The 72,089-nt window shown below is 33.9% G+C and overlaps 1 protein-coding gene, 1 long non-coding RNA gene and 1 pseudogene across 7 annotated transcripts in view; 1 reads left to right on the top strand and 2 right to left on the bottom strand.

Moving 5' to 3' along the window:
* The window catches only part of LOC105803957 (uncharacterized), an 18,767-nt gene extending 17,010 nt beyond the window's left edge, over nt 1-1,757 (bottom strand). For 3 of the 4 annotated variants that reach the window (XR_008190584.1, XR_008190586.1, XR_008190585.1), the window contains exons 1-3: nt 1,395-1,757; nt 962-1,207; nt 1-879 (exon numbers count right to left, since the gene is read on the bottom strand). The exon at nt 1-879 is cut by the window's left edge and continues 3,006 nt beyond it. This is a non-coding gene — a long non-coding RNA (uncharacterized LOC105803957). The remainder of the gene's footprint in view (nt 880-961; nt 1,208-1,394) is intronic. The other variant, XR_001136676.2, reaches the window with a different exon arrangement.
* Nucleotides 1,758-20,120: 18,363 nt separating this feature from the next.
* On the top strand, nt 20,121-31,096 carry LOC105803958 (phosphatidylinositol 3,4,5-trisphosphate 3-phosphatase and protein-tyrosine-phosphatase PTEN2A-like; annotated as a pseudogene).
* A 4,665-nt stretch (nt 31,097-35,761) lies between these two features.
* Nucleotides 35,762-37,530, bottom strand: LOC105803960 (ADP-ribosylation factor 2). Of its 3 annotated transcripts, XM_012636423.2 has the most exons (7): nt 37,466-37,530; nt 37,196-37,364; nt 36,887-36,957; nt 36,651-36,770; nt 36,365-36,483; nt 36,061-36,142; nt 35,762-35,972 (listed from the first exon to the last, which is right to left on the bottom strand). In XM_012636423.2, exons 2-7 carry the CDS (start codon nt 37,341-37,343, stop codon nt 35,967-35,969), a joined length of 546 nt encoding a protein of 181 aa, XP_012491877.1. In that variant the 5' UTR covers nt 37,344-37,364; nt 37,466-37,530; the 3' UTR covers nt 35,762-35,966. The 3 variants fall into 3 exon arrangements, with proteins under 3 accessions (XP_012491877.1, XP_012491875.1, XP_012491876.1); XM_012636421.2 differs by having other exon boundaries at nt 35,762-36,142; XM_012636422.2 differs by having other exon boundaries at nt 35,762-36,142; nt 37,196-37,381; nt 37,466-37,505.
* Between the last annotated feature and the right edge of the window lie 34,559 nt (nt 37,531-72,089).

Genomic DNA, 72,089 nt, shown 5'->3' with positions numbered 1-72,089 from the left:
TTTGCTCCCTAGGTCACTCTGTGGAGACTTGGAAAGCATAAGGGCAAGTTTTTGGTGGCAAAAAGAACATGGTAAGAAGGGTATACATTGGTGCGAATGTAACCGGTAATGCAAGTTAAAATAAAGCGATGGCTTGGGTTTTAGAAGTTTAACAAGATTCAATTTGGCTTTGTTAGAAAAATAGGGATGGCATCTTATTACTTATCCGAGTTATTTGTTAGCATGTATTTTAAAAGCAAAATATTATTGGAGTTGTAATTTTTTAAAATCCAAATTAGCGAATCTATCTTTTTATACATGGAAGAGCGTGTGGCCAGCGAAGGCCTTTTACAAAACGAACTATGTTGAAGGGTTGGTACTGGTGATAGAATTTTAGTAGTCGAGGATGCATGGTTGCCAGGGGTAGCTAACTACAAAGTTAGTAGTAGTTCAATAATGCTGATATAACATTGGTCTCTGATCTAATAGAAAATACTTCTAGAGTATGGAAAGTGGAGGTCATTAAAGATAACTTTTCGGACGTTGATGTGGCTAGAATCCTTCAAATCCTATTAGCTAATGAGGGGCATGATGATATGCTGTTATGGAGAAAGAGCCTTCTGGGGAATTCTCGGTGTGAAGTGGATATAAAATGCTACTAGCAAGAAATACAGATCCTAATGCTATTGATTTATAGAATGATTCCAAAAATTTTTACAAGAAACTTTAAAATTTAAACCTATTTGCTAAACAAAAAATTACAATCTGGAAAATTTCATGGCACTTTTTGGCACTTTTTGCCTACTCTAACTAACCTATATTATAAAAGACTAGTGGCAAATACATTGTGTCCAGATGTTGGGGATGTAGAGAGTCTTGATCATGTGTTTTGTGAGTGTCCTGTATCATTGGAAGTATAGGAAAATTTAAATCTTACATGGGTTGTATCAATGCCTAATTTAGATAGTAGGGAATGGCTTACCTAGGCTTTTAGGAGGTGCTCAATACGACCATCAAGATTAATTTTGACGCGGCTTACGACCCCCAACAGTTTAGATCGAGATCAGGGATGGTAGTCAGAAATGATAGAGGAAAGGTACTAGCCTCAAAATTTGTCTTTCATAAGGATGTAGCATCTTCATTTGCAGTTGAGGCTCTTGCATGTTCTCAAGCGGTGCAATTGGAGGAAAGCATGGGATTGGCGATATTAGTAATTGAGGGCGATGCACTAACAATAATAAAGAAATGTCAGTTGAAAGATTCAAATAAATCAAAAATAGGGGTGTATATCAGAGTCATTCAACATAAAAAATTAAGTTTTCAAAGTATTTGGTTCAGACATATACCAAGAACAACGAATCTGGTTGCTCACACAATAGCAACTAAGAGTTGAAAAAAAAGGGGAGGAGGTTTACCTATAGGGGATTGTGCTTGAATATGTTGTGCGATCGATGGGAACTGGAAAACAAAAGGCCAGAGAGCTGGACTGAGACGAATTTCTTAAATAGGTCTTGAATTGAGGAAGAGGACATCGACGACAGAAAGATTCATAATGGAAGAGGCTATGCTCTTTTGGAATTGGAACTGACCGTAAGGGAAATGAAGAATCGAGAACCAGGAGCAGGGGACAGTTCATATCTAATTGGACTAGGCTTACTTTTAATGTTTTATTTGATTTTTTTGTTTTTTTTTTGTATACTGGGGTCAGTAGTTATGTTTGGGCCGTGTTTTTTTGTGTTTGTTTTTGGGTTTCATTTCTTTTTAAATAAAAGTCCAGTTTGATGATTTCAAAACAAAAAAAAAAAAATCTCTCTCTTGATTTCATTAGTATATATTTATTCTTTCCAAGCTTGTTGTCGTTGACGATGCTTGTAAAGATCAGTTGCAAATTATCAAAGGGAATGTAGCAAGTGCCCAGCACAACTACGTTTTTTGAGTTTGGCGATTGGTTCAAGCCCGACAACAACAACTTTTAATGGAGCAGAAACTAGAAGACAAGTGTAACGGTCCAATTTTCAGTGGTGTCAGAAAAAATGGTTTGATACCACTAAAGCCAACGAGTGAGTTCGAAAATTTTATTATTTAGTGCTTTTGAACAAATTATGAGATTCGGAAGGCTTATGAATTAGTAATTTGTGCTTTAGAAATATTTATTAAATTAATTGGTTTCTAAATCAAAGTATCGAGACCTCAATTTTATAAACCGAGTTGTAAATATTTTTATAAATATTTACGAAGTGTCATTGAGTTAGTATTAAAGTCTCGTTAGAAAATTTTAACGTTTTGATAATTAATTTAGTAAAAAGGACTAAATTGAAAAAAGTACAAAACTAGCTAATTGATGAAATAGTGATTAAATAGCTTAAAAGATAAATATGGGAAGACTTAAAGTGTAAATGTGCCTAATTGAAAAGGTTGAAACGACTTAAGTAGAAAAGAAAAACAAAAATCAAGTGAGTGAGGGGCAAATTGGTCATTTGGGGAAAATTAATGAAAATAAAACAAATGAGTAAGTAGGATAATCTAGACATTTCTTCCCCAAATTGCTGTCTCAAAATATCATAGGAGGGTTTCTAATATCTGGTTTTTCATAATTTTTCTTCATGTAAGTTCAATTTTTGTTTATTTCTTGAAATTTTTGTGTTTTTGAGATTTTTACAACTAGGTCCAACTATCTATTTTATTAGTTTTTATTCTATGGGTAATTTTGAAAGTTACCATTGACGAGTGCTAGATTTTTAAGATGAATTAACATCGATTTGAATTTTTAATTTTGTTCTATGATGATTTTATCAAGTAATTTTAATAGAAATTAATTTTAGGACAAAATTGTGAAAGAGATTAAATCTTAGGGTTTGGTATTAAATTTTGCTTATCAAAGGCTGTGTAATTGCTTATAATATTTAGATAAAGTGTTAATTTAAAAAATTAGCTCATTTGATGAGTTAATTGGTGAGGGAGTAAATTGCAAAAATTATAAAAGTTGGGTAATTGTGTAATTTTGAAATTTGAAGGGTATAAATTGTGAAGTGGACTGAAATTGAAATATATGCTAATGAATGAGAAATTTTACATTTTATATCCAGAGCCCGTAGATCAACAAGAAAAAGGGTAATTAGCTTATAGTCCCTAAACTACTACCAATTTTACAATTCAATCCAGGTATGTTCGTATGGTTAAAATTTCATGATTATTTATTAATTTATGAATTATATAATGTATTTATTCATTTTTTTATTATTAAAATTAAAATTATTGTTAAAATATGAAATTGGAATAAATGCTTAAAACAAGTAGAATGCAAGATAGAGTACAATCGTTTTATAGCAAAGGATGAGTTGACAGGTAATACCATGGTTGGACCATGGCAATGTTTATATGTAAGACCATAGTTGGGCTATGACATTTTAATGAAAAGACCATAACTGGGTTATGACACTTTGAACGTAAGACCATGGTTGGACTATGGCAGTATTTATAAGTAAGACCATAGCTGGGATATGGCATTCTGATGATAAGACCATAACTGGGTTATGGCACTACGAAAGTAAGACCATGGCTGGGCCATGGAAATGCATGTGTAAGACAATAGTTGGACTATGACACAAAGAAAACGATGTACTTATATCCGTAAGTCGTTCCTCGATTCAGTAAGAGTTGGTAAAAGACCTATGTGAATGAATTGAAAGATATATTGATTATTAATGATATTGATCTGAAGGAAGTATGTTTATTGACTTATGTTGTATTTGACAGGGAGAATGTATGATTTATTTACAATTTAGTTTATTATATTAAGTTCGGTAAGATCAATGTTTAATCTATTGAACTTACTAAGCTTTATTAAGCTTACTCGTGTTATTTTATGTTCTTGTAGATTAATGTGTGATCGGGAGATCGGATCAACACATTAAGCCACACTATCCAGTTTAATCCGGTAGTTTTTGAAATGTAAATTTTGGTTTATATGGCATGTATAGGGTTGGTTTGGAAATGAAATAGTTTGAATTGTGGTTGTGAATCTTAAATGTTTGTATGTGTGTAATTAGTAGTAGATTTTGATAATTAATGAAATGAGTTAAATGGGTAAGTATAAGTAATTGATGTTTATGTAATGTTATATTATGTTTAGAACATGTATTGGTTGGTTTTGATTACTTGGTTAGGATATACTAGTGTATTTAAATGTTGTGTGTAAGTTGATGTCAAAAAGGGTGAGAAAAGTGGCCTTAAAATGGCCTAATTTCGTCTACACGGGCAGAGACATAGGCGTGTGTCTAGCCGTGTGTGACACACAGCCATGCACATGGGCGTGTAGTTTGGTCGTGTGTCCCCTGCACCTTGAAATTTCAAAACAAAATGCCTAGATATTTGCACATGGCCTAGCACACGGGTGTGTGGCTTGATCGTGTGACCTCTGCACCCTTCACACGGCCTAACACACGGGCGTGTGGTTGGCCGTGTGACCTAAGTCAAAGAGTTACATGGGCTGGGACATGGTCGTGTGTCCCACATCAAATGCCCACACGGCCTAAGACACTGGCGTGTCTCCTGGCTGTGTGAGCCACACGGTCTAACCCACGGGCGTGTGTCTCCTGCACCTAGGAAAAATTTTGAAATTTCGCAAAAAATTCTCTAAGTTTCCGATTTATTCCCGATTTGTTTCTAATGCCTATTTTAGGCCTTGAGGGCCCATTTAAAGGGACTATATAATAAAATATAATAAATTTCATATATGAATAGTAAATGACATGAGTTAATTGTAATCGTTTTGTAAACTCCTTCAAGGAAAAAAAGGTTGTTGTCTTTCAAAATTGATTAGGTGTTTGCTCCTATTATTTCTTTTAAATATGAAGCTTTATTGAGTAGGATAACACAATGTGATTAGGAGGTGCTAGAAAAAGCCTTTTAATGAACACCGTCTATATAGCTTCTTTTGGGTAAGAAAAGAAATTGATTTTTTGTAATTTTTTCTATGGGTCCATCGCATTATCCATGGCTAGGGTTTGAATGCAATGAGGATCATTGAAGACTCTTCTCATTCCTTGCTAGGTCTAAAAAAAATCACAAACAAAAACTTCTATTTGTTTTAAAAACATGATTTTTTTTTAAAACTCTTTGAAATTGTTATTTTCTTTTAAAATCTTATTTTCGACATATTTTTTGAAAGGTAAATGCATGAATAGAAAATTAAAAACAAACACACACACAAAAGAAATTGAGATTAGCATTCAAAAGAATTAAAAAGAGTAGCTAAGATGATTGTAAGTCAAGGATTTGTTCAATTTGTAGCAATTATTGAATAATTTGGCACCCTCCATAACTAGTTCATTAGTTTTGTTGGTCACCAAGCATTTACTTTTATGTGAAGTTAACAAACATCGGGTATTTTACTTAAATAATTTAAAAAAAAATTAAATACTGAAATAGGTTGTCAGCTGGATTGTATACGAAAATAGTATGTTTTTGGGTCGCACCTATCTGATTGGCGTAACTACTTTTTTATATTAAAAATATTTTTTTACTTCAAATAAAATATTATTAATTTATTTTTATTAAAAATATTTAAATATATATACAGGTCAAAATACAGTCAACGGGTCAAAATACGGGTTAAAATACCAAACAAGTCGCACTTTTTAGATAGGCATAATCGCCGCCTTGCGTCCCTCTACCCGTCTGACCCCCTAGCCTTTTTCTCACATAAAACCCCTTGCACCCCTCTATTGCACAGATATACTGCTTGGCAATGTGGAGTCCCTTCACAAGGGAAAACAAATTGTAAATGGGGGACCTTATAAGCATGGTGCCCCAAGTTCAAGCACCCACCGGAAGAGAGAAAGAAAGGAGAGAAAGGAGAAGAAAAGAAGAAGAAGAAGAAGAAAGAAAGAAAAAAGGTAATGTATAATTTTAGTAAATAATTTTGTTTATAAAAAGAAAAAAGGTAATGTATTATTTTAGTAAATAATTTTGTTTATAATTTAAAGAGTTTAATTAAGATGTTGTGAATTTTTTGTTATTAATTATTATTTATAAATTGTTTATGTTTAGTGTTTATGGTTTTGGGTTAATATTTTGTATGAATGTAATTTTTTATTTTTATAATTATTTTAAAATTAATTTGTTAGTAATTAGAATTATGTTATAAATTGTTGTGTTTGTAATTATTTTAAAATTAATTTATTAGTAATTTAGGATTATGTTATAAATTGTTGTGTTTAGTTTAGTATTTGGTGAGTTTTAGTAATGTAAAATTATTTTGTTAAATATTTTGTTAGTAATTTATTATAAATTGTTGTGTTTTGTGAGTTTTAGTAATGTAAATTTAAAAAAAATAATTTTATAGTTATTTTGTTAGTATTTTATGATTAGGTTATAAATTGTTAGTGTTTTGTGTTTTGTTATAGTTATTTATTTTGTTAATAATTTATGGGATTAGGTTACAAATTGTTAGTGTTTAGTATTGAGTTTTGTGATTTTTAGTAATGTAATTTAAAAAATAATTTTTAGTTATTTTGTTAGTAATTTATGATTAGGTTATATAAATTGTTAGTGTTTAGTTATGTGTTTTGTGATTTTTAGTAATTTATTTTAAAAATAAATTTATAGTTATTTTGTTAGTAATTTATGATTAGGTTATATAAATTGTCGGTGTTTAGTTTAGTGTTTTGTAATTTTTTAATGTAATTTTATATAATTTAATTTTATTTGATTTTTATTTATTTGAAATTTTTATTGATTTATTAAAATGTTGATTAAATTTGTTGTTATATAATTTTATAGGTTCTTTGAAAGAAACTAATCGGTATGTTTCTATTTCTATTTTTATTTTTTATATCGTATGTTTTTATGTTTAGATAGTTTATATTTATTTTAATTATATTATTATTGTAAACTAACATAAATTTTTTTATTGTAGGTAAATTATGAGATATTTACCGTGTTTTGTTTCTGAAATTTGAAATAATTTATTGTATGTTTTGAAACAAATTAAATGAATTCATTTTTTAATTGCAAATTTGCAACAAATGAGTTCTTTGAATAATAATAATAATAATAATAATAATAATAATAATAATAATAATAATAATAATAATAATAATAATAATCGCATATCAAGTACTATTAATGAGATGATAATGAAATTTTTATTTGATACTCATGTTATTTGCGGAATTAAATTATATTGTATTAACTATTTTGCTAATTTAATAATGTCAGGGCCCGTACCGCGTATTGAGGGGTTGTGTTAATAGTGTAGGGTTTCTGCCAGATGAACGCCTTATGTCATACTTGGAGTTAGCCAAGTTCGGATTAGTGGCATTGATCCGAACTTTTGATCTACAATACGACTTGATTTCCGCTTTAGTTGAGCGATGATGTCTGGAGACTCACACATTTCATTTGTCATACGGGGAGTGCACCATCACTCTAGAGGATGTTGAACTACAGCTCGGGCTCCCCATCGACGGGAATGAGGTCACAGGTGTAAGTTCAATCTCTAGGCCGATTGCCCCTTGCTATGACTTACTTGGACACTCGCCAAGTGAGGGGAAATTTGCCAGTTTGAGGTTTTCATGGCTAAAGGCCAATTTTGAGTATTTGCCGAGTACTGCCAATGAATGGGAGATGATGCAGGCCGTTCGAGCTTACATTATGCACCTTATAGGGGGTGTACTCATGCCGGATGCAAACGACAGTACGGTCCACTTGATGTACTTACCCCTATTATCCAATTTGCATAACACCCGTTCATACAGTTTGGGGTCCGCAGTGTTAGCCATGTTGTATCGTAAACTTTTTCGGACGATAAATCCTTCTGCGATGGACATAGGCGGATGCCTCATACTGCTGCAGTCATGGGCACTTTACCAGATGCCATTTTTGGCATCCATTAGTCACCAATCATATGTATTTCCATTCGTTAATAGGTGATGAATTTTTACTCGTTATAACAATTAGTTGACTTTTTTCAGATTATATTGTTTTAACAATTTATTTTCGTAGATGGAGCACTAATCTGGGTATCGGGAGGTCATACATAGTTCCGATATACCGTCTGATGATCGAGAATCATGCTGGAGAGGGGGTAAGTTTTTCCAATATCAACTTAATTTTATTATTTTATTTCACTCGACCTGCGTTAATATAACAATGTTATTAATTGTGCAGTTCATTTGGATGTCGTATTCTGTTCCAGAAATTATGGTGATTATTCCCTCATTTGCCCACGTCCACTCAAAGCTATGGTGCGTTAGTGCACCCGTTATCAATTTTCAGACAATGGAGTGGTATCATGGCGATTGAGTACTCTAGCAGTTCGGTTGCATACAGTATATCTCGACACTGCCAGTATGATTGGGGGAGATCCATGGGATTAACAGGAGGAGGAAGCATGGAAATGATTAGGGAGAAGTGCATGAATAATATATTACGATGTGGAACAGTCGGTTGGGGAAGGTACCTCAGATGGATCGTGCTTTAGATCTATAGCCCTCATTAGAGTACATACAGTGGTACTGTGAGATAGGGAAACCATTTTAGTTTGGTGGGCGGTCGATGGTAGTCCCCTCACATACGACATGAATTGGGCAACCCCTTCTAGATCCGCATCATGCACCAGAGCCAGAACTATACTCTGGGAATAGTTCTTATCATCCAAATTTAGGGGACAGTGACTATTTCCAGGGCTCATTAGGCCACGGATATCATTCAGAGTTTGATATTTTCAGCCCACTACCACCTCAGTACTCCAGTCATTCCTGCTCGTATCCACCTCAGTACTTTGCTCCTTCCAACCCGTATCCACCACCATACTCCACTCCTTCTAGCCCGTATCCACTTCTGTACTCTATTCCTCCCGGCTCAAGTTCGTCGATGGCGTTTGAGACATATGATTTTTTGTCTATGTTTTGCACACCCCCACATACGGATGAAGAAAAAGTTGATTGCTGCAATTGCCAGCAATGTGAATGTCGAGCTCCACAAAAATATACCCTTAGAACCACAACATCAAATCATCAATTTTAGGGTGTTTTGTAATATAAATAACTTCATATTTATGTAATGAATTTTTTCCATTTTATTTATCAATTTTATGGTTTTTTTGCAATTTAAATAGTTAACTTTGTATTTATGTAATGACTTTTTTGCCATTTTATTTATCAATTTTATGGTTTTTTTTGCAATTTAAATAGTAAACTTTGTATTTATGTAATGACTTTTTCGCTATTTCAGTTATCAATTTTATGGTTTTTTTGCAATTTAAATAGTAAACTTTGTATTTATGTAATGACTTTTTCACTATTTCAGTTATCAATTTTATGTTTTTTTTTGTAATTTAAATAAATAAACTTTAGACTAACTTTATAAATCAAATTAGATTAACTGCAACAAATCGTAGACAAATTTTAGATTCAATCATCTCAACATGTAATGAACAACATCTCAATTTCTACCCGATTGCGACGATTGTCCAATATGGTAGTTTCGGAGCTGGCATTTACTCCGATTATTATCGGCTAATTTCGATACGCCACACAACTTCCCGTCGAATTTCTCCCTAATGTCCATTGCAGACGACCTTTCAGGTTCCTACACAACCCTTTGTCTGGGACAAGCTCGAAGGTCGTTGGAGGAACCTCCCATGTAGATAGGTCAAGAAGCACGGGGAACTTCTTCGATACACGCAATATGCACTCGAGGGTGTACACTTCATCGCTAAATTGTTCTACATTGAGCGAGACTTTAGCACAAGCTGCCACAACATGTGCACAAGGATAATGAAGTGTCTGGAACCTCCTGCAATCGCACCGTCTGTTTCAAGGATCAACTCCGTAGGACCTAGGTGGTATATCGGGTCGATGACCGATGGTCTCTGTAACTTGAAACATTTCATTACATCGTGAATATACTTCTACATTCATCGACCTCACCATCTGAAGGTTTGTAACCATTGCATCATTGACATCTTCGACAAACACGTGTCCCGCCACCATCTGGTTGACTTGTTGCTGACCCATTCTTGGCATCAAGGTAGCCAACCTATAGAATGTAGCCGAGAAGATAGATGAAATCAGAAGATGTCGTGTTTTCAACAACACATCGTTGATCCCCTCTACCAAGTTTGTGGTCATTTGACCATAACGAAAGCCCTCGTCAAAACTTTGAGCCCATTGCCATGGCTCCATGGTACCCAACCATTTCCGGAAAGATGTTTTCGTCTGACCTTCCATGTCACTCTCAAGTCGAGTCATCTTTTGCTGGAAAATGTGTGGCTTTAGCTTGTGCACTGTGTATGTATTAAGAAAATATAAGTTACAGTCTTGCCCTAAAACATTAGGTTATATTTTGAAAGGATAAGGTTATTCTTTACCCATTCTCACAACTTGTCTCTGCTAGTCTGCATTATTATAATCTCGGTGGAAGTTAGTTGCGATGTGCCGGATGCAGTAAACGGATCTCCATGGCACATCGGAATGCCTAATGGCGGTAATTAATCATTTCCCTCTATCAGAGATGATGCAAATATTATCATTGCTAATAACATACCTCCGCAGGTTTGTAAGAAAGAATTCCCATGACTTCATATTCTCCTTATCTACGATGGCAAACGTAATTGGGAGCATGTTCTTGTTCTCGTCTTGAGCAACCGCAAGAAATAAGATCTGTGTATATTTACCGTATAACCATGTCCCATCTACTTGCACAAACGGCTTGCAGTGAGGAAATGCATGCATGTATGGATCAAATGTCCAGAACATCCATTTGAATTTTTTTCGGTTGTAATTGGTCATCCAGGCCATAATAAGGTCGTATCTGCAACTCAATGATAGTCCCTGGCGCGTACTCCCGCATAGTGGCTATCCATCCTTATAACTCATTGTACGATGCATCAAAATCTCCATACAATTGCTCAATTGCCATCTGTTTAGCTATCCATGCCTTCCGGTATAATACTCGATATTGGAACCGTGCCTTCATTTCGAAAATTAGTACCGAAACTTTAATAGTCGGTATGATGCACGTATAGATAGTTTTGGAATCAAGTTTTCGATGATCTTCCGTCATACGTGTTGAAGTGCATGTGTGAGGCCCAACAAATTTTCGTATCTCCCACATCTGCGACTTCTGGATAAATGCAACTCGTATCCGCCAATTGCAGCCTTCTGCTGACCTCAAACACTCTCTAATATATAATGTTGGTTTAGGCACGACAACTTTGTAGTTCACTGATATATTCATGCTATACCATTTAATGGCAAATACGCATTCTTCCTTACTTTCGAATCTCTAGCCCCATGAACAACTCCTCAGGATCAGAATATTCGGCCATCTAGTGAGCAAGTAGTATTTCAGGGTACTCCGGGAACTTGGCCGCGTGCGTGGAACGATGAAAATGTGCAAGTGTACACAATCGCAACAAGAAATAAAGTGACAAGTAAATGTCGAGTTATCGTACCTACATAGACTGTGAAAAGAATTATTTATGAATGCTATTTAAAACACTTTGGTGAAGAAAAATATTTTGTTTGAATAGGATGATTAAAAACTAAGATTTTAAACTAAGTAAACTAAATAAATAAATCTCAAATGCACGATTTCAAAATACGATTTTAATCAAGATGACATAATTGTGTTAGATTAATTACATTTCTTAACTTAGAATTATTAAACTCATGCTTATATTGTTATGAATAAGTTCACGGCAACTCGACAATTTGCTAACTTATGAACATACTCACCTACCAAAATCCATTTATCTCTTGACTATATCTCTATGTCAATTTAACCGATTAAACAAATCTTAATAGGCAAATATGTTATTGCACATACATACTTATTAAATTGAAATAATCTCTTGTACATATCCCTATGTCAATTCAAGCAATTAAATCGATTTAATAAGCACATAAAAGACTATGTGATGTAACAAAGTATCCTTACCTTGAAACAGTTTAATCACAATAATCTTGCAAGTTATGTAAGGCAAATGTATTGTCATATACCGTTGCTAATCTAATCCTCAACTACCTTAGATGATTAAACATGCACTGATTAAGTACTGTGTCCATTAATTACAATTTCAATCCGTTTAAATAATTAATTCATTAGTTACCTAACAATTGTAATGCAAGAATAACTTAGTCATTATTTTACTTAATCAAACATCTTACCGAGGTCTATAACAACATAAACACAATTTCAATAATTTTAACAAACGAAATGCAATCAACCTAACATGAATTAAATTCAAGCTAAATTGATTAAATTAACCATTCCAACAACATAAATATTCATAGATATGTTCAGCATAACAGCAACAAAAATTAAAGAGATAGGGAACAAGAATGAAATCCGGTATTTTTTCGTGGCTTGACTAGTTGCTCCGTTCTTCCTTCTCCGTTGTCCTCATCGACCAAGGCTGCTATGAACACTTAATTGCTGCTCCAGATAGCTGATGAATGCCCCTTTCCCAAGAGGAGAAATTGGCAAGAGAGCAAGGGAATTTTGGAATGGAAAAGAAGAAAGAAAGTGGAGAGAAGAGAGGAAAGATGTGAATGCTTGAGGTGTGCTTCTAAAATGACCAGCCTAAGGGGGGTTTTTATAGCTGAGGAGGGCTGCTAAAAATAGCTAAAATTATCAACCAAAGAGCCCTCCCTTGGCCGGCCACGCATGTGGCAAGGTTGATAGTTTCAACTTTGCTAATTTAGGCTTGGGGCAAATCTATAAAGCCACCAATTGTGGAGAGGTTTGAATGCAACTTGAAAAAGTCTTCAAGGGCCTCTTTTCAAGCTTAAATAATCAACTAATAAGCTGATTTGGGCCAGCTCTTGGGACGGCTTTTGGGCTGTCCATTTCTTGGCCGATTCGGTTCACTCGGTTCAGTTCAACTGGACCACTTTTTCATAATTAATTAATAATAATTTATTAACTCAAATTAAATTGGATATAAATTAAAATTAATTATATTTTGAATTAATACATATAATTTTGGACCGTCTTAGGCTGAAATTTAGTTCGCCTCGATACTTCAAATTGCTTCTCGATTTTGTGCTTTTAGCAGTGTCTGTTGAGCCATTTTTCGCCCTTTGTGCAAATCTGTCGAAAATAACCAAAATTCATCAAAATTAATTATAAAATTAACTAAAATTCAAAATTTTCATATTTTAAGTGCACTTTAATTATTTTTTAAAAATTAATTATTTTTTGACAAGAATTTTATTGAAACTGTATGATTTTAAGTTAAAAATGGTATGTAAAAATGTGTAAATTTTCGTGTTTCTAGTGCGCCGCATTGGGGTCTATCCGAGACATGTGTGCCCGAAGATTATTGTGTATCACAATACAACGAATCTGGTTCTCGAATGAAGACGCATTAATGTTTTATCCTCATTCACGCCTTCATCGTCAATATCATCCGGGACCTCATCCATGTCGGGATCACTATCACTATTGACCTCGTGATATGAAGGATCACTACTATGGTATACATCATCACCAACCACATCATTCTCGAGTGCAGCATTAAGATCAATTTTGATCTCGTGTATAGTTGATTGACTATCAACGTACGATATCAGAACCACCATACACAACTCTTGAGCTCCATCTTCTTCACCTAATGGAGTGGGATCTTCAGTTGGCTCCACACCAGCTAACTCAGCAAATAACTGAATCGGTGCATTTTGGTTACTTCGAGTCCCACAATAAAAAGCGATCATTTTCTCCACGTCTTCATTGTCTACAAGTTCCATTGCGGTGAATTTTATGGGATTTGTCGAAACTGGAAACTTGTAGAAAAGTTTCGAGATCCTTCTCCCACAACGTCTATAAATTTTTCACTAATTTTTTCCTTCATATCATTAAACGAGATATTTCTATTAAATCTCATTGCTACTTGTTTGCGACATTCAAATATACATCCCACGGTTGTTGTCAAAATTTCTCCATCGAAATAAATGCATAAGAAAAATTGATTCTCCATCTTCAATACTAGATCTGTTAAAAAAATTCAAAATTCTAAAAACAGTTTCGAATAGCAAAAAAGTTACATAAAATTTTTAATGCAAAATTTTTTATTCAGAAGCTAACAAAATTAATATCCTAACAAAATAACTTTCAAATAATAAAAATACTAACAAAACTCTATATTCTATTTAAAAAGAAATAAACTAAAATATATTATCCTTCTTTTTGTTTTCCTTTCTTTCTTTCTTCTCCCTATCTTCTTACTTCTATTTTGCTAAATTTTGTGTCTTCTACTCATTTGATTTTTGGGGGAGTATATATAGGGGGAAAATCAAGCACTAGTCGCGCCTACTAGATAGGCGCCACCAACCCCAATACCATTTTCGTATCTCTACACGGGTCATATACTGATCCGGGAAAAAAATACAAGCAGTGGCACCTATGAGAAAGGTGCCACCCATAAAATAATAATTTAAAAAACAAAAAATAATATAAAAAAGTAGTTGCGCCTGTCAGATAGGCGCGACCCAGACAAACATACCATTTTCGTATATAATCCAGCTGACAATTTATTTCAGTATTTAATTTTTTTTAAAAATTATTTAGGTAAAAAAACCCACAAACATCCCTTAATCACAAAGCTGGCTGATGCTTATTAGATTTACCTTCAAGCATTCTACTAAAAAAAAAATTCTACAACTGAGGCATGTTCATTAAAGCGGTCAATTTTAAAGTCTAGAATATCAATAAACTTGTGATGCTTTTTTGGATGGGATCCAATCATTTTTTTAGTTAAGATATCTTCATATGGATCCACGATCTGTCTCATTGTTTCAAAATGCATTTTGAATCACCTTATTCACGTTGAGGAGCTCAACATATGGTTGTTTTGGTAAAGACTACGTGAGCAAATTTTTTTTTGGAAGAGATTAAAACGTGAATGACGACTTTTGACTTTGGATACACTTTTAAATCATATCATGTTCAGTTATAAGGCTTAATTTTCATTATATATAGACCCAATATTGTATTTTTTAGTTATTTATTTCTAATTTTGTGAGAGTTTTTTAGAAGTTTCAAGTTTTTTGTTTGTCAAGAAAGTTGATTCCTTCAAGGCTTCTTGTTCAAGCAAATTTAGGAGTTTTAAGTCAATTAGGAGTTGTTTTCTTTTCATTATATTTGCCTATATAAACAAAGGCTAGTCAGCCACACTACAACAAATAAGCATTAAAAATAGTCATATAGAGCCTAAAAGTCTATAATGACGGTCAGAAAAAATACCTTGACAAAAAATTCACCGTTGGTGGAGGTGCTTGTTTGTATAACCCTTTAGCAACAACTATATTCCGTTCGTATATACCTATTAGCCTATAGTAATGACAACTCCGTCAGTAAAACTTCCCTTAAATGAGAACTATCCTACAAAACCGTTATTGATGGAAAATTCGTCAATAAAATACTCTATCATATACTAACAAATTATGGAACGGTTTTCATCGGTAAAAGTTAGCTTTGAGCTTTTAAATTGGTATAGGGTGAAATTCCGTCGTAAAAGTTTGATTTTGTAATTTTTTTAAGCCACTTTTACTACCTTGTATTGATGGTATTTGCTAACATCAAATTAATTTTATTATATCAATAATTATTTATAAACATTTTCATAATTAAATTTAATTTTATTAAAATACTAATTATTCAAAAAATCAAGTGAAAATATAATTAAAATCGCTAATATAAATCAAGAAATAAATTATCTTATAATTAATAAAGATGTGAATCATTATGAGTTATATTAAGCATCATAGATGTTATACATCAACAACAGTTTAAGCATAACAAGTTCTACAAAGTTAACAAAAAAAAAAAAAAAACACCCACAAATCTCAATTGTCTCTAACTTTGATGACGTCTCAATGCTCTGTATCTTATTCCCTATTAAACAAGTCCGTACACAAAAACAAATCAAAGCATTGCTTATAGAAAACAAGCATTATAAGCAGAAAATTATTTAACCATTAAAAGAGTCGAAAACAAATCACACTTCATTATCGACATGAAGCTCTTGGCTATTATAAGTAAAAAGTAAAAAAAGAATAAATAATATGATAAAAAGAATAAAAAGAAAACAAATATATATATAAGGTCAACTATGTATATACTTTAGCCTCCCTCTAACAAGTTTGATGAGACCATTTTCTATACATATATAGATAAAACATTTGTCCTGTTGTTTGAACAAGTGGGTACACAAGAATTATTTAACAGGGCATTAACTTTCCAAGATAAACTTTAAACAGTTGAAATAAAAGAGTTCAGTATAGATTATTCTAGTTTTCATGTTAATGGCACTATATTACTTATGTTGCCTAGTTGGTACAAGTACTTTTAATAAAAGTATTTTTTTCTCAGTAATAAGAATATATCATTAATCAAAAGAGAGAAACAAGATCATAAATGAAAACTAATAAGTGAACAAAAATATTGTGAAAGCAAAAGGCAAAGCAAGTGAAATAAAAGCATAGAATGGTTAAAAATAATGTGAGTGAAGCGTGAATGAAATGAAAAGTAAGTAAAAAGTATGAGTACTTAAGAAATTGTTACTCATAATTGCACAAATACTCGTTGAAGTTGCTTATGCTTGTTAGTACTATACTAGAGTTCAAAGCATGGATGAAAGAAACTGAGTTGCTTATGCTCATGTATGTGTTTTGATGGAAGCATATGTTTAACTATCCACTACAGCAAAACAGATTTTTAGCGGCGTTTATGTGAGAAAACGACGCTATAGAACATGATCTTTAGTGGCATATTTTTTACAAACGCCGCAAGAGAGTAGAGCATGTTGTGGCTTTTGTAGCTAGAATCGCCTCAAAAGATCATGTTCTTTAGCGGCGTTTGTAGTAAAAGCGCCTCTAAAGATCATATTCTATAGCGCCGTTTTCTCACATAAACGCTGCTAAAAATCTGTTTTGCTGTAGTGGATAGTTAAACATATGCTTCCATCAAAACACATACATGAGCATAAGCAACTCAGTTTCTTTCATCCATGCTTTGACTTCTCCAACCATGTCATCATCAACAAATTGTGACAAAACACATATCATTTGCCAAGCACGTATTTTTCGCCTATGGATCTATTGAAATATGATAGGACAGATAATTAGCATTCCGACCAATTTGAAACATAGAATTAGAAACCTAAAGAGAATGAAGAGAAAAGTATCAACTACCGCGCTATACTTCTTATACAACTCTTTTGCAAGCTCCTTATCATTTAGCTGCATAAAAAATGAATGCCATGAGAACTAGAATCCAAACATTTTCTAATGAGAATTTTCTCCTATAAATAAATATAGAAAAGTAGAATGTACTTTCTTTTTAAGCAAGTTTGGATCGAAAATCCTTTTGCGATGGACAGAGCAACGTCGATGAAGGAGATAGAGATCGATGGCAAATGCACTGTCGACCGTGATATAGCAGACAAATGATCGGACAGACGACCAGCAGCAGACGGATGGGAAATAAAAAAAATAAGTTAGGGAATTGGGGAAAATTAAATTAGGGATTTGGGGAAAATGATTTGGGGGAATAAGGGTTGGGGGTCAGCTATAAAAAAGGCACCGCTTCAATAAAAATTAAAAAATATTCGCGGTGTTTATGGGCAAAATGCCGTTATTGCTTTACCTTTAGCGGCGTTTATGAGAAGAATGCCGCTATTGTTTTTAACCTTTTGCGGCATTTATGCAAAAACGCCACTATTGCTTTACCTTTTGCTGCATTTATGGGAAAAATGACGTTAACACTGCTCCCATTTGGTGTACCTTTGTGGCGCGTAGCATAACACGCCGCTAAATATGTACTATTTGTGACACTATTTCCACAAATGCCACTATATAACGACTTATTGCGGCATTTTTCGGTTAGCACCACTAATGGTATATATTTGTGGCATTTTTCAATACAATCGCCGTTAAAAGTTTGACCTTTGCAGTATTTTTGATCCAAATGCCACTAAAAGCTTAATTTACTGTAGTGATCCTTGACTTGTCTGCCTTGTAACTTACTGAACTAACAATTTGAAATTAAAATCGCGAATCGTTTTTATATCTAGTTAGATTTGCCTATTTAGCCAAATTTTCCTAGCTCAGGTGTCCCGAACTAATTCTGAGTATAAAGCATGCTCAAGTGCATTTTCTTTTGAGTGTTTTGTTCTTTTGTTCTTTTTTTCTTTTGCATTTTTGTTTTGTTACTTGAGGACAAGAAACAAGTTAAATTTGTGGGAATTTGATCTACCACAATTCGTGGTGAAAAATTAGGTTCTTTTCTATATTTAATGAGCTTGTTTTCGACATAATTTTTTATTATTTTGATTAGTTTTATATTTTATTCTTTAATGTTTAATTTTGGTCAAATAAACGCTTTTACACATTTTTAGGTGGTTCGATGACCCATTAGACCAATTCGAGCCTAAGGTATGACTTATGGCCTACCTAAGTGTGCAGGACACTGTTTCAGGCCAAGGAACATAAGGGACGACTTCAGTGTTGTGACACCAACATGCAATGTCGCAACACCGAACATCGAAGTTACCAGGGATGAAACAGAGAGGCGACGTCGCGACGAGAGGGGCTTTGATGTCGTGACAATGCGACATAAACATGGACAAGTGCGCTCGCATTTTGGCAACTAATTAGGGTTTCTTTGTCTCGTCAAACCCTACTTGCTTCAAGGGTATTTAGCTGTGAAATAAAAAGGCTGTTGAGAGCAAAGAGGAAGATTTAGTTTGTGCTAATTTGGCCGATGACAAGGGTGATGATTTCTTGTTTGTGTCAACAAGTGAAAGCTCTGAGCTTACATCCGAGTGGATCCTAGATTTGGGGTGTACTTTCCACATGTGTCTCAATAGGGACTGGTTCTTCACATACAGTTCAGTTGAAGGTGGAGTTGTGCATAAGGGGAATGGTTCACCCAATAAGGTAATCAGTATTGGTATTATTCAGATCAGGATGCACGACGAGACAATTAGGACACTATCAGATGTCAAGCATGTGCCTAACGTAAAGAAAAATCTCATCTCCTTGGGAAATTTAGACTTGAAGGGGTTGTAGAATTAACATCGAGTCAAGCGAAATTAAGGTATCCCATGAGGCTCTCGCTTTGATGAAAAGTAAAAAGATTAGCAGTCTTTATGTTCTGGAAAGATCAACGGTGACCGGTGAAACAAGATGTCATCTGTTAAGGAGTCAAAGTTGACTTGTATGAAGCGGAAACAACTTGGTCATAGGAGGGAAAAATGTATAATCGTTTTGTATAAGAGAGGTTCTCTTTTTGATGCGGGTTTTCAAAAGATAGGCCATTACATTCATGGAAATCAGACTCGGGTCAGTTTTGATTTGGCAGTGCACAAGTCGAATACTAGAAGTCTTCTAACTTCTAAGCACAACTTTGAATCAATTAATATCATGTATAGTTCGAGATAGGCCCGTGGCAAGCTTTGGCAAAGAATGAGTTGTGGAAATACGAGTAAAGGTGGAGATTTTTGGAGTATGCCTCACATTTTTGGCTAAAACAAAATTGACGTCCTGACGAGGAAGAGGCGTCGTCCGGATGATGCAACCACCGACGTCCTGACGAGAAGAGACGTCTTGTCCCGAAAACGTGATGAAGTGCATCTCGAAAAGGCAGCAGCCATGTCACGACGAGGCGACATGTTATGCAATTTTCTCGGTTTTCTTCTTCCAGTCAAATTTTGATTATTTGTCCCATTCAAACTCTAATTAGTGTATGTTATTTTAATATTATTTGACCTACGAATTTAGCCTATAAATAGGCCATTTTCCATCCTAGAAAGATAACCCAATACATATTTAGGTATTAATTTTTACAAGCTTATAAATATGCAATCTACGAGGATTGTTGTTGGTGGACATCTGTAGATAGCTTCAAGCTAAGTCTTCAATAACCAAATAAACGTTTCTCCAATTTAATCTCATAATAATGCACATTCAAATAAAATAGATTGATAATGATGATTCACACCAGTAAACAAAAGAAATGACATTCTATATTTATTTATTAAATAAATAAGATCAAATGCTACCATATCATCAAAATGCTTATAAGTCATTCCAGATCTTGCATTTATCCAAAAACAATTTGCAAGGCAACCATTAATATCAATTTGAAGAGCATAGAAAAAATCTGATTTCTTTTATTAACAATCATAAAAGCAATCCAACAGTATGTGAACATCTCCTTTCTCCAATTGCTTGTGCCTTTTACAACTTACATATTTGAAAAGTTAGAAAACCCATCCCGTTAAAGCTTTGGTTGCGGTTTAGACCGAACGACGGCGCTTTGGTTCGTTAATTGTAATCGTTAACCCATTATTACAGTGGTTAATTTTTTACCCTCAATTGCCTGAGATTGTTCTTCGTCTTCAACACAATTTCCAGCTAAGGATCCGAATTCGAGTAATGTTTTTGTTTTCAAATTAAAACAAGTCGCTACTCTTGATTATGTTTGCAGTGCAATTTCATATATATATATTTTTCGGAGTAATTTAAGATTTGGTTCAAGATTTTTTTTAATTGCCTTATCGAATAATGAAGTGCAGGTGCTTATTTTTATATATAAAAAAAATGCATTTCGTATTGAGAATTTGATTTCAAGAGCAATCAAGAAGTAGCTGTCATTGAAATTGTTAGCTTTGAAAGCCTCGAAGCTTTTATAATTTTTTATGGTTCGATTGGCTCAATTGTTGTTGTGGAGAATTTCGAATTATATCCTCTGGCTCCATTTGGTTTTTAGTTTTTGCTATTTACATTTAAAGCAAAAAGTCCATTTCGAGTATGTAAAGAATTATAAATACATGTTTTCTTGGATTAGTTTTTTGTTGATTGCTTAAATCTGCATTGCATCTCATTGCTGATTAATTGTGCCATTTTACTCAATAATTTTGGATTTCTGTCATTTGTTCAAATTTCTGTTGAACTTGGATTGGATTTCAGCAGTAGAATGGACTTAGAATCTGTTCCTGTTAAAGCCTCTGATATTGAAACCCCTGCTGAAGCCGGTGGTGTTAAAGTGCCAGCTAGCACAGATGGTATCAAACACAACGACAAAGCTAACGAGGTGGAACCTCCTGTCAGAACTAACGACATCAAATCTCCTATCGAAACTTATGATGTTGAACCTCCAAAGGCCGGAGATAATGCATCTACTGATATATCTTCTTGGGGAAGAAAGTTCAAATTTCCAACGCTTATACCACCACCATAGTACTCTCAAGCTGGAAATGCCGGTACTTCACCTTTTGCACACTTCTCCAGTGGGCTTGGGTTTAAGTTGCAATCGAAGACTCAACCAATGGATAATAGTACAGAAAATACTTGTACAGCAACACAAGCTATTCTTCAATCATTAAAAAGGTTATATTTGACTCATCTTAGAGTCCAGTGAAGGCTGTTCAGGTCAAAGCATGCCATATTGTCTCCCAAAATAAACAAAGATACTAGGTAGCCTAATTGTATTATTAGTGGTGATATATTATTAATCAAAATGTGTGCTCTCCTAACTATGATGAGAAGTTCCTGTCTTTTACTTTTGTACATCTAATATGCTACCAGAGATATAATCATTTATATGCTGAAAAGACATTTTAGTGTATGATATACAGGAGGGAGAATTTGATTTGGATTTGACTTATATCACTGAGAATATAATGGGGTTTCCTGCTGGTGATCTAAGCTCAGGGCTTGTTGGATTCTTAGAGGTAAAAAGGTTTACCTGCTTTAGCCTTTAGAATGTCCAGTGTTATGGTTTATGGACTTAAATGTGATGCAGGGCTTCTGTCGTAATCACATGGAATAAGTGATCAAGTTTTTCGAAACACGTCACAAGGTAGGACTGGATTAGAACTTGGAAATATTTTCTACATTTTGGATAACATAATAATGCAGTTAAATATTTACTAAATCCACATAGAGACAGAAGAAGTTGTTCATTACTAGTGCTTACTGAGGTCTTAATTGTTGAAAGATTGAATGTCAGTGTTTGTCTCATTAAATTGGAGGTTCAGAGGCTAAATTGCAAGACTGAGCAAAAATAGAGACAAAAAATTCCAGTGTTATAGAAAGATAGTTGAATAGTAATATAATTCTCTTCCTTTCTTTATGTTTCTGCTTTTTTGCAGAATTAAAAAGTAAAGGTCAAAGTTTATTTTTGTTACTAGCCGGTAATAGCTCATTTTATAAGTTTTTGGATTGAACATACTTTGTGTTTGTTCTATGACTAGGTTTGCCTTGTCTTGCATTTCTGAAGCTCACTGAAGCGCTTGTTTTGTCACATATCTTACATCAATACTTTCTGCACAGGGGAGACACAGTTTACAACCTATGTCAGAAAGGTTGTATGATGCATCACTTTTTCAGGGGAAGGTGTATTCTTCATCTCTATATGTCCCCTAAAAACTGTGGTCTATGCTCTTCAACTTGTAAGATATCAATTTTAGAAATAAATAGATGCAAGGGCTTTAAGTTGTTTGCTTCTGTTACTATGTCATACAGTAGAAATGAGCAATCTTGGAAACTGCCTGTAATGTTTCCAATACAGAATGCTGGCGGTTATTATTAGATGATGCTATTGCCTACATTCTACTATGTTGGGATTTTACTAATACACATTTCTCCAGCCGCCCTTAAAACTAACATCTAAACTTTTTAGTTTTTACAGGTTGCAAGTTTCCCATTTAATGACCACAATTGCCCCCCACTTCAACTCATAAAATCCTTTTGTCAAAGTGCATACTCATGGTTGAAGGAGGATATAGGAAATGTGGTGGTTGTTCATTGTAAAGCTGGTATGGGAAGGACAGGATTAATGATTTGCAGTCTTCTTTTATTCCTTAAGGTTAGAGTTAATTATTTCCTCACTAAAAATCTGTGTTTTCTTTTTCCTGCAAAAACTTGTTTTCTTTTTTGGTTCCATTTGTAGTTCATTTTATGATTGTATTATCATTTGCTTTCGTCAGTTCTTTCTGACAGCTGAAGAGGACATCAACTACTTCAACAGGAAAAAGATGCATAGATGGGAGAGCTCTGGTTCTCCCTAGTCAGATTGTCAGTCATTACTAATATCTAATATCTCAAATCTTTTATTAGTTTGATTTTTTTTTTCTTAGTTTGAAATTTTTTAAGCCCTTTCTCATAGGTAATTCTTTTCCTACTTTGCATAGCGATATGTCAAATACTTTGAGCGTATCCTAACATGTTTCAATGGAGAAATTCAGCCTGGACGTAGGTATGTTTCATATCTGTTTACCCTCAATAATCTACTTAAGTTATTGATCTTCAGGTGCATGCTTAGGGCGGTCCAGCTTCACAAATGTCCTTACTAGATTAGGCCTTCCATTACTATCTCTAATCACAGTGGTATGCTTTGGTTTTCATGTAGTCCCTTTACAATTACAGTGTTGATCCTTTCAGCACTTTAATGATTGGGACCCCACCCCTTTCGTTGTTGCTCAAGAACCTTCTGTTCAGTTTTGTTGGGGTTATCAGTAGCAAAGGAAGAAAAAAAAACAGGGCACAGAACAAGGAAGCAAGATGCATGAAATATACTTACTTGCTCACAATCGTGCAATCGTGTAGCAAGGGAGCTTATGGCTGATAGCTCATTTTGCTCATTCATTCAACCAGAAAAAACAATACATTTATAACCAAATACATCACCAAATACTGCCTACTACCACTTAGTAGCCTAGTGTTAGTGTTAGAACAGAAGTAGACAAGCTCAGCTTGTGTCTTGTGCAATAAGCCTTGATGCTTGCTGAGCAAACAAACTATTTCGAGCAAAAGAAAAGAAGAAAAGCTAAGGAAAAATGGAGAACGTTTTGATGAACAAATCTGATTTCATTCATTAGTAAAAATAATGGCATAGTGCCAATACATAAACCAAGCAATTAGCTTGTCAAAAACAGCAAATGTTTACCTAATGGTTACCTAACACCACTAAGCGTTGAAACTTGAAGTAATTAACTTGTACATACAAGAAAAGCTAAATAAACAGCTTATCAATCAGCAAAATACATCAATCATCAACCTAACTTAGTTCAAAATGAACTAAAATACATTTCATTAACTAAGAATTACAAAATAAACAAAAACTTGAATAGTTGAGCTTGCTGCAATGACATCTGTTATGCCCGATCTTCTTGTCTTGCTGGTTTGCTTCAGTGCAGCATTCTAACCAACCTTCATCACTCCTCCTTGGTTTGCATAGTGCAAACACCTAATTTCCTTCTTAAACACTCGAACCTTGTGACATTAAGGGCCTTAGTTAGAATGTTAGCAAGTTGATCCTCTGAATTGCAATGAATCAGTTTCACCTCCTGTGCTTGCTCCATTTCTCGAACAACATGCAATTTAATACTGAAATGCTTTGTTCTTCCATGGAACACTGGATTCTTTGCAATTGCAACAGCAGATTCGTTTTCACAAAAGATCTCTATTGCTTCCCTTTGATGCACATTCAAACCAGCTAAGATTTTCCTTAGCCAAATGGCTTGGTTGACAGCACTTGCTGCTGCCACATACTTTGCTTCAGTAGTGGATTGAGCCACCAAGGTTTGTTTTTTTGAGCTCCAACAGAACATGACTGAACCAAGATTGAAACCATACCCTGAGGTGCTTTTCATATCATCTATCAAGCCTTCCCAGTCACTATCAGTATAGCCAACCAGCTTCAAATTTCCTTCTTTGCTGTACCTCAAACCATAGTTCAAAGTACCTTTGACATACCTGAGCACTCTTTTTGCAGCTTGAAAGTGTTTCTCATTGCAGCAATGCAAGAATCTTGAGAGTAAACTTACAGCATACATTATGTCTAGCCTAGTGGCAGTTAAGTATAACAAGCAACCAACTAGACTTTTGTAAGTTGTTTCACAAACCTTCTCAAAATTACCTTGGCTCGATAGTTTCTCTCCAATAGCGACAGGGGTTTTTGTTGCCTTGTTGTTTTGCATAGAGAACTTGGTTAGAATCTTCAAGGCAAAGCTTCTCCGACTTAGAAATATCCCATTCTGTGTTTGTGACACCTCCATTCCAAGAAAATAGGACATCTTCCTTAAATCAGACATTTCAAACATTTCCTGCATCTTGGTCTTGAAATCGACCAACATTGCTTGATCCCCTCCTGTCACCAGCAAGTCATTAACATACAGAGGCACAATGAGCTGTGTTTGTGTCCCTTCCTTCTTAACATACAGTGTTGGCTCACTCATGCTCCTGTCGAATCCCAAATCAACCAAGTAGCCATCGATCTTGCTGTATCAGGCCTTTGGAGCCTGTTTTAAGCCATACAAGGCCTTTTTTAGCTTGTACACCATGTGCTCTTTGCCAGCTATCTCAAACCCTTGTGGTTGTTCAACATAGATGTCTTCATCTAGGAAGCCATTCAAAAAATCTGACTTCACATCGAGTTGATAGATTTTCCATTTGAGCTGTGCTGCTAAGGCAATCAGCAGTCTGATGGTATCGAGCCTGGCCACTAATGCAAAGGTTTCCAGGTAGTCCAGGTCATATTTCTAACTGAACCCCTTGACAACTAACCTTGCTTTCAGTTTTTTCAAGCTTCCATTAGCATTTTGCTTGGCTTTGTACACCCATTTCACCCCAATAACCTTTCTTTTGACTGGTCTTTCAACCAATTCTCAAGTCTGGTTCTTCTCAATCATGCTGATCTCCTCAGCCATTGCTTGCTTCTACCCTTGCTGAGCTTCAGCCTCTTCAAAGTTGCTTGGTTCAGCTATAGCTACATGAGCCCTTTCGTAAATCTCAGCCAATGGTCTAGTTCCCCTGACTGGTTTATCATCAATGTTCATTTTAGGACCATTTTGGTCTGGCTCAGCTTGATCTGTAGCAAGATCTTCAGAAATTTCCTCTGGTTCATTTCTTTCCCAGTTCCAATATGATTTTTCATCAAACACCACATCCCTGCTGACTGACACCTTGTTTGCTGAAAGATCCAAAATCCTATGGCCCTTCTTGACAGTGCTGTAACCCACCAGAACACCAGGTCGAGCTCTTTCAGACAACTTATCCCTTTAAACAGCAGGCACATGTGCATAGCAAATGCATCTAAAGACCTTCAGGTGAGCCAGTGATGACTTGAATCCAAACCAGGCCTCAAATGGAGTCTTCTGAACCAAAGCCTTGGTTGGAAGCCTGTTTTGAATGTAGGCTGCAGTGTTAACTGCCTCTGCCCACAAAGCTTTAGGCAAATTCTTCTGAATTATCAAGCACCTAGCCATATCCATCAAGCTCCTATTCTTTCTTTCACTTACACCATTTTGCTGATGTGTATAAATGTTTGTAAGCTGATGTTTGATGCCTGCCTTATCACAAAAGGCTTGAAACTGAGCTAAGGTGTACTTAGTCCCATTATCAGACCTTATGATCTTTAGCTTGCGGCCTGTTTTAGTCTCAGCAGTAGTCTTGAATTTCCCAACACAGAGGCCACCTCTGATTTCTGTTTCAAGAAGTAAAACCAACAATATCTCGAGAAATCATCAATGAACAGTATGAAATACCTGCTTCCATTCAGAGACTCAGTCTTCATAGGACCACACACATCAGTGTGTACCAGTTGCAGTCTTTCAGAGGCTCTCCAGGCTTGATTCGAGGGAAATAGAAGTCTGGCCTGCTTGCCTAGCTGACACACTTCACACACTTCCTGGTTTTGAACTGAACTTATGAAATTTTCAGCCAAACCACTTCTGCACATGTTATCCATCGGTTTGTAGTTGGCATGTCCAAGTCTTTGATGCCAAAGCTTGGATTCATTTGTTGTAGTTGTATAGGCAGTGTCTGAGTCCTTTGTCCAATCAACCACAAAGCTTTTATCAGCCATAGGGACTTCCATGAGCTTGGATCCACTTGGATCACTAATTTGGCACTGGTTGTTCTTGAACACAACAGAATAACCTTTCTCCAGCAATTGAGCTATACTGAGCAGGTTCCTGTCAATTTCAGGCACCAAAAGCACATTTGAAATAACTTTGGAACCTGTGTAAGTGCATATCAGCACATTACCCATGCCTTCTGCTTTTATAAAGTGGCCATTACCTATCTTGACTTTGGTTCTGCAACTTTTGTCTAAGGATTTGAAGATAACAGCATCAGGTGTCATATGGTTGGTGCATCCACTGTCTAGGAGCCAACCAGATGAAAAACTCTCTTGAGCAGCTGAGCATGACACAACAAAGACTTGCTCTTCTTGGTTACTGTCTTCCTTGGCTACTCGAACCTCAGCCTTCATTTGTTGAGAATGGTTCTGCCTTGGTTTACCCTTGCTTTTGTAGCCTCTCTCAACATGACCCTTTTTCTTACAATGTTGACACAAAACATCTGATCTAAACCAGCATTTTTCTTATGGATGACCAGGCCTTTTGCCATGCCTACAAGTCTGATATTCTTTCCTTGCAGCATCGTACCTTGGCTTGTCTCTCCAGGCCTTCTTGCCTTTGTAGGCAGTATTTGTTTTTGCCTAAAAGACACCTTCTTGGTGCTCCTCCAGTCTGCTAGCTCTCCTCTGCTCTTGAGTATATAGAGCATTGATCAGCTCTGTCAAGGAGATGCTGGTCAGATCTCTTGAGTCTTCGAGGGATGAGATTTTTGCCTCATACCTCTTGGGCAAGGTTGAAATAGCCTTCTCCACTATCCTAGCTTCATTAAATTGCTCACCAAGGAGCCTTATGCTGTTTACCACAGCCATAATCCTGTCAGAATATTGCTTGACAGTTTCTTCTTCCTTCATATTCAAATTCTTGAAATCTCTCCTCAAATTTAACGACTGTTGCTGCCTTGTCCTCTCTGTTCCTTGAAACTCCTCTTTCAACTTGTTTCAGGCTTGCTTTGGTGATTCACAGGCCATAATCCTTGTGAAAATCACATCTGACACTAAGTTCTCGATGCAAGACATGGCCTTATGCCTCTTGGCCCTCTCATTAGCATGCTGTCTGATCTGAGCCACTGTTGGATTGACTCTAAGTGGCTCTGGTTCAACATCTGAGTTGACCACCTCCCACAGATCGAAAGCCTGCAGGTAAGTCTTCATTTTAACCACCCATATGTGATAGCCTTCTCCATTGAAGACTTGTGGTGCAGCTGGTGAAAAGTTTGATGAAGCCATCTTTTAAACAGCAGGCCCCTTAAGAAACATGCTCGAGATACCAATTGTTAGTGTTAGAACAGAAGTAGACAAGCTCAGCTTGTGTCTTGTGAAACAAGCCTCGATGCTTGTTGATCAAACAAACTATTTCGAGCAAAAGAAAATAAGAAAAGCTAAGGAAAAATGGAGAAAGTTTTAATGAACAAATCTGATTTCATTCATTAGTAAAAACAATGGCATAGTGCCAATACATAAACCAAGCAATTAGCTTGTCAAAGACTGCAAATGTTTACCTAATGGCTATACCTAACATCACTAAGCATTGAAACTTGAAGTAATTAACTTGTACATACAAGCAAAGTTGAATAAACAGCTTATCAATCAGCAAAATATATCAATCATCAACCTAACTTAGTTCAAAATGAACTAAAATACATTTCATTAACTAAGAATTACAAAATAAACAAAAACTTGAATAGTTGAGCTTGCTGCAGTGACATCTGCTATGCCCGAGCTTCTTGTCTTGCTGGTTTGCTTTAGTGCAACATGCTAACCAACCTTCATCACCTAGTAACTTGCAAAACATTGCTTGTACACACAAACAAGCCACCTAAACTAGTCATCAGCTTGTTCATTTTCAACTAAGTTTAATTACAATGCGACTACACAAAAAACTTGTTAATGCAGCATGCACAAGAGCTGCAACATGCAAATAGACTGCATACACTTTAACAAAAACATAATAGCAGCATGGTTGACCACTTTTCAACAAGTTTCACTCATTTTATGTTACACCTGCCTAATCTTCTTAAAGAGGTGGGCCAAATAAGCAAATACATCCTTGTCCAATTGCAATGCCAGAATATCCCTTTTTCCTTTTAGTGTTTCCATGTGAAGTATATACAAGATGATTCATTATTTTCTATATGTTGTAATTTTCCTTGAAGTTCATTTTTTGCAGATACGATAACAGCTGAGTTTTTCTCATCTCAAGAATTTTGTTCTCTACAGCAAAGCATCCAAAAACTAAGAATTTAATGGTGATTTTATCTCTTAAAGTGATACGATTTTGTTAATACCAGTACTCTCTACTAATACTTTTCAATTACAGCTAGAAGATTTATGGATTAGGACACCTAAGAAAGGAATAGTGATTTTTGCTCTGCCACGGGGAACTGGTCTTGCGGAATTGACGAGTGACTTCAAAATCCATTTCCACAACCTCAAGGAGATTTCTACTGGTCTGTAATGTTTCTGTGTTTTATATCTTAAAATAGCTTTGTCCAATTGATACTTCTTGTTTTCCCTTTTCTGTTGGTTAAATACAACAATGATAGAGAATAGAATGATACTGGAAGCCTCTGATATTGATGGTTTTAATAAGGTAAATGACATAAGGATACATGTTTCTTCAGTTTGCTAATAGTTTTTTGTATACCTTTTTATTTCTCTTTCACTTTGCCTTTCATTTGTTTCCTCTTACTGAACTGTAAATTTTGTCCTATAGATAGGTTCGCCTTATCCTGGATTCAAGATTGAATTGGTAATGATACACTATGAGGGCACGGTAGAGACAACTAAAGCTAATTTTGCCAATAAAGGAACGGAGGGTGATTCAGGTTTTGCCAAGGGAGGAGTCTCAGCCAATTTGAACCAAAGCAAACCTTCTGAAAGTAGCAACAATGATAACTTATTCTCATGGAGACAAAAGCCTGACTCAAGCTGGTGCCGGAATCGGACCTATGGTCTCCAGCCATCTATCTTACCCCAAACCTGAGCAAATAGGGACATCAAAAGATGGTACTTATCAGCAATCCGTCAAAAACCAAGAACCTTCATTCAGTAATGCTTCCAAAGATATAGGCAACAATGGAGTTGACAAAGCTTCTTCAGGACTTCAAATCCCCATCACAGAGTCGATGGGGCCAGTGATATCCAGGCTATGTCTGCTGATGCCTCGTCATCAGTTTTGGAGATGAAGAAGATTTTGAAAGTGAATGATCCTAGTTTCTTCACCAACTATGATAAGATCTAGTTCAAAATACTTGATTCATTGCGTTTATTCATTCATTTTTATTGAGCAAAGAGTTGATGTAACTAGCCGGATGCCACCATAAATAATATTGAGGGAATCCTTGCCAATTTGTTTTCCATTATCTTTCATTCAAAGTTTTCGGATTTCCTAGAAAAAAGATTCTAAATCTTATAAAGCTTTCGTATGCTAGAGAAACATTGAAGAGAACTTTCACCATGTAAGTAGAAAAAGAAAACTAGATGTTCATGAAAGAAGTACTTACCTATCTTTCACCTCAGTGATTCTGCTCTAAATACTACCCCTAGTCTAAGCTGATTTAATTGAAGTTCTAGAAAATTTACAGTATTGATTAAATGCAACTATATGGACACCCCTCCATCTTAGAATGTAAAACCCCCAATGATGAGCATAATATTAACAAAAACTTTTGACCTTGTGAGAGAGGTGGGTTGTATTAGATGACTAAGATTTTTCTTAGATATTCTAAGAGTGTATGTCAATCTTTTTGATGTTTTAGCTTGACAGAGCAGTTATAAGCGGGCAAGCATGATGCACCTAATGTGTCAGTTTGTATTTGGTTAGGTGATACAATCTTTTTGATGTAATACTTGCTGAAGTTTTAGGATATGACTAACCACTGCAACAGCAGTGGTCTTTTGTATATTTTATGCACAAAAATTTTAATGGAAGATAAACTATTCAGTTTTAAATTTTTTCTGGTTTTGTTTTCTTTTCCAGCTCTCTTTTATCCTGTTCCATAAATTAACATGGTATCTAGAGCTTAAAAAAATTGATCTTGAGGGACTGTGTGTGAGCTGAAAAACCAGAATAAAATCTTCTTCTACACTAAAAACTTCTTAGAACCTGATATGGCTTCCAGTAGCTTTGCAACCCCAAATCCTCCAGTATTCACAAGAGAAAACTACCCTATTTGGGCAGTGAAGATGAAGGCATACTTGAGGGATTTTGACCTGAAGGAAGATGTAGAAACAAGTAGAGATGTGCCTCTTAAGAGCAAATCCAACTATTACTCAAATCAAGCAACACAATGAGGAGGTAGCTAAGAATACAAGGCTCTCTCTTGTATTCACTCTACTGTAACAGATGTGATTTTCACAAGGATAATGACCTATGAAACTGAAAAGGAAGCATTGGACAAGCTCAAGGAAGAGTTCTAAGGAAGTGACAGAATGTGGCAGATTCAACTGCTGAATTTGTGGAGAGAGTTTGAGGTTCTAAAGATGAAAGAGTCAGAGACTGTTAAGGAGTATTCTGATAGGCTTATGAAAGTCGTAAATCAAATCAGGTTGCATGGGGAGGAGTTGCCGGACAAGAGGATAGTTAAAAAGGTGATTGATACGGCCATGCCCTGAGCACACTCTTGGACCAGCTCTCAAAGCGTTGCTTGCAATCCTTTGCATGTTGAATTAGTTCGATTCTAGCTCGTTGAGCTCATTTCAGCTCGTTTCCAGCTCAATGAGTTTGTTTGCTCGTTTTGAGCTTACTTTAATTTCTATAATTTAGTTGTTGGAATAAAATAAATGCCAATTAGTTTATTCAGCTTAAATAATTAAATTGCATTTTAATTCTGGACGTTTTAATTAGAAGTGTTTAAATGTGTCTAAAGTTGAGACAAATTAATTTCGTGTTTTTAATTAATTTGTCTTAGCTGCTGTTGAGTTTAATTTGAGTCTTAATTAATATTTGTTTTTAATATGTCTAGCTACATCATTTTAATGTGTCTTTAGCTGAACATTTTAAATGCATGTTTTTAATATGTCTTAGTTAGTACATAATTTAAAAGTGTTCAGCTCATTACATCCATTTAATGTGTCTTGCTGCCAATTTAATATGTCTTAGTTCAGTCGAATTAATGTGCAGGTTTAAAATGTCTTAAGCTTGCTGCTGATTTTATTGTGTGTGTTTTAATGTGTCTTAAGCTAATTAAATTGTTGAATTTATTAGGTGTAGCTACATACATGAATGGCATGAATGCAAGGTGGGCTGCTAATTGAAATGCCCAAGCAACTCTTCGTGCATATCAAGGGACAAGTGAGCTGCTAGTTTCTCTTCCCCAAGCTGCCTCATCGTGTACTCCAACAACCCTAAACGTGTTCACACTTGCTGGAGGTTTCATTTATACTCATGACTATTCGGTCACTTGCTTTCACACACAAAGGCTTCTCAATTTCGTTGGTTCACACTCCATGGCTATTGAAGTGCCCTAAGCTGCTATTTAAATTCCAAGACTACTCAGATCTTCAAGGCAGCTCATTCAATCACTTTGACCGAACCTAATTAAGGCCATTCAGCTCATTTTAGCTCCTTATTAATTGACAACAATTTCAGCTGAATAAAGACACTCTAGAAGCTGCCCATTGACTTTCTCCATGCTCAAGGAACCTTCAAGGGACGTTTTAGGAAGGTGCCAAGAAGTTTCAGCTCATTAAGTTGCTGCATGTTGTCCATTTGGCTACCCAAAGTGCCTATTCGGCTTGCCTAATTCTCTAACTATAAATACTTAGCTATTTCATTGTATTTCAGACTTTTGAACCTTTCGATTAATGTTTATACATTTTGAGTTTTTCAACTCTCTTATTTCTTTTTAGACTCAAGTAGACTTATCTAGCTTGCTAGTGGCGTCTTCCTTATTTCTTCGAACTTATCACTCAATCCCGAGTGTGGCGTTCAACCATTTGATACCTCTGGTTCCTAACTCTTATAGTTAGCGGGTCAAGGTCCTTTTCATCACCTTTAAGTGTCTTATAAGATTCGGGTTAGTACTCCATTTTAGTACTGGTTCCTTCTTGACCTTAAAGCCATTCAAGCCAACCACAAATCCTTCTTCAAATAACCTTTAGCCTCTTCACTTAACCAAATCCTTACATATCATACTTAGCCATCTTGAACCTATTTTGGAAGCTAAATACCACACTTAGCTAAATTTAACCCCTTTATTTTAAATCGAACGATACTTCTCATTTTAACGATTGGGCACATTAACGACTCGACTCACATCACCGAGCCAGTTTGCATCAGTTCTGGTTAGTATTCCAGAGAGGTTTGAGACTTTGAGTAAAAAATTTTCTCTCTAGAAGACTCAAAAGAAATCTCAAAACTTACCTTGACAGAAGTTGTAAATGCTCTTCAAGCTTTGGAGCATAGAAGGGCTATTAGGTTTGAGGAGTCAACTGAAGGAGCTTTTCAAGCAAAGCTCAAAGACAAACATGGCAGCAACAATTCTAGAAATAAGCAATCTGGTGAAAGAAAAAACAAAGAGAAGAAAGAAGGAGATGACCACAGGCAGGAAAGCAAAAAAGGAAGGTATCCACCTTGTTCTTATTGCAAGAAAAGAAATCATATTGAAAAGTTTTGCTGGTTTAGACCAGGGGTAAAATGTAGAGCTTGTAATCAACTTGGAAATGTGGAGAAGGTTTGAAAAAACAAAGCAAATCAAAAGGGCCAAGCTCAGGTTGCTGAAAAGCTCGAGCAAGAAGAAGAAATTTTCTTCGTAGCTACTTGCTATGCTGCAAATAGTGGAACAGAAACATGGCTGGTGGATAGTGGATGCACCAATCATATGACTCATGATGCAAGTCTCTTTAAGGAGTTGGACAAGTCCTATTTCTCCAAGGTGAAGATTGGAATTGAAGAGCTTGTGGATGTCAAAGGGAAAGGAATGATTGAAGTCAAAACTTCTTCAGGTACAAAGTTTATTTCTAATGTTCTATTTGTACCTGATATAAGCCAAAGCTTGTTGAGTGTGGGAAAAATGTTAGAAAAGAACTATGTTCTGCATTTTCAAGATATGTCATGTTTCATTTTTGATCCTACTGGTTCTGAATTGATGACAGTCAAAATGAAGCACAAAAGTTTTCCTATAGAATGGAAACAATCAGATTTGAAAGCTTATGCTAGTGTAGTGGATGATTCTATCTTATGGCATAAAAGACTTGGGCATTATAATAATTTAGCTTGAGATATATGCATGCAAATAAACTTGTTAAAAATCCACCTGTTATCTACGACAAAGCTGATGTATGTGTTGCATGTCAATTTGGAAAGCCAAAAAAGCTTCCCTTCTCACATAAACGCTGCTCAAGAGCTACAGAGAAGCTACAACTAGTGCACACCGATGTGTGTGGACCTATGAGTACTCGATCTCTTAATGGAAGAATGTACTTTCTCTTATTTGTGGATGACTACACTAGAATGTGCTGGGCATATTTTCTCAAACAAAAATTAGAAGTGTTTGAGGCATTCCAAAGGTTCAAGAGCATGGTTGAAGTTGAATCAGGATGTCTAATAAAGAAATTGAGATCTGATAATGGGACTGAGTACAACTCAAGGGGATTTGCTAGTTTCTGTCAACAAGTTGGAATTCAGCAACAATTAACTGTTCCTTACACTCAACAAACTGGAGTGAGTGAAAGGAAAAACAGAACAATCATGGAGATGGCTAGATGTTTGTTGTTTGAAAAGGATCTTCCAAAAGTATTTTGGGCTGAGGCTGTGAACCGAGAGCTGGATTCATGAATTTCAATTGATATAACTTGGACGTAATATATTCTGAGTATGGAATCAAACAGTGATCGAAGTTCTGTATGCCAGAGAAACATTGAAGAGAACTTTCACCATGTAAGTAGAAAAAGAAAACTAGATGTTCATGAAAGAAGTACTTACCTATCTTTCACCTCAGTGATTCTGCTCTAAATACTACCCCTAGTCTAAGCTGATTTAATTGAAGTTCTAGAAAATTTACAGTATTGATTAAATGCAACTATATGGACACCCCTCCATCTTAGAATGTAAAACCCCCAATGATGAGCATAATATTAACAAAAACTTTTGACCTTGTGAGAGAGGTGGGTTGTATTAGATGACTGAGATTTTTCTTAGATATTCTAAGAGTGTATGTCAATCTTTTTGATGTTTTAGCTTGACAGAGCAGTTATAAGCGGGCAAGCATGATGCACCTAATGTGTCAGTTTGTATTTGGTTAGGTGATACAATCTTTTTGATGTAATACTTGCCGAAGTTTTAGGATATGACTAACCACTGCAACAGCAGTGGTCTTTTGTATATTTTATGCACAAAAATTTTAATGAAAGATAAACTATTCAGTTTTAAATTTTTTCTGGTTTTGTTTTCTTTTCCAGCTCTCTCTTTTATTCTGTTCCGTAACTTAACAGGTTGATGGATCGCATCAAATCGAAGGCTTTAAACATAATCTTAAAAGACCACCATGCTTAGCCCTTTTGACCTTGTGATGGCTAATGGGCTGTCATATTACATCAGGTAGTCTTTTTCCAGGATTTGGATCCATTTACCTACGCTTGCTGTCAAAAGTTACAAACTCAGACCAAAATGCCTGAAAGTTCGGGGCTAATTGAACACACACATCAAATCCAGGGGCTTAACATTTTTTGGTTATAACACAACATGCAGCAAGTAATTCTCTTCTCTAGATACTATGTCGTTGGAAGGTTTACCTTACCCCCTAAGAAACCGATATTTAGCAGGTTTAGATTCTCTTAAAGTATTCCTAGTTTGATTTCAATGATTGCTAGTACAAAATGAGAGGAGCTTATCAGCTATTGTATCCACTTTCTTGAACCACTGGCCAAATGTTTCTTTATGATATATCACACACAAAGATCTATACATGCGTAGATACATACATATATATATATATATATATTAGTTTCTTAATTGTAAAATTGGTTCAAAATCTACTGAACAATGAAGATATATAGTTACATGCCCATGACTGCTGGTATTTTCAAGTCTTTCTTTGGGAGGGTCGGCTAGATTATGCCTGTAAGCAAAATAAAGAAAATAGGACTAACTAGGCCATTGAAAGCATTCTTTAAACCCAGAATTTAGTTGCGTAAAGTTTATCTTGCCTTGTTAGAGATATTGCTGGATAGCCAATCAAGACCTTCATAAAGTCCTTGCCCAGAGCTGGCACAAGTAGCTTGGATGTACCTATATCAGTTTCCAAAAATGCCTACTATTAGAAGAAACTAAAAATTCTATTATTTGTATTTAGTAATTTACATTTGGCTGTTAAGATGGTGTTAGGTTCTAGTTTAATTCATATCTTTGAAGTTAAAATGATCAAATTTTTGCTGTGTTAGTTGGTGATAAGTATAGTATATGTATAGACTATAGGCTAATGAGTTGGTTGATTTAACACTTAGAATTTACCAACGGCGTTGGCGAAGTGAATGCAGGCCAAGTTTGTCCGTGATTTCAGAAACGGTCATGGCATTTGGGAGATCTTGCTTGTTTGCAAAGACAAGTAAGGTTGCATCACGCAGTTCATCCTGCAAGAAGAAAATTAGTTGAGCCTATTTTGCACACTGCAAATCTTACAGAGTAAACAACCAATCAATAACGTTTTCATCAATGTTTTTATAAAAATTAGCCCCCGACACTGAGTCCGACCGAACAAAATTGTAAAGAGTTCACAAAGTTGAAAGAAATTATGAACCTCGCTGAGCATCCTGTGAAGCTCATCTCTAGCTTCTGATACCCTTTCTCTGTCATTACTATCCACCACAAAAATAAGGCCCTGAGTATTCTGAAAGTAGTGTCTCCATAGAGGTCGTATCTATAAAGCAAAATATGAAACAGTTACCCTTAATTCGTAGGTACTAGCTAACAGAGAGGTCGGATTTCTATGATTATGAAAGAGTCATCATTTGTATTCATATGCTTATTTACTACCTTGTCTTGTCCCCCAACATCCCAGACAGTGAAGCTAACATTTTTGTACTCAACTGTTTCCACATTAAATCCTGGATTAGAAAAAAAAAAGCCATGTTAGACACAAGATTGTTCCATTGGGTTTTGTCAATTCCTATATTTGCTTGAATTGAGACCAGGAAGATGATGTTCTGACACCAAATGCATGATCAATGAAAGGTAATAAGACATATACTTTAAACATCTAATTAGAGGCTAGAATTAGATTAAGAAATCTAATGAAAACTCAATTGAAACTCAGTGTTCCCATTTATTTTAAGGTTTTAATACCAATGGTTGGTATGGTAGTAACAATCTCTCCAAGCTTCAACTTGTAAAGGATTGTTGTTTTGCCAGCAGCATCCAGTCCCACCATCAATATCCTCATTTCTTTCTTTGCAAAAAGCATCCTCACCAATCTAGATATTGCCATTCCCATGGCTGCAACTCTTATTTTTAACTACATGGAAGAAAAGACTATAAATTATTATATATATATAAAGATGCCATGAAAGTAGTAAAAAAACATAAACCGTTTGAATGAAAAATGGGTTCACAGACCTGAAAATATTGGAGCAGGAACAAGTTGTGAGTATAGATGGTGAGGAATAAGTGGTAAAGCAAAGGGAAATATATGGCTGGATAGTGGATGCTTTAAAACCAATGAGAGACGTGGACTGTGGTATCAAACAAAGAATAGGATTCGCAAGACAAATGGTGAAGAATAAAGGGAACTAACTTTGTTTTTGCTTTTGGTGATGTGTAAATTGACAAATGTACTTTGAGAATGAATTCCGAAGGCAAAATTCAAAGATGAAATCAGATTCCAATTGGAAAAGCGAAGGAATGTTATGTTTCTATGCTTGTGGCAATAATATCTTTAGGCACAACAGAAAAGAATAATATACAGGATGTGGAGGCAACGCATTGCATATTTGATAAACATTTAAGCACATTGTGTACTTAGAAGACAAACATAGAAGTATTGCTCAAATACCCTATACAAAATATAAATCATAAAGTCTTAATACCCTCCCAAAACAATGAAAATTGTAAGCGGTTCTGAAGTCGGAAGGGTAATCTTTTGTTCCATTTACTTTTGAGATATTGCATCTTTTGCGGATTCCAGTGCCAATGTGGCAGCGGCAGCGGCACTGGTGAGGACGCCACCGCTGGTCTTTTGGTTGGTTGGTGGATGCTGGTGAGTTACTTGCACGGCCTTCATCTCTGGACCCTTCCTTGCTACATCACCTTCTGCATTTGTGGTCTCAAACTCCTGTTTCAAAGGAAAATGCATTTTAAAAATAAAATCTGAATTTAAGATGAAACATTAAGAAGAAGCTAGAAATATAAAAGAAAAAAGCAAACAATACCTTCCTAGATTGGATGTTCATATTGAATGTGAAGAATCTTAGTTAAGATATTGGATTTGGATATTAAAAAGTAAATGAGAATATTTATTTACATAAATAAGGTGTAAATGGAATGACAGTGAGACATGGGTGATGAATGCTTGGTCTCCAACACCAATTAGGTGCCGAAAGTAGAGGATCTAACATCAAGTGCACACTTACACTTGTTACGCCCTCTTATATTACTCATTTTTTCTTTTTCTAGATATAACATGTCCGAGCAAATTAAAACCCCTTGACATAAAATTTGACTAGGCCTTCATATTTGATTTGTAAAAATAAAGACATGTGAATATCTTGTAAAAATAACTTATTAGTTAACCAAACCAACTGACCCCAACTCCTCATAAATTAAACAAAAGAAATGGATTGGGTCAGAAGTCAACAGTAAATCTTAGTTAATGTCACACACCAAGACGAACTGGTTCATGTTAACACAAAATTTGAAACAAAAATAATAATAAAGAAAGAAATAAAACCCGAATGCCTATCATCAGTCAATCAGTACATACATTTCTGTTTTCTATCTACAGAGATAGATTCCAATTTGGTCTATTTATTGATTGTTTATCGGTGTTGATAATAGTGTGTGGAAACTGGGATTTTGTCAACGATTTGTAAGGCTTCTTTCATTGTGGGTCTCTTTTGTGGGATTGGGGATGCAAAGCAGCAAGCCCTCCTCTTTGCCTTCCAAATCGCCACGAATTGCCGCATCAGCCATCCTCAACGCCTTGTTTTTGTCTTCAACTACAATCCCATTTCCCTACCCCTACTCATCCACAACCACCACTTTCCCCGTCAGGAGCTCCAGCAGTATGACCCCAAATGCAAACACATCCCACTTGGGGTTTGGCTTCAGGCTCCCAAGTGACTCTGAGGCCTGGTAGGGTGAAACACTCAACAAACTCGGGCTTGGGCTTGGACTTGGGCTAGGTTCGGCTAAGTGTAACATCCTCATGCTTGACTCGAACATCAAGTCAAGCAGTAAGATTTTACATTCGTTGCCAAATCAACTTCAAAGATTTTTATACAAAAATTCTACCTAATCAAGTAAATAGTATAATTTGAGGTTAATATAAAATATTGATTTCATCTTAAACTTTAATCGAGCTTTCGTCAACTCTTTCAACAGTATATAAGCCATTTAGGACCTATTTGCATACTTTTTTTATCTTTAGGGACATGTAACAATTTATTTCAAATGTTTTACAAAGTGCAAAAGTGGTTTTAGGAGAGTCTATCGTTACTCTCTGCATGGTGTCCATATCTTAACTCAGGTATCGATACCTTTGTCTAGTATCGATACCAGTTGAGCTTTGAAGTTCAGAAAATTCAAACAAATACAACAAATATTGATACACTAACTGAAATATCAATACATTCCACAAAGTATCGATAATATGTCCCTGGTATCCATACCAAAATATGGATCGATGTTCTTAAATAAGAGATATTCACTTTGGGTCAATTTGCACCTTATACTCTAGCATCTGTTATTTATCAAAGAGTAACGATATATGTTCAAGATACAAAATTTATTATCAAATATTATTATCCAACAACTCATTTCTCAAATCAGTTGATATTTCCTTAATGAATCCCATATACATTCCTTTAATACTAAAGTCTATTGAATTAATACAATTATTAAAGTTTTACAAATAAATCCATTAAAAGTCTTGTACTTTCAAAATTATTTTACCCTTGCTACATTCCATATCTATTATCAACCTTTACCATATGATTTATCAATTAGGACTTCCTCAATTCATCTTATATCAATTATTCACTTAATATCTCAATAATGTTTTTGAATTTCATTTATGTATTAGCAAAATCCTTCATTTGCAATAATTTCTTTACATTATAAATTCTCCTATTATTTTCCCCTCCTCTCCAATCTACGTCCTTAATGTTTTTATATATTTATGAATCTTTGGCTCTTAACATATCATGCCTATGGGGCATTAATTAAGGTTTCTCCAATTACACACATGATTTTATCAAAATTGTCCATTTGAGTGATAGTCACTATATTATTTATTTCTTAGTCACTATATTATCGAAATTTTCTTAAGCCAATTAATACAATTTTTCTTCAAATATTCCCTATTTTGCTACGAGACAACTCGACCTTTCTTCACTAAAATTAATTATCTTTCAAGACAAGACTCAGATTATGTTTCTGTTTATTTCCTTGAAAATAGACTCATTAAACTTTTAAGAATATAAATTTCATCACCTAAACATGTTTTTACAATTTATAATGATTTTCAAAGTGAGAATAAGGAACCCAAAATCATTCGAGAACCCAAAATCATTCGATATTGTCTCACAAAATTAATATATCTCATAATCTACAATTCCATTGATTGCACCATTTCTTCTATACAAAACTAGACTTATTAAAATTTAGTTTCATTTTTTTCAACCTCTAACTCAATTTCTATAATTTTTGGTGAATTTTCAAATTTAAACCACGTTGCTATTCAAAAACTGCTTTTGATGTTGATGTTTACTTTTCATGGTTCTTTTCATTACTTTCATTTAAACATACATAGTCATTATACTTTTGGTTATTATTCAATTTAATCCTTAAAACTCACATATCTTTAACATATAGTTTTATCATAACTTATCCTATTTTAATTATAAATTTCACAACTTTACAATTTACTCTCTAATATCATGAAAATTCATCATTTAATATAATTTACTTTAATACCACTTTATAATTAATTCACTAACACTCAACATTGCATTTAAACTCCCTAACACAATAATTTATTTTACACACAAACTTTTGCACACTTTACAATTTAGTATTGTGTTATGGAACCTAATAACGAGCTTACGGAACCTAAAAATCAATCAGGGACAAGTTACATTGAATATAAAAACTTTTGCACCTTATAGCAAGCTTACGGAACCTAAAAATAAATTTAGAAACAATCAGGGACTAATTTGAAATAAAACAGAAAAAATGTAAAAATATTTAAAACAGGGGTCACATAGCCTTATGGCTAGGCCGTGTGACAAAGCCCAGGCCATGTGGCCAAACTGTGTGTGATTCGAAATAGGGTTACACGGCCGTGTCGCCAAGCCGTGTGACAACCCGTTACCGTGTGGGGCAAACTTGCACCAAAATTAAATAGGCCACACGGCCATGTGGAATGGTCGTGTGTCTATGTCCCAAGCCATGTGCACCTAAAATGACTTCTAAAACAAGCCAAAATATTTCCAATTTCTTAGGTGCCAAGCCACACCAAAATCAATTATTTACATGCCTTCAAAATACATCCAAACAAGCTTAAAACATACTAAAACATTCAATTTAAGTGCCTAACCAATTTACTCTTATTGACTCCATAATTTGTATATATATAAACAATAAGCAATTTAACCAATCATCACATGAATCTTATTCTATCATCAATAAGGTTTCAAATATCAAATACTAAAATCATTTATTCATGCTACTTACCAAAAAAAAAATATTCAATTCCAAAACTATAAGATATCAATGTTAAAGTGACCATTTCCATATCTATCCACAAGTAAGATACCAAAACCCAAAACATGCCTACCATTCAAATGGCACAAAATAACTTCATACCAAATAAGATCAACATGATAATTCAACTACAAGTTTAAGTTTGACAACTTCAAAACCGTATATACATGCTACAAACTAAAATAACGAAATCAAAAACTACCAAACAAAGGTTGGATAGTGTAAGCTCTGAAGTTGATCCGTACGACCAGTTCCGCTAAACGTTAACTACAGAAAACAAGAACAAAACGAGTAAGCTTAAGAAGCTTAGTAAATTAATAGCTAAATTTCAAATCAACTTACCTTAATTAACAATTGAATACAAAAAGAACTTAAATTATTTAACCTTGACAACCATTTACAAGATCACATAACATTAGTGCTAAATCACTTTATCATATAATTGACATTTCACAATGGTTCATACCAAATCAATTCATACATATAAACATCTCATTTTTCATCACATGAGCAACATAAGGTAATATACCAATATGATCATACTTAATAACAATATATTGATTATAATCCAGTTTTATCAAATAGTTCAAATCTTAATTATATAATTTCATATCCCGATGAACTACAGCAACATGACTCAGATGTTCAGATTCCCAAACACACCAGAGAGCATTGAAATGCTAATAGAGGCAATGAAGTGCAATCCCATGCAAACGCACGTCCTAACCCTATTGGCATGCAAATCATATCCTAATTGTTTACTATGTTCAAACGGACATTTTAACTGAATTCATAACATTAACAAATTGGAGACATTTCTATAATATCCATACACATAGTGTAAATCCATTAAATTCATTCTGAGATCATATAGGTGTAAATCCATTAAATTCATTCGAGATCATATAGTTCATTTTCACAACCATTTCACAACTTTCAAATAAGTACTCATTCACTTTATACTTAATTATAGATAATTTATAATCAAAATTTCAATACCAAATATTTAACCACATTTCAATTTGAACAAATTCAAACAACATAAATTATAAACATATATACTTGTTCATCTATACTATGACCTTACCAAAATACGATAGCTATCCATACATGACAACAACTACTCGACAACTTTTCCTTTTCTCGCGTTTATCAACTTATTAATCATTTCTTGATCTAAATATAATAAATTTTATTCAATTAACCAATTCAATATCATAATATATATTTAAATTTACATTTTTCCATTTAACAACATTTTATACTTTTACCTTAAAATTTTACATTTTATACAATTTAGTCCCTAAACCCAAAACTTAAATTTTATCATAATTTCACAAATTCTCATGCTAGCCAAATTTTCTCTCATACTAGTACATCCCATAATTATTCAAAATTCACAATAATTTCATGTCAAATTTAATATTTTATCAATTCAAGACTTTAACTAAAACTAATTAAAATCACTTTACAAAATAGTATTAATCAACAAGCAAGTTTACAATTTCATCATTTAATCTCAAGAACACCTAGCATTCATCAATGACAAGTTTCAAAATCTTTACCAATTTTACGAAATATTCACTGGGTTAGCTAGATTAAGCTACAACGATCTCAAAAATATAAAAATTACTAAAAACGAATCAAAAATTCTTACCATGCAAGACTGATTAGCTATTTCCAAAACTCAAGCCCTTTCAATGGAGTATTTTGGTTTTGTTTTTCGGAGGAACCAAGTAAGGAAGATGATGGTTTTTTTTTTATGTTTTTGTTTTATTATAATTATTTTTAACATTAACTTAATGTATTAAAAATGTATAAAATACACTTACTAACCATTCCACTTAATAAAATGGTATATTTTCCTTATAAAACCTTCCACATTAACTAAATAAGCTATTCAATCAATAAAATTTAATAGTGATCAAGTTTTACATCTTTTTGCGATTTAGCCCTTTTAATTAATTAACTAACCAAACATTAAAATTCCCGAACCGAATCTTCACATACTAATATAATAACTCCGTAAATATTTAACGCTTTACCAAACGAGGTCCCAATACCTTATTTTCCAAAACTATTTTACTTTTGGGACAAACTATTTCTCTTTACAATTTGTTCAATAAGTTAAAATTTATCAAATCAAAATTTAATATAAAATTATAGTTGACTCATAAATTAAGTTATAATTATTACAGACTTACTCGTCAGATTCGTGATCTTGAAACCATTGTTTTCGACACCACTGAAAAGCGAAATGTTACATTCTCCACTTTCACTTCCAATTTCTTTCTTCCAAAAATGATATTCTAACTCTACAGTGTCTCTACTTCACTTCTTTTGGGTGGCTGTGAGAATTTTCAAGGAATTTGAGAGAAAAAGTAGAATTTCATGGTAAGGGACCTAATTGTAAGAAAATGAAAAATCCCTTCATCCTTATATAGCCAACGTGAGATGCATGGAAAGAGTTTAAGAATTTTCTACATTTCTTTTAAATATCTCAAATAATTCATTAATAAATCATTAAAATATCTTGTAAAATAATAAAACAATCAACCAATCACAATTTAACATCTTTCATGCTTAATTATTATGTCATATAATTATATATTGAACAATGACTATTTTACTCTTCATATTCCTTCAAAATTTCATTCGAGTCAGTACCACTTTTAGTAAAATTGTGATTTAATCCTCTGTATTTCTTTCACTTATTCATTTTGGTCCCTGTCCCCAATTTCATTTATCAAGAAATTAGGTTAATTTCACCTTTAGTACTTCAACTTTTCTCATTTTTATACTTCAACCCCTTGAATTCTAAATAACTATACTTGTGCCTCAAGACTTTTCACATTTTTACAATCTAATCCCCTCTTTAAATTAACATGTCACAACATACTTCTTAATTCAAAATTTTCTTTAGCATCACTTACCTTTCTCTTTTATCATATTTATATTTTACCAGTATATCAATTATACACTATTTTAATTTTAACACCGCGTTATAATATATTGATTTTAGGGGTGTTACACTAAATCTTAGAAGCTTTCTCTCAATGTGGTTGACCTCCTATTACCAAAGTTTTTACATGATATGCTAAATTTAGAACTAGTGTTGCTTGTTATGAGGCTTTCCAACCCAAAATCTCCAATCTTGGGTTCCATGTCGAGACCTAATAGGACATTTCTGGGTTTCAAATTGTCATGCACATGCTTCTTCTCATGGATATATGCTAGCCCATAAGCAACACCTTTTACAATCTTTAGCCGAGATTCCCAAGGAAGATGACAAGGTGAAGAACCAACTTTTCCTTAAATGGAATCAACATACATTTAAAGCCTGTAAAGCCAATAAACCACTGAGATATAGCAAAAAAAGGGAGTTGTCATTTTCATAGAGAAGTGAGGTGGTGTTGGTGGAGTAATGGGAACGTAAATCGTTGTTAAACGTCATGGGGTAAATGATGGGAGACAAAGAAAAAGACAAAGATATTTGACTTTGCCATGCATTGAACAACAATGTTTAAGTTACAACTACTCTACCATCAAGCCATATAGACTTTGAGTTCTGATGTTGCTTTTGCTAACGTACACATAGAAGAACTAAAGGAAATTAGATAAAAGAAAAAAGATAAAGACTTACTGTAATAGTGTTGGCTAGATTGCCATTTGGTACGAAATCGTAGATAATGAACTTTTCATCAACTTCCCAATAGAACTAGAGCTGATCATGGGCCGGGCCGAGATCAGGCTGGGCCAAGGAGAAAATTTAGGCTTGTTTTCTAAGCCTAGGCTCAGCCCAACCTGAAAAATAGGCCTAAAATTTTTCCCAAGCCCGACTCAGATACAAATGCTAAAACCCAAGCTTGACCCGCCTGTATTAAAATTTTTTATATTTTTATATAAAAATAAATTTTAAAAAATATAATACATAAAATACACTAATAACATTAAAATAAATGTTTCCTAACAAATGAAAAAATTTTAAAAAATTATACTTAAATAACACTAAAATAGGTGCAATTTAGCAAGCAAATACCTCTAAAATAGTAGCAAAATTAATAATAAAACAAGAGTTATACAATATCCAAACAATAACAACAAAATAGTAGCAACATAATAGCGAAATGATAGCAAAAAATGAAAAAACAATGGCAAAATAATAAAAAAGTAGAAGATTTTTTTTACAAATTCGGGCCAGGCTCGGGCAAGAAAAAGCTTATCTGAGGCCCGACCAGTTTAGAAAACGAGCCTTACTTTTTGTCCAAACACATTTTTTGAGCCTATATTTTTTCTAAACCCTCTCATTTTTTGAGCAGGCCACTCGATCTAGCCCATGATTAAGTCTAAATAAAACCCACAAATCCTGACCAAATTAGGGTGCACTAGTTTCGAAATGACTCAAACCTGGTTCTCAAAATCCCTAAATTGATCCACATTGTTCTTGCAGATCATTCGAACCGCTAAGGAAGTCCTATCTTCAAGCACTATCTTGTACATTTTGCTAGAACCTGTGGCACCTAAAATAAAAGTTGATGTTTTAAGTAACGTGTTGAGCTCAAGCTGCTTTTCCCCATCAACGGTTACTAATGTCCCTTTCTTTTCATGTTCGTTCTCTTTTTTTCGTTGGTTATCACGACTTTTACTCTCACTTTGGTCTTCTCTAGTGTCAGACTTTTCCTCATACTCTCCCCTCTTTCTCAAGCATGACCATCTCGTAAACCCTCTTGATTCCAACGATAAAGATGTTATGGACCAATTGTCTTTGGCTATTTTAGCTTTTTGCTTCATTGTAGCCTCAACTCTTTTTTTCCTCTTCAACTTGTAGGCCAAAAGGAAAACCATGATGACAAATCCAATTCCCACTATATCTTTGACTATAATCCCTATTATTATTATTCCTGGTTTGAGCTTGTTTTGGCACGCACAGCTTTTTCCCTCTGGGGGACGGCTCCAGCATGTTAGATTCCACTGTCTTAGAGATGACAACTATTGCAGGAGGAGAAGTTTGTGAGAAGGAACAAGACAATCATGTTTGGTTATTTCACCACATAGAAGAGGAATCCCAAAAAAAGACCTGGATTCTTGATTCTTAAGAACAACAAAATTCGAGATTTTTCCTGTAAATTTATTGAAAGAAAGATCAATAGTAGCATTACCAGGGATTTTATGGGTGAATTGTGGTGGGATTTCCCCGAAAAGCCTGTTGTAAGAAACATTCAAGTACCTAAGGTTGTAGCCTCCGAAGTTAGATGGCAAAGACCCATCGATGAGATTGGAATAAAGATTTAAAACTTGGACAGATTGGAACCCAGTGGGAAGATTTCTGGACAATTAATTATTGTTCAAAGAAACAAGTGTTTGATTTTGGATAGAAGTGAAAGTGGCAGGAAAAGTCTCGATCAATGCATTGTTAGAAAGTTTAAGGAATTGGAGATTTTGTAAGCGTCCAATTGTTTCTGGTATGGTGCCAGAGATGGATGGTTGGATCTGGTGCCCTAAGTGTTGTATTTTCGTCTAAATACACTTGTAATTTTTTCAAACAGATTGGTTAATAAAAGTATTCATAAATTACATTAATATTTTGTATATTTTCCTCAGATTGTTTTTGCACGCAAAGAAAAATGGAAGAAAATGTTGCTCATTGATAGTCTAATGTTTAACTAATACTAAGCATTATTATGTGGTCAAATCGTAATACAAAAAGATAGCTTGTATTAGTAGACGAACCTAAACATGTCCTTAGTCTAATTAAAAATGAGCAAACTGATTGAATGACTAATATGTGATCTTTCAAATCTAATTGGGGAGATCCCTTGCCTTGGGCATCGAAACGGATGACTCTCAAAAGATAAAGACATAGATGTGACTAACTGGACCAACAGTATATCGTACTGGACCCAAGTAGAATAGATCCTGAATTCGTTTATTAATGTATTCGCTTGTGACGTTCATAGTGTGACATACATAAATACTGAGTGAATGGCGGACTATGTATGTGTGACTCGTACACTTTGATGTAAGTACAAACCTAAGTTCGAATAGATAAAGAATCGAAAGCTAGTGCGTTGGGTGTATGACTTTTGCAATATGTAGTGTCATTCACAATAGTGGAATAAATAGCCCGAGACATGAGTAAATGATATCCTCTAATAGGCATTACATGGTTGATGAAAATTAAACATAGCCATGGGTCATTTTTCTTTGTGATGGATGGCTTGATTACTATTTGATAGTAATTGACTTTTCATGAAAGAATATGTAATTATTACCATGAGATAAAATAAAATCATTTTGGGAGAACGGATATTATCCCAAAGAGATCAAGTTAAACACTCCAAACCCGACCTGATTTATTGGGTTTAGATTTGGGTGTTACTACACAAAATTCAATCATTAATAAAAAAATTTACAATTTCTCATTTCTTTAAACATATTATTGACATGTTAATTAAAAACTTATTGTATGAAAACAAAGGAATTAACTTAAAATGATCTTATTACAGTAGACTCATTACAAATCCTTACAAAATGAAAGTTTATTTATTACAGACTCGAAGGGCGTATTCCTAGACTATGCCACAAATCCATTGTATGCATAATAGCCCTCTCCACCACCATCTTGGCTTACTCCTGGCATAGTCCCTCTAGGAAAAGTCTATTCTCAGATACTTGAAAAGCAATAACAAGCCATGTAAGTACATGAGTACTTACTAAGTTTTACCATAGCTATACCTTGATGAATACTTTGAAATCTTGTTCGAACTACTATTTTCCAACCATTATTCTGCGTCATTTATTCCAGCGAATACCACCACAGTTTGATCATTCTTTTATACTCCTGTTATCTTGCTCTTAACCCACTAAATCTTCCTTATTCAGTTAACTGAAAGTTCCTTCCCAATTATTTCATATATCTCTAGTCCCATAATAATTTCTTTACAGAGTATACCCTTAGAAACCACTTCCAATAATGTTTACCTTAATTTGTACACTTATTTCAAGAAATTTTTACTAACATTTATCACGGGCGGATGCGCATATGTTTGGAAAATACTCTCGCAAAATATAATACCATCAATTCATACTTGACATGCCCTGATTCAGTGTCATACATATCCATACTGATAAATCACTGCATAGACCACTCTGACAAATTTCATATCGTGATATATCAAAATCCCATAATTTTAGATAACATTAACTCTGATTCGAAATAATTCCAGAAAAAAGATACAATACCCCACACTTTTCATATATACAGATCATTATAACATATACCTTTTTTGACTTACAGATACATGTCTCATTTTTATGGAAACCCTTAAGACTTATTCATTCTTAACTTAGAACACATTTATACCCTTAACATAGCTTTACTTAGCACAGAACTAAAAAAATTTCATCGTATCTTACAACAGAGACAAACATTCAGATCCATATCTTACCAGACAAGCAATCATACAGAGTCTCGTGTTTACTGTCCCGACGAACATCACAGAACACATCGGAGGCAAACAAACGACATATTGTACACACCATAAGTCTTTATTCCAAAATACGCCACAAAGGCAGTTCATACAGAGTATGCTACAAAGGCTATATATACAGAGTATGCCACAAGGGCTATTCATTCAGAGTATGCCACAAAGGCTGATAGGATGCCACACAAACATCCCAAAACTGTCGTGTTTGCAATATGGATTTGCCTAAACTCACATTAAGTGAGGTTTGCCCATCATTGCCCTGGGACACGCAAAGAACCCTATTAGTTAATCACCATTCATTAGTTCCTTTTCAGAAGGTGCCATGACCATGGACTTTTGGTTCAAAGTTTCATATCAGAGCTCATGTTTTCTGTCTTTACAGACTCCATCAGACACCACCGCGATCAACAAACACAGAATCACGTTACAGACTCATCATACACTGATACAATCTAACCCAACATTTTAATTCACTAACATACACCTAACAAAACATACATCTCATAACATACATTCCAAACACACATATACAATGATACGCTAACGTTTCAGTACTCAAACACCAATCATCACATACTTGAATTTATCAAATTCACTACCAATATACATACCATACTTTTCATAGTTTCAGATTCATAGTTCAATCAATTTTCTAAAGGTATTTATCTATATGAACAGTATACATGAAGAAATCAGCATAGAACTCACCTGACACTCACTTACAACTTCTCTACTACAAACCAAACATCCATCAAGTAAATCAGTAGCAAGCACTACCACTTAACATAGAAATACCCTTAAAACTTATTCACATACATTTTACCATTATTACTAACATTGGAAATCTCCATGCAAAACATTATATCTTTTTCTTACTGTTCAACCGCTTCTAACAGACTTACTCTTTTAGAACTCAACATGCAAAGTCATATAACTTACCCAAACATGCAATAAATATTGAGGAGATCTAAAATTACAACATCAATATTAAAGGATAAAAAAGGCTTTTGGTTCCAAAAAGAATAAAATAACAACATTTTAGAAGAAGGAAGAAGAACCATCCCTCTATCTCTAAGCTCATACACATATATAAATAGTCAAATTTCACTTACAAAAGCTCAACATGTGTCACCTGAATTCAGAGTTTGTCTTTCATAATGGCCTACAGAATCTGAGGATAAAATAAATGAAAAACTAATATTTTAAATACCCGATTACTCAATCCGGTTGACTCCTAACTAGATTACCTTGTATCGTAACTTGAACAGTGCTTCAAACATACAAGTGCACTATACCTTTAGCGTGAACTCATACCATAAACCTTTTTACTTTATTATTATCATAATCCAATTAACATAGTAATTTAACATAGAACCATCATTAACTTAAACATATATTGGAATACGCCTATCCTACACGCCCAACGAAAATACTTGGGTGGATACTACTTCTCCACACAAACTATTTTGAGACTATACGCCAAAACCTTAAATTCTCTAGAACTGAGGTGTTACAACTCTCCTCTTCTTAACAAAATTTTGTCCTCGAAATTTTCTAATGTTGAAAATTTTCCAGAAATAACTAATAATTGATTAACTACACCAAGCGCGTATCATGAGTTGGGTGCATTCAAAGTTCGATGATTACCGCAAAATTTAAACGTTACATACTTACCCATTATGATGGATTTCAAAATTTTATTAGAGAACTTGAACAGTTTCCACGAAATAAACTTCTTGCACAAGTTTGTTTCTATAAAACAGGTACACAAATACTTCTTCAATCATTCTTACAAAATCAATCAAAACCCTAGCTTTCCTTAAAGTTAACCTTTTTGTATTCTTTATCTTCAGTTTCAGATTTTTCCCAAAGAAAACTCTTTTTCTTTATTTCATTTCCTTTTATTGCATTAATATCTCGTAAAATGGTTTGAACAACAAGAAGAGGAAGAGGTCGAAGCCAAGCCAAGCAAAACATTACCCCTAGTAATCCCCTTCTATTCGGACCTCAAGAACTCAAGTATACATCACTTCGGGTAGAGAGACAAATGTTTAACTGCAACACTACCCAAGATGAGATGAATAGATATTTAGGAGTTTGGGGAATCCAAAACCTGATTTTTACTTATAATTTTCAACGACCTGAGCAATCCGATTTAAGTGATAACACCCTAGGGTTCATCTTACCTCTGATTCTGCTAGAAGTTGGTTTCAATTTGCCTTTAAACCCATTCTTTTGTATTGTTTTAACCGAATATGATATTGCATTCGAGCAGTTATCAGTTCTTTCTTGGTGGACTTTGGTGGCTTTTTATATTGATTACTGCAAACACAATGAGACACCATTGTTAGGTGTTTTCTAGAAGTTCTCCCAATTGAAGATAAAGAGACAAGGGTTATCTGTTGGTAGGGCTCACTTCAGTGTATGAACAGGTCATGAGCCCATCATTCAAAATAGCATCTCCAACCATCACCAAAAGAAATATAAATTTATAAGGTTTATTTGTAACATTAGATCGGGATTTGGTTTTCCTACTAAATGGTCCCGTCCTAAGCAAAAGATTTGTGCACACTACTACCCAGTGGATTCTTAACTTGCTGAGAATCAATATAAATGGTTAAAAAATAGTGTATTCTCGATTTGGTGGAACTCATTATAGTTAGAAAATTTTTCCAATATTTCTTACAAGACTTAAGCCCCAATGGTTACCGATCAAATGGTTCTATAAAGTGGTTAAAAGATCTCGCTATGCCTTCTGCCTTTGAAGTGTGGCCGTGCAATTTAGACAATGGCTTAACACAAATTTCGTTGGGAAGCAAAAGGAAACCTCCATTCTATTTCTATAGCTTTTGTGGTCTTCACCTATAGAATTGGAATCTTATAACAAATCATGTTATAAATTTTACCTAGAATTTACATCAGGCTAATTCTCCTTTTGATGGTGCAGGGTCCTCATCGCATTCACATCCCCAGAACATGGACAATTCTTCCATTCTTAAATAAGTTCGTACTAAAGGGAAAACTATTGCTACTCCATCAAGGAGATCATCAATAAAGAATTCCAATAAGATACCTCGATTGAAAGACAGCAATCAAGAGGCTAAGAGTAGTGAGTGCCCTTCATTAACAAGGTGTAAATAAAATCGAGGGCAAGTCTCTACAATTACTCCATCTTCTTAGTTCCTTTTATACTTGAAATTCCACTCTTACCTAAAACATTCGCCCGTCAAAAAAACTCTCCAATTTAAATTTCTGATCCCCTAATGTTAGAGAATCAGAGTCCTACTGAGGTATTACCTCCAATCCAATCCTCTATCATCTTAGTACTTCACCTCTTGATGTTCCTTCCATTGAAATAGGAAAGATATTTCCTTGGTGTGATCTTTTGGAGTCAGTTCCGACTTTCATCTCTCTCAGTTCCATCTTTTAACAACAACAAAACTTACTACCTCTACATTTAAGAGAGGCTTTCTCCTCTTACCTTTCATCCAATTATAGTATGTGCCCTCTATCACTCATGGCTCAAGTTTAAGAAATTCAATCTATACAACATAATCTTTGGAGTGGGATTTTCCTATCACTGCCTAAAACTATTGTGTTTACGATATGGATTTGCCTAAACTAACATTAGGTGAGGTTTTCCCATCATCACCCTAGGACACGCAGAGAACCCCATTAGATAATCACCATTCATTAGTTCCTTTTCAGAGGGTGTCATGGTCATGAACTTTTTCCTTTAGAGTTTCATATCAGAGTTTGTGATTTATATCCCGACATACTCCATTAGACACCATCGCGCTGAACAGACACAGACTCACTTTACAGACTCATCATACACTAACATAATCTAACCCAACATTTTAATTCACCAACATACACCTAACATGTAACAGCCCGATTTTAGGCCTAGTTGGAACAGTGGTTTCGGGACCACAAATTTGACGAGGAAAAATTTATTTTTATTATATTTTTGCGGTCTAAAATTTCACATAATGATTTCGTGAAAATTTTGTTCAAAAATTTTGACGTTTGGGCACTCAATTTAGTCAAAAGGACTAAATTGTAAAAAAATGCAAAAGTTGAGTTCTAGAAGCTAAAGGTGTCAAATTGCTATGAAATTTTAAATTGGGTGTTCTTAAATGGTAATTAGACCATTGGTTAATTTTTTGGACAAAAATTGACATGAAATAGGTTAAATAGGATATTTTTAAGTTAAGGGCATTTTGGTAATTTGGTAATTAAACTGAATTAAAAAGACAAAATAGGCCAAAAGTTTATCATCTTCTCCATATGGCCAAATATAGCAAGGGGGGAAGCCATGGTTAGGGTTTTCAAGCTTCCAAGCTCTATAGTAAGTGATTCCAAGCCCCGTTTTTAATGTTCTTTATGTTTTTGGAGTCCTAGTAACTTGATTTAGCTTATTCTAGCAATAATTTAACCTAGGGTTTATATTTGGAAAAATACCCATAGGTGAAATTTGTTTATTTTGATATTTTATGGTAGAATATTAAGCTTGAAATTATGTTAAAGAACTTTTTCTAAGCGATTTTAAGTGAAAACTAGTAAAACGACATAATCGGTAAAAATACCTAATGTTCATAAGTGTTAGAGTGGGAATTTGATGTTGCCATAGAAGGGAAAAATGTTGAGCATGTCATAAAACATAAGAATAATGGATTAATTTTAATTTACGAGCTTTGGGGAAAAAGTGTAAATATGCAAAAGTTTAGGGGAAAAATTGTAATTTTGCCAAAGTTTGAGTCAAGGACTGTTTTGATAAATGTGAGTATTAAATAAGTCAAATGTGTTATTATAGATCAAGAAAGAAGTGGAATCGACCTTGATCGGAGAAAAGAAAAGATTGAAGATTAAATTGCTAAATTTCTATATTGTTGCACCAAAGTAAGTTGTATGTAAGTAATACATCATTTATAATTATTTTTAATATTTTATTATAATATATGAGAAATGGTTGAATATGAAATAGTTATTTAACAATTAGAAATTTAGTATTGATAGTTGAATTGAATAAAATTAGCTTGAATTGTGGATATATGATTGTCGAGTAAAAATTGAAGTAGTTCGAATCGAATTATTAAATTTGTTATGGTATTGGACTGAAATATTGAAAATGGTGATTTGTTTATGGATAAATTGTAAAATATTGAAAAGTGAGAATCCCTGTTGGACCGTTGGAATAAGAAAGGCTTGAATAAAGTACCTATGAACACGTGTGTAGTACTAAGTGCAGGCTACTACATGTATTGATATATAATGGCCACATGTGTAGTACTATGTGCAGGCTACTATGTGTACCGGAAGGCCTTGGTCACGTGTGTAGTACTATGTGTAGGCTACTATGTGAACCAGAAAGCTTGATCACGTGTGTAGTACTATGTGTAGGCTACTACGTGTATCGGATGACAATGGTCACATGGATGGTACTATGTGCAAACCACCGAATATTCTTTATTATTTCGACATGTTCAACGGGATATGAGTAATTGCAAACAAATATGAATATGTTATTGAAATGTGATAAATTGCAAACAGTAACTGAAGTAATGAAGTCTCGTACTGTGCCAACAAATTAAATTGTTATTGAATATTGAATAAATTGTTATAGTGTTACATGAGTGAGTGAATTTGAAACAGAATAGATTTGGGCATTGACAGTGACGTTAGTTTGAAAAATCACCAAAAGTTATAGGAATTGAGTTACTGGTTGAATGAGATATGAAATTAAATCTTAATTAGTCTATTTTCATATAAAAGAGAAAGAATAGACAAAAGAGTTATATATTCTAAGGTATTGGAATTTTAGTGAGACAGGGTCAGAATAATTTCAAAATTCCCTATTCTGACTTTGAAAAATCACTAAAAATTGTACAAAAATAATTATGTTTTGTAATTTACATGTCTAAATTTCTCAATGAGTTTATTTTCAAGAGAAACAAACGGAAATATCATTTGAATTCTGTACAAAGAGATAATTAATTTTTAGTGAAGAGGACTTAGAGCTGTCGAGCAGTGAAATAGGGGAAATTTTAAAGAATAAAATGTACTAATTGGATAAACCAAAAATTCTAAAAATTTTATGGTAAGAAGATATATGAGTCTAGTTTCAGGGAAAATTTACAGATCTTAATTTTGAGTTCCTTAGCTCAGGATAAAAATAATTTAGTGACTCTGACTCAGATAGACAGCTTTGAATATACATATGAGTGAATAGTAAAATTATAGATAATGTTATTTATAAGAGAATTATGTACAGCAAGGATGTGGAATGGAGAGGAGGAGGAGGAAAATAATATATATATGAATGATTTGTACATTATTGGTCATGTGAGGAAATAAAGTTTCATAGCTTATATGTGTGGTATATTTGGAACATGATTTGGCATGAAGTAATGTCATGAATGGTTTATGAATTAAACTCATGTTGGTAAGTTTGATACATAGTTACAGATTCAAATATAAATATATTTGTGATGTTTTCTTATGTGATTCGGGAAAAGAGTAATAAATGACATAATGCAAATTTGATCATAATGTTAGTTTATGTTAAAGGTGTGTTTTATGGTTAAATTTTAATGATTATTTGATAATTTTAGGAATGATGTAATATGTTAATTCATATGTTTGCTATTGAATTATGAAAATAGTAAAAGAATGAAAATTGAATTATAAGTTCAAATTGAGTGGAACGTAGGGTTGAGTGCTTTCTTTCAGTGATATGAGATTCCGTGTAAGACCATCGCTGGGCTATGGCATCGGTATATGTTATGTGATTATGTGTAAGACCATAGTTGGACTATGTCATCGAGAAAATAAAGTACTCAATTCCATAAGACGTTCACTAATTTCACAAAGTTGGTAAGTGTTACATGGATTCACACTCAAGTGATAGATTTATTGTGATTGTTGAAGTTGAATTCAATTAAGAGATTTCACCAATTGGATATTGTATATGGCAAGATGTGTTAGTGAATTACATATTTATGAAATGATATTTGAAGTTCAAGAAGTGATATATGAAATTATTATGAAAATATTTATGATTGTTATTAGTATTGTTTCGACATAATATGGATTCTTCGATGTTGAAATGATTTAACGAATTTATTGAGCATATGAATGAGTATGAGACTCATACGAGCTAATATAGATATGTACAAGTGTCTTATAAGCTTTGAAATAATGAGACTTGTGAATTGTAAATTATTCTACGAGAAAGTATATGGGATAGATTAATGAATTTTTACAAGATATTGAATATTTAATATATTACAATGGTTTAATAGGAAAAATATGATGATACGAGAATATGAAATGATACAGATCAATTCAGGTACTCGTGATGAATTTGACAAGCAAGTAATAATTGATAAATTCATATGATGATAAAGTGAAGGATTTTAAGTTCATATATGGCTATGAAATGAACAAATGGTGATAGTTATAAGGCTTGGATAGAATGAATATATATATTGGGCCTTGTAAGCCCTAAGTAGCGACTCGAAGATAATAATTTCAAAGTTTTAATCTGTATGAAATTTTAAAACTCAGTTTAATACGTTTAGAAATGTATGTGTTTTGGTAATGCCTCGTACCCTATTCCGGCGTCGAATACGGGTAAGGGGTGTTACAATGTGACATCGCCAGATCCGGCCATAATGTTTAGGTCGAGCTTGGGGTGTTACATAACAAAAGATACATCTCATAACATAGGGGTGTGCAAAATTCGGGTAAAACCGAACAAATTCAGTTAACCGACCGAATTCGGTTAATCGGTCGGTTAACCGAATATTTTCGATCGGGGTCGGTTAATTATTTTTGATTTTTCTACACGTTAATTTGGTTCAAACCTGTTTGTTAATCAATTTTTTCGCTTAACCAAAAAATTAATAAATAAAATTATAATATATAAATAGGCCCACTATTCACCTAAACCCAATCTAAACCCAAGTATTCAACCCAACCCAATTACCCAACCCAACCCAATCATAAAAATTACAAATAATTTAATAAATAAAAATAAAATTCTAAAACTAAAACTAAAACTAAAGTCTAAAAGTCTAAAAATAATTTAATTATGTAGTGATTCAATTCGGTTAATTCGGTAATTCGTTTAATTGGTTAATTTTAACCAAAATAAAACATATATAATTTTCGTTAATTCGTTAATCAATCAATTAACCAAAAATTTTGGTTCGTTAATTTTTTTGAAAAATTTCGGTTCGTTAACGGTTAAAAATTTTGAAAGGTCAATTAATTCGGTTAATGTTATTTCGGGTCGGTTAACCGGTCGGTTAACCAAATGAACACCCCTATCATAACATGCATTCCAAACACACATATACAATGATACTCCAATGTTTCAGTACTCATACACCAATCATCACATACTTGAATTTATCAAATTCACTACCAATATACGTATTATAATTTTTATACTTTTCGATTCATAGTTCAATCAATATCTTATAGGTATTTCTCGATATGAACAGTATACATACAGGAGTCAGCATAGAACTCACTTGACACTCACTTACAACTGCTTTGTACAAACCAAACATCCATCAAGCAAATCAGCAGCAAGCACTGCCATAGAACATAGAAACACCCTTAAAACTTATTCACATACATTTTACCATCATTACTAACATTGGAAATCCCCATGCAAAACATTATATCTTTATCTTATTGTTCAACCGCTTCTAACAGACTTCCTCTTTTAGAACTCAACATGCAAAGTCATATAACTTACCCAAACATGCAACAAATACTGAGGAGATCTAGAATTACAACATCCAGCTTTAAGGAGAAAGAAATGCTTTTGGTTCCAGAAAGAATCAAATAGTAGCATTTTAGAAGAAGGAAGAAGAACCATCCTTCTATCTCTAACCTCATATGTAACACCTCTAATCCATCTTCGTCGCTGAATTGGGGTTACAGAGCATTACAGTACAAATCAAGACATTTATCATCAAACAGAAACAAAAATATAGAATAAATGATAACATTCAATAGCTTATAAATATCAAGGTAAAAATACGATTACGAGCCTTAAATCAAACTTACGAGGCCCTAAAAATAGTTTGGAAATAATTTGAGACTTATTTGAATCAAAACAGAAAAATATGCAAAAAAATTGAAAATTTTGGAACCAGGGGTCACATGTCCATGTGGTTAGGCCCTGTGGAATAGCCCAGGTCGTGCGGCTTCACACATGGCCATGTGGCTTCTTCACACGATCGTGCTGCCAGATTGTGCAACTAAATGTGACCGTATGGAAATCCTTCACCTATAAATTAAATAAGACATATGACCGTGTCGCCAGTCCGTATAGAACAGCTCAGGCATTGTGCACCTTAAAAAGTTTCTAAAATAAGGGAAACTTTCATCCAACACTTAGGTTCCAAGTGAAATCGAAATCAACCATTTCCATACTTTAAAAACACATTTAAACAAGCCTAAAACATGCCAAAACAACCAACCTATAAGTTCTAACCAATATGTCATTCAAAGGCACCTCAACTTAAAACAATTGACTATAACTCCATAGCCTAAGCTCACTTCACTGCAACCATAAACATTTCAACCATTTCAACCACACATATAAACATGTCTAAAACATACATTTATATGTCACCCAAAGTGACCAAAAGGCACTTATTTACAAAGCTTTACAAGTCCACCACAAAACGTAATCTCTAAAAGATATGACTAAAAAAAGTGGACCAAGTAACATATTCATGAAACTTATTACATATGAGACTTATACATGCCATTTATAACCATAGTTAAAATGTTCAAAAACTACTAAAATGATGGACGAATAGTGTGATAGGGTTCCAAAAAGAAACTTAAACCTACCGTTCCTTAACATTAAATCATTCAATTATACTCATTAATCATATAACACTTGCATTTCCTAACACCACAATTCACACCATTAGTATATATATTAAAATACATCCTCTATGAACATGGTATACAACATGAATTATTTATAATTACTCATATTGCATCACATATTTGATTAGTGCTCTTTTCCACACATTATTAATGTTCACCTTACCATTTCGTATGGTCATTGTTATCCATAATTCCATATTTAATTCAAGAACTACTACGAAACTTTCGTTTTTCCTCGATTCATGTCCGGTTGATTCTTTTCTTGATATAAATAGTAATTTAATTCAATTACATATTTCAAACAATCTAAAATCATTAACTTTAATTTATTATTCACTTTAATATCAAATTAAAAATTATCCCTAACATTTTAACTTTATACCATTTAGTCTTTAAAACTATGACATGAAAATTCATCATTTTCTAACCAAAATATGTCACCTAATTTTTGTATATTTATCTCAACCCATATTTTTACTCATTTCGCTTAAATTGCATAAACTTTACCATTTATACAATTTAATCCTTAAACCCTAAAATTTATTAAAATCCACTTAACAAATCACGTTCATTCAACCACCAAAATTAATTGTCTAACACTTAACATCACAACACGTCAAATTCATTCATGGAAAGTCCCTCAACCTTTAATATTTTTGCAAATTAACCCTCGGGCTAGGTAGATTAATCTAAAACGAGCTCAAAAACATAAAATTCATTAAAACGGAATTAAAAACACTTACAAGCAAAGCTACAATGTTGTTAAAACTTAAAGCTAACAAAATGTTTTTATTTCTCACAAAAATCGGTGGAGTGTATCAAAGAAGATGACACTATTTTGGTTATCTTTTATTATTATTACTAATTATTTATTTATCATTTTAGCCTTTAAAACATCCAATTTTACTCAAATACTAAACCATCAAATTCCACTAACTTGTACATATGGTATTATTTCCATTTAAATCCCTCATTAAAGATTCCACATCCATTTAACCCTTTAACAAAAGAGATCAACTTTTGCTCCTTTTTCAATTTAGTCCTTTTTAATTAATTAACCATCTACATCTCAAAATTTCTTAACAAAAATTTTATATGACCCTAATATAAATCTATAAATTTTAAATAAACATTAAAATATTTATTCACTCATCAAAATTATGGTCCTGAAACCACAGTTTCTGTTACCACTAAAATTGGGTTGTTAAAACTTCCCCCTAAAGGAATTTTCGTCCCCGAAAATATTACCAGAAAATAAGTCTGGGTATTGCACTTTCATAGCTTCTTCCAGTTCCCAAGTAGCTCCCTCGACCCCATGACGATGCCAAATAACTTTAACCAAGGCTATTCGTTTATTTCTCAACCCTTGTGTTTCCCAAGCTAAAATTTGAACCAATTTTTCACTGTAAAACATATCAGGCTGAATTTCCACGTCGACAGGTGAAATCACATGTGAAGGGTCAGATCGATACCGCCGTAACATCAATACATGAAACACGTTGTGAATTTTCTCTAGTTCCGACAGTAAAGCAAAATGATAAGCTACAGGTCCAATCCTCTCGATAGCCTCATACGGCCCAATAAAGCGCGGATTAAGCTTTCCTTTTCGGCCAAAATGGAGGACTTTCCTCCAAGGTGATACATTCAAAAACACTTTGTTGCCAACATGAAATTCAATATCCTTCAGCATAAGACTTTTGACGATTAGAGGCGGCTTTCAAACTATCTCGTATTACCTAGACTTTTTCTTCAGTTTCACGAATCAAATTAGTATCGAAAAGCTTTTTCTCACTCAACTAGTCCAACACAACAGATTCCTACATTTTTGTCCATACAGAACTTCATATAGAGCCATCTTAATACACAACTGATAATTGTTATTATATGCAAATTCGACCAATGGAAGAAAATTTTCCTATATACCTTTGAACTCTAAAATACAACAATAAAGCATGTCCTCGAGTATATGAATCACTCGTTCAGACTGATCATTAGTCTATGGATGGAATGCAGTACTAAAATGCAGTCGGTGCCTAGAGCTTTGTGTAGTTTACTCCAAAATCTAGAAGTAAATCGTGGACTCTATAAGAAATAATAGACAATGGCACTTCATGAAGTCTAACAATTTTAGCCACATATAACTCTGCCAACTTCTCAAGTGAATAATCAACATTTACGAGTATGAAATGTTTAGATTTAGACAAATGAACCACAATTGGCATTGTTTTTTCTCAGAGTCAACAGTAACCTTGATACGAAATCCATGGTAACCCTTTTCATTTTCCACTCTGGTATTATAATAGAATGTAACAACCCAGATGGTAATTGATGCTCAACTGTAACCTGTTGACAAATCAGACATTTTAACACATTTTGAAATTTCACCTTTCATACCTAGCCACCAGTACATTTGTTTCAAATCATCGTAAATTTTATTGCTACCAGGATAAATCAACTTTCTACTACTATGAGCTTCTTGAAAAATCTTCTGTTTAATTTCAGAATTTTTCGTTATACATAATCTATTTCAAAAATGCATACTGCATTCCGAACTAATAAAAAAAATCTAAATTTGCTGTCTTTTCAATCTGGTCTCTGTTGGCTATCAATTCTGAATCATTTGTTTGATCTTCAATAATCTGTTGCAGAAATGTCGGTTTAACTTTTAATTCAACTAAAATCAAACCGTCCTCAACAATTGTCAATTGTGCATTCAAAGCTCTCAATGCAAATAATGACTTTTGACTCAAAGCATCAGCAACAATATTAACCTTTCCCGAGTGGTAGTCAGTTATCAAATCATAATCTTTCACCAGCTTTAACCATCTATGTTGTCGTAAATTCAACTCTTTATGTGACATAAAGTATTTCAGACTTTTTATGGTCAGTGTAAATATGACATTTCCCCCGTATAAATAGTGTCACTAAATTTTTAAAGCAAACACAATAGCTTCCAATTCTAAATCATGAGTTGGATAATTTTTCTCATGGGATTTTAACTGTCAAGAAGCATAAGCTACAACCTTGCCTTCCTGCATTAATACGCAACCTAAACCATTAGGTGAAGCATCACTTTAAATTACAAACTCTTTGTCAGAATCTGAATGAATTAACACCGGAGCATTGGTTAACATTGTTTTCAACTTATCAAAACTCTACTGACTTTTTTTAGACCATTCAAACTTTACATCCCTCTAAAGTATTTTAATTAATGGTGTAGCAATCATCGAGAACCCTTTCCCGAATCTTCGATAATATCTAGCCAAATCAAGAAAACTTCTAATTTTAGTAACATTTTTCGGAGGTTTCTAATCTAAAATAGCATATATTTTACTCAAATCAACCCTAATGCCCTCAGCCGATACCATGTGTCCCAAAAATCTGACTTTCTGAAGCTAGAACTCACATTTACTAATTTTTTACTTACAGGTTTTTTCACGCAAAACCTATAATACTGTTCTCAAATGCTGAGCATGTTCATTTTCATCACGGAATAATCAAAATATTATCAATAAAAACAACCAAAAATCTATCTAAATACGACTGAAATATTTATTTCATCAAATCCATAAACACCGCATGCGCATTTGTTAATACAAAAGGCATAACTAAGAATTCATAATGTCTGTACCTGGTTCTGAAAGCAATTTTCGGCACATCTGAATCTTTAACTCAAAGCTGATAATATCTAGAACAAAGATCAATCTTTGAAAACATTATGACACCTTTTAACTGATCAAACAAGTAATCAATAAGCGACAACAGATACTTGTTTTTTATCGTGACTTTGTTAAGCTATCGATAATCAATACAGAACCACATTGATCCATCCTTTTTATTGATAAACAATACAGGTGCAATCTAGGGAGAAAAACTAGGCCAAACAAATCCCCTATCTTTCAACTCCTGTAACTGTGCTTTTAACTCTTTTAATTCAGTTGGTGCCATTCTATACAGAGAATTCGATATCGAAGAAGCTTCCGGTACTAACTAAATAGAAAAGTCAACCTCTCTGACTAGAGGTAATTTGGTCAATTCCTCTGGAAAAACATCCGTAAATTCACAAACAGTCAGAACTGATTCCAGCTTCAATTATGAAACTCTAAATCCAAATATGCCTCGTAATCTTTTCTGACACATTTATGAGCTGACAATGCTGAAATAATATTAGTTGTACAATCATTCCTATCTAACTCAACTCTGACCATTTCACCATTCTGACATTTTAAAACAATTTGTTTTCGTCTACAATGCATAATAGAATCAAACAAAGTCAACCAATCCATGCCGAGAATCACTGCAAATGGTAATAACATCAAGTCAGCCAGAAAGTTACAATCCCAAATTTTCAGAGGACAATTTCTACAAACTTTATCAACTAACACATATTGACCTAAGGAATTAGTTACTTTGACCCACACACTCAATGGACTCTAATGGTATTTTCTTATCTGACACTAAGGTTGTGCATATGTACGAGTGTGTTAACCCCAGGTCAATCAAAGCATAATCATTAACATCAAAGATAGAAAATTTACCGATAATCACATCAAGTGTTGAAGCTTCCTCTTGAGCTCGGATTGCATAAGTCCTAGTTGGTGCCCGAGCCTCATATCGAACTGTAAAATCTTTCGTTCCACTTCGGCTATTCCCTGTATTTAAAACATGCTCCATCCATTTAGGACAATCACGAAGAAAATGATCATATGAACCGCATTTAAAACATGCTCCATCCATCAGCTGACACTCTCCAAAATGTCTTCTATTACATTTTTGACACTCAAGCTTATTATCACGAACACTCCCCACACTCGCAACAGAGGTAGTCTGGGTTTTGAACTAGCTTGTTGCTTCCCTCTATCTCTTTCAGAAAATCTAGATGGAGTTGACATACAACAGTGATATTCTCTTGATTTCTTTGATGGTGAAGAAACTAATTTTCTCGTTTATGGTTTACTCATGTCCTGTGTTTCAAATTCTTCTTTTCTTTTTGCTTTACGGAGTTCTTTAGCCTTGTGCACTCAATCTACCAAAACCACAAATTCTTTTACCTCTAGAATCCCAACAAGTAATTTGATATCTTCATTCAACTCATCTTCAAATCGAGTACACATAACAACTTCTTTCGGAATATATTCCCGAGCATATTTACTGAGTTGTACAAATTCTTTTTCATATTCATCTATAGTTTTACGTCCCTATTTCAGCTCAAGAAACTTTTTTTCATTTTTTATCGAGATATCACTGGCTTCCATACCTCTTCCTAAATTTCGTTTGGAAGAAATCTCAATTAACATGTTCTTTTGGTACTAAAATAATTAAAGTATTCCACCACTAATACGTTCACTCCTTTAACAGAGATATCGTACATTTCAAACTGTTAGATAGAGATCTAGTCAATTCATCAAAAACCTGAATGGTATTTTCTGACCACAATTCAGCTTTTTCTAGGTTATATTCCGCTGTACCACATAATTCTTCTACTCTATTCTTATGAATTTTATCAATCGAAGGCTTATTTGTACGTATCTGTTCTAAACCTTGAGGAATAGGGGGAGCTGGTTGGGGTACGGGAGGGGGTGGAGGTCGTTGAACCACAAGATTTTGTTTAATAAAATCTATAAACCATTCTGACATCATTTTTGAAGAACGTTTCTCGTGCCTCACTTCCTCGACCCTAAAAAACGGGCTTATTTTTACTTGCCCCTTGAGCAGAGACTTGAGCATTACTCTCTGCTTCATCAGAAATAGCTCGGTTGGGAGATATCTTTTATCTATAAGAAAACATAATTCAATATGAATCAAGAGATATCACACTATCACAGGTTATAAAATGACATGTATTCTATAATCTATACATGCTACGTCCAGTTCAAGAATCAATTAACGCGTAGCTCTGATACCACTAAATGTAACTCTCCTAACTCGTCTCCATCATTGGATTGGGGTTAAAGAGCATTCCAGTACAAATCAGGATATTTATAATCAAACTGAAAAAATATAAAATAAATGATAACATTCAATAGCTTATAAAAATCAGGGTAAAAATACACTTACGCCCAAGTCGTGTGGCTTCACACATGGCTGTGTGGCTTCCTCACATGCCCGTGAGGCTTCCTCACATGCTTGTGTGGCCAGACCGTGCAACTAACTTTGACTGTGTGAAAAATCCTGCACCTAAAAATTAATAAGACACATGGCCGTGTGGCTAGGCCATGTGGAATAGCCCAGGCCGTGTACACCTTAAAAAGCTTCTAAAATAAGGCAAACTTTCATCCAACACTTAGGTTCCAAGTCAAATCAAAATCAACCATTTCCTTACTTTAAAAAACATTTAAGCAAGCTTAAAACATGCCAAAACAATCAAGCTATAGGTTCTTAACCAATATTCCATTCAAAGGCACCTCAACTTAAAAGAATTTACTATCACTCCATAGCCTAAGCTTATTTCACTGCAACTATAAACATTTCAACCATTTACAAAGCTTTATAAGTCCACCACAAAACATAATCTCCAAAAGATATGACCAAACCAAGTGGACCAAGTAACATACTCATAACACCTATTACATATGAGCCTTATACATTCCATTTATAACCATAGCCAAAATGTTCAAAAACTAAAAAAATGATCGACGAATAGTGTGATAGGGCTCCAACAAAATTCCAACCGAATGAGCTTTTTGATGATCTACAAAATAGAGGAACAACAACTACATAAACATATAATGCTTAGTAAGTTCGTATAAAGAAACTTAGACTTATTGTTCCTTAACATTAAATCATTCAATTATACTCATTAAATCATGTAGCACTTGCCTTTCCTAACACCACAATTCACATCATTAGTATATATATTAACAATACATCATCTATGAACATTGTATACAACATGAATTGTTTATAATTACTCATATTGCATCATATATGTGATTAGTGCTCTTTTCCATGCATTATTAAAGCTCACCTTACTATTTCGTACGGTCATTGTTATCCATAATTCCATGTATAAGCTTTTCCATTCCTTTACTTACCCATTGAACCGTATAGAATAATATTGGATACTCGAGAATACCTTTCTATAGAACCATAACCTTTTCAATAATGCTCACACAAGTTGTGAAATGGGCCTGCTCACATAAGCTGTGGGTCGGGATGTTAGCTACACGATACTACTCACACGAGCTGTGGAGAATACGCAACAAATACAGGACCTCAACCATCGGTAGAATATCCAAGACCAGTACCCGAAACATATAATACCTAATGACATGTCATTTGTATCCTAAACATTCTTAAGGTTCAAACGAGATTACAAAATCGTCGAGTATACAAGTCATCATATTATTACCGAATCAATTATTTTTAACATAAAATTAACTAAAAATTAATCTATCAATAATCAATATGAACTTACCTCGATTACAACGGTTGTATTAAAAAATTCAAGAACTACTCTGAAACTTTCTTCTTTCCTCGATTCACATTCAATTGATTCTTTTCTTGATCTAAATAGTAATTTAATTCAATTAAATAATTCAAAAATCTAAAATTATTAACTTTAATTTATTATTCACTTTAATATGAAGTTAAAAATTATCCCTAACATTTTAAATTTATGCCATTTAGTCCTTAAACCCAATGTAGCAACCCATTTTCAATGAAATCGAATGTTGATTTTGGAACCACAAATATAACGATTAAATTATTATTTTATTATTATTTTAAGGTCTATGGAATTATAGTAGGTGTTATTAAAATTTCATTAAGAAATTTTGATGTTTGCATGATTAATTAAGTGAAAAGACTAAATCAAAAAGGTGTAAAAGTTAAGTTCTATTAGTTAAAAAGGTCAAATGGCTATGACATCTTAAACTAAAGGACTTGAATGGTAAATAGACCAATTTAGGTGATAATGGATGTTTATGGACATGGTTTTAGTGAAATTTTTATAATTTTTAAAGGGCAAAAGATAAATGAGTAAATAAAGCTAAAATAACCTAAGAAAATGCAATCATCTTCTTCATTTTCACACTACACAACCAAAATTCACAATTGAAGGATAGGGATAGGTTCGTTCAAGCTTCCTTTGGTGCATGTAAATGATTCTGAACTCCGTTTTAATGAATTTTATGCTTTCGAGTTCATTTTAGCTTAATCTAGCTAGCACGGGGGACAATTCATAAAACTGTTAAAGGTTGAGGGTTATTCCATGGATGTTTTTGAGTAGTTGGTGATGTTAAATGATAGATTATGAAACTTTTTTGAAAAATAAACAAGTTTTGTAAAATGATTTTTTATGAAAATGACATTTATGGACTAATTTGTTAAAGGTATAAATTATAGGGTTTTATTGCGAAATGGTGGTGAATGTGAGTTGTTTCAAGGTCCCTTGCATGTTAGATTAGCATGATTTAGATTAAAATAGTTAGATTTTAAGTTATTAGCTTAAGGACTAAATGGTGAAAAAGTTAAAATGTTGAATTGAATGTTTGAGATTAATTGAAGTACTTAATTGAATATAATTATCTATTTAGATCAAGATAAATCGCGTACGGACTTAGATCGAGGTAAAGCAAAAGCTTCAGATTAGTTCGACAAAAATACTACGCCTCTAGTCATTGAGGTAAGTTTGTATGAATGTTTATTGTGTTATTGTTACTTAAATTGAATGTTTTGCTATGTTACTCTTAATGTAAATGGATCTATATATATAAACATATCAATGTTATGATGAATTGACAGTTATCGAGTCTCGTTTGAACCTTAGGAATTCTTAGGATACTAATGACATATCATTAGAGATTTCATGTTTCGGGTGCTAGTCTTGAATGTCCTATTGATGGCTAAGGTCCTGCATTTTTTAAGAATTCTCCACAGCTCATGTGAGCAGCAACGTGTAGCTTACATTCTAACCCATAGCTCGTGTGAGCAAGCCTATGTCACAGCTCGTGTGATCAATGATGTAAAAGAAAGGTTACAGTTATATGTAAAGGCACACTTCGTGTGGCTTTTCCGAGTATCCGATGAAATTCTAAATGGTTCAACAGGAAAAAAAAGAAATGGAGATGGTAAGATTTCAAATGGAATTAAGCACAATCTTATAGTAAGAATGCATAAATTAAATGGTGTATTTCATATGGAAAATGACTTATCTTATGGTTAGTTCATTTGAATTATGTACAAGTGTGCTAACTTGTGTATTGGTGGTGATGTATAGGCTTATGCCAAGTTTATGGTTTGGATTATACTACACTTATGCTTTCTATTATGTAAATCAAATGGTAAGTTATGTTTTGATTTATACGAGCTTACTAAGCACTAATTGATTACGTAGTTTCTTTCTTATGTTTTATAGATTATCAGAAGCTCAATTTGGTTGGAAGCTCGTCAGAGATCTATCACACTATCCAACAAAAATTTTGGTAGTTTTTGAACGTTACGGCCAAGGTTTATAATGGCATGTATAGGACGAATTGTAATGGTACTTTGATGAATGTTAAGTTGGTGTTTTGGCATGTATAATTTTTGGAAGTTAACTTGGTTGGTACCATTTGATGCCTTATCAAATTGCATCATTTTGATTATCTTAATGTGCATGTTTGTGTGGCTCATTATGTTAAGTTTGGAATGGAATGTTAATGGTCATATTTGTGGTATGTTTTGGTGAGTATTGAACTAGAACATGATGCTTGGATTGTGGTAGTTTTGACATGTTTGGGTAGGTGATGTTTGTGTGTGTTTGAGGTGCCTTTGAATGACATATTGGTTAGTTGATTTAGGATCTTGAAATGGTATTTGATATGTAGGTTTGAATGATGCTTAGGTACCTTGAATGTATGCTTAAATAGGTTGAATGTTTATGCATGAAATGGTAATGAAATGACTTGATTTTAGGTATATTTTAGGTCCACACAGGCGTGCGACTCAGCCGTGTGAGACACAGGGCCTGGGGACACGGCCGTGTGTCATCAGAGGGTTTATTTGTATGCAAATTAGTGAATTACACGGCCTAACACACGGACATGTGACATGGCCATGTGACCCTACTCAGGGAGTTACACGGGTGAGGACATAGCCTGGGACAAAATCGTGTGTCCCTAGTTCGAAGGTTACATGGCCTGAGACAAGGACGTGTATCTCAGCCGTGTGGGACACACGACCATGTAACCCCTATTTCTAAATTTTTGTGACTTTTTCCTAAACTTTGAAAATTGTTTCAAATTGGTCCCAAATTGCTTTTAAGTTATTTTTAGGGCCTCGAGGGCTCGATTTAAGGACATTATGTAACAACCCGTTTTTAGTAAAATTAGAATAATGGTTTCGAGACCACAAATCTAAGTCCGTAAGGAAAATTATTTTAATATTATTACATGGTCTGTATTATGATATGAATGTCGTATAAAAATTTTTTTAAGAAAATTTTACCGATTTCATGTCTAATTTGATAAAGGACCAAATTGGATAAAATGAAAAAGTTGATTTCTAGTAGCTATAAGTATCAAATAACTATGGAATTCAAAATTGAGGTCCTTATATGGTAAATAGACCATTAAGAGGAGTTAGTAGATAAGTATGATGATTCATCCATGTAAATTTAAGAAAAGAAAAGGACTAAATTGGAAAGTAAATAAATAGAAGATGATAAATAAAATAAATATCTAATATTATCATTTTATATCATCTTTCCCAATTAAAAGACATGGAAACCCTAGTTTTTGGGTGTTGAGTTCAAGCAAGTTGTTTTGGCTTAATTAGGTATGGATTCTTGTCCCGTTTTTAGTAATTTTCATATTTTCGAGATTGTAATAGCTTAATCTAGTTATCTCGGGGATTAATTTGTAAAGTTATTGAAGTATTAGGGTTTTTCCATGGATGAGTATGCATGAATTATGAAATTTTATGATAGAAAATGAAAGGATGTTGATAGATAAACAACTTTTGTAAAGTGAATTTTGATGAAATTATGATTTAGGGATTAAATTGAAAAGTTTTAAAATTCATAGAAAAATTCTAAATTTTTTGAAACACATAGGCTGTTATTTTTACATGTAAAAATCGGCTAGGCTTGGATAAGGATTAAATTGCATGAATTTCATTTTCCGAGCCTAGGGACAAAATCATAATTAAATAAAAGTATTGGGGCAAAATGGTAATTTTGCCTAAGATGTGAATTGCATTGAATTGCATTGAATATGAATTATATTAAATTGAGCTAAATTTACTCGTATAAATCTGGATAGACCAAATACAGACCTAGATCGAGGTAAAAAAAAGTAACGGATTTGTAGCATACAAGTTCACGAACATTGTCGAGGTAAGTTCGTGTAACTAAATTGCGTATATTTATATGTTTGATTTGGATGTTGAATATGTGAATTGAATAAATTCCATATGTATGAAATTGATCACATATCTGATAATGCCCAATAAATAATAAGTCTCATTTGGATAAATGAGATTCGATGGATATTGGGTTCCCGAATTGGTTGTGGTCTTGCATATGTTGCGAACACATCATAGCTCGAAAGAGTGTCCTGTTATTAGCCCACTCGAGCTTCCCGTTATATGGTTTAGTGAGCTTTCCGTTAATAGCTCTTCGGAGCATCCCAATCGGTTGTGATCCTGCATGTGTTGTGGACACACCGCAGTTCTTATGAGCGTCCCGATATATGACTTTTCTTGAGCTTCCTGATTAAAGGATCTTTGTGAGATTCCTGATTAATGGCTCTGCAGAGCTTCTTGATATGGCTCGCTTGAACTTCCCAATATATGGCTATCCGGAGCTTCCCGATTAATTGCTCTTCAGAGCTACCCGTTATTGGCTCGCATGAGCTTCCCGATTATGACTCTTATGAGCTTCCTATTATACAGCTCAGATAAGCTTCCCGTTACATGGCTCACATGAGCTTCCCATTATATGGCTCGAGAGAGAGGGCTTCCCGTTTATGTGCTATAATGAGCACCCTCGAATATGAATTGACAGATTTCAGATTCGTATACTTCAAGTGTACTATCCTTGTATCCATCGATATTTTAAATGATTCAATGGGTAAAGTTCCGACATTAGATGATATGAATTCAAGATGAATTACTATGATAAATACTTGAAATACAAAGATATGATATGTACATGTTCATGGATACTTGAAATAATAAATACATGCATGTCGAAATTGAATATTGATGAGCTCATACATATTTCTTGATTTCATGTGAATTGCATGACTAACATGCTTGATGAGGATATGTGTTTAGGCAATTGGTCAAATTGCTTTAGATATATTTTGTGTGCTTACCTTAAATGTAAATGAATGGTAAGATAAATTCCTATTATACAAACTTACTAAGCTTTAAAGCTTACTCTATTTATTTTCCTTGTTTTATAGTATTCAGAAGATCGTGAAGGTTGGAAGCTGATTAGAGCTACATCACACTATCCTTCAGTTCATTTTGGTATAAACAGCCAAATTTTTTTTTTTGGGTATAATGGCATGTATAGGCTAAATTTGACTAAATGATGGCATGTATGTGTTTTGTTGTAATTAGCCATTGGAATGGCTTGTAATGGTCATGTTTTGATACATGTGGAATTACCATGTTTGAAATATGAATTTGATTATGCATATATGCATTTGGTATCTAGGTAAGTATAAGTTTTGGAATGACATGATAATAAATTGTCTATTGGGGTGCCTAAGAGAACATTGGTTGTATGTGTAATATGTCAAGTTTAAGACATGATTTTGGTTTGTTTTAAATGCTTTGATATGGTTTGTGAATGTATTTAAGTGTTATTGTAGGTGGAAAACAAGTTTGGGTGAGAAATATGGCTAGGAAATGGCCTTATT

Source organism: Gossypium raimondii, chromosome 11, assembly GCF_025698545.1.
Source record: "Gossypium raimondii isolate GPD5lz chromosome 11, ASM2569854v1, whole genome shotgun sequence".
In the NCBI taxonomy this organism is placed as follows: Eukaryota; Viridiplantae; Streptophyta; class Magnoliopsida; order Malvales; family Malvaceae; genus Gossypium; species Gossypium raimondii.
This window is presented reverse-complemented; position numbering and strand designations above follow the sequence as displayed.

Excerpts from the sequence above, each read along its gene's own strand:
- LOC105803960 (XM_012636421.2), bottom strand. The coding sequence starts at position 37,343 with ATGGGAATGGCAATATCTAGATTGGTGAGGATGCTTTTTGCAAAGAAA. Across the intron at positions 36,484-36,650 it reads TTCACAGGATGCTCAGCGAG|GATGAACTGCGTGATGCAAC; the intron begins GTTCATAATTTC and ends TTCTTCTTGCAG. Across the intron at positions 36,143-36,364 it reads TCACTTCGCCAACGCCGTTG|GTACATCCAAGCTACTTGTG; the intron begins GTAAATTCTAAG and ends AAACTGATATAG.